The sequence below is a fragment of the Apium graveolens genome, chromosome 7 (assembly GCF_009905375.1).
Source record: "Apium graveolens cultivar Ventura chromosome 7, ASM990537v1, whole genome shotgun sequence".
Taxonomy (NCBI): domain Eukaryota; kingdom Viridiplantae; phylum Streptophyta; class Magnoliopsida; order Apiales; family Apiaceae; genus Apium; species Apium graveolens.
This window is the reverse complement of record NC_133653.1, coordinates 153,797,658-153,869,746: the sequence shown is the minus strand read 5'-3', so window position 1 is coordinate 153,869,746 and position 72,089 is coordinate 153,797,658. Positions and strand designations below refer to the sequence as shown.

General features: G+C 36.6%; 2 protein-coding genes and 1 non-coding gene across 7 annotated transcripts; all 3 read left to right on the top strand.

Moving 5' to 3' along the window:
* Positions 1-14,535: 14,535 nt before the first annotated feature.
* Positions 14,536-29,674, top strand: LOC141671187 (transportin MOS14). Of its 5 annotated transcripts, none has more exons than XM_074477346.1 (24): positions 14,539-14,958; positions 16,143-16,241; positions 16,458-16,664; positions 16,765-16,884; positions 17,001-17,084; positions 17,449-17,508; positions 17,971-18,099; positions 18,232-18,293; positions 18,913-18,969; positions 19,739-19,859; positions 21,477-21,611; positions 21,937-22,017; positions 22,286-22,399; positions 22,533-22,612; positions 22,815-22,950; positions 23,180-23,329; positions 23,479-23,564; positions 24,718-24,905; positions 25,032-25,124; positions 25,840-26,027; positions 26,169-26,280; positions 27,364-27,521; positions 28,438-28,554; positions 29,080-29,674. In XM_074477346.1, exons 1-24 carry the CDS (start codon positions 14,743-14,745, stop codon positions 29,305-29,307), a joined length of 3,021 nt encoding a protein of 1,006 aa, XP_074333447.1. In that variant the 5' UTR covers positions 14,539-14,742; the 3' UTR covers positions 29,308-29,674. The 5 variants fall into 5 exon arrangements, with proteins under 5 accessions (XP_074333450.1, XP_074333451.1, XP_074333447.1 ...); XM_074477347.1 differs by having other exon boundaries at positions 14,540-14,958; positions 29,083-29,674; XM_074477349.1 differs by lacking the exons at positions 28,438-28,554; positions 29,080-29,674 and adding an exon at positions 27,603-28,154 and having other exon boundaries at positions 14,536-14,958.
* Positions 29,675-38,758: 9,084 nt separating this feature from the next.
* LOC141674137 (uncharacterized) lies at positions 38,759-39,235 on the top strand. Its single transcript, XM_074480862.1, has one exon. The coding sequence runs from the start codon at positions 38,759-38,761 to the stop codon at positions 39,233-39,235; it is 477 nt and encodes a 158-aa protein (XP_074336963.1).
* A 32,180-nt stretch (positions 39,236-71,415) lies between these two features.
* LOC141676095 (small nucleolar RNA R71) lies at positions 71,416-71,522 on the top strand. The gene has a single exon (XR_012556703.1). It is a non-coding gene; the product is annotated as a small nucleolar RNA R71 (small nucleolar RNA).
* Positions 71,523-72,089: the final 567 nt, after the last annotated feature.

Here is a 72,089-nt window from a genome sequence, read left to right as displayed (position 1 = left end):
ACATGGACTTTGATATGGCCAGTGAACAGTTACTAGAGACATTCTATCAACATGATGAATCTATTGAAATTCGCCATAGGGTCATGGCATCCTGTACTGAGTCAAGCACACTTTCATTACTCACAATGGAAGCATACAGATCAATAGATGATACTCAGGACACGGAGCGAGGAGTGCACATTGAGTCAGTTACAGTGCCTGCCATAGTTACGGCAGAAGAGCAGTCACATGCTTCTGAGGGAAAATCTGACTCTCAGCCACCTTTAATAGAGTCATTTTCTCCCCTCCCAGATCCAACACCTCTGGCTCCCTCACGAGATTCTCCACTCACAGATTTATCTGGAGAAAGTGGAGGGCAACTCAGTCAATCTATCCCTGAAGCAATTCAGACATCTATTTCACATGAAAAGATAGGTTTGACTGAGGATCGGGACTCGCGAATTCCCATTGCACCACCACTGACCTCTCTTGAAGAGGCTAGGGTGATTTCAATTGCAGGTACAGAAGATCAGCATCAGGAAGACTCCTCACGAGCAATAATATTGAGAGATACACAAGCACGTGAGTTGAGTGAATCAAACAGGAGAGATATTAAGGTGAGCGCACACACAGACACAAACACTGAAAATCTGTTAGCTCAAATTGCTGAACTGAAAGAACGACTTGCAAAAAGTCAGGCTGAGGCTCAATCATTCAAAGAACAAGTGGCTGAACGGTCTTCTTCTTCCACCTCTGTCAATAATCAGCTGGCTCTCATCAGGACTGAGATATCAGATTTGAAGACCTCTGTTGTACCAAAGCTTAACTCAATCCAGGCATCTCCAACGTTATCAGCTGAAGATATTTCAAACTTCCGCTCTCTCCATACAAGAATGACTTCTCTTGAAGACTTGGTTGAAATGAATCATTCACTGGATTCCTCCAGATTTCTGAAGATAGAGACGGGCATGGAACATCTCAATGAAGGGATGAAGCACTTGTACTTCATGATCAAAAATTCTCACTGCCCTAATGAAGAACAAAGAACTTTCTTTGAAGGGCCGTCTGGTGGAGGCTCAGGCTCTAGAGGTGATGAAGGTCATGGAGGGTCTAGAGGAAAGTCTGTAGAGGATTCCTCAACTAAGGGGGAGAAGAAAGGGACAAGTAGAAAGGGAAAAGAAAAAGATTTGTCTGCTGGAGGCACATGGAAGGCTGATGATGTCTACTATAGTGGAGAATAGGATGACTTTGATATTTTGGACGTTCCCACTGAACCAGTCTTGGAAGATAAATATGGTTTCTTTGAAGCTAAGGAGGAAAGTGATTTTGGAGAATGGGAAGAGGAAGCTCAAGTGGATCCTGTTTTTGAGAAAGAGTTTCAGCAGCAGCAGTCAGAGTTGAAAAGAAAATAAGTTGAACTCAAAAAGGTATCCCAGATCATTGATATGAGGAAAAACATTGAACGAACAGAAACTCTTGAAAAGCAACGTCTTCATGACATTAAAGCTAAAGAAAGGAGAAGAGATGTCAAACTGAAGATTGGTGAAAAATGGGATGAAGCTAGGAGAGTAGTTGATATGCCTCAGTTGAGCACAAACAATGATAAGCAGTTTCTACATCTTCTGGACAAGCTGGAGATCTCTAATCCAAACAATGACGTGTACATGAATGCTATAAAGACTGAAGTCTCAAGAATCACAGCTGCCTTTGACAGATCTCTAAATGAAATGAGCATATTTGTATATTGTCAGAGCGAAGGATCTTTCAAGGTATCACTTCATCTGTTTGAGAATCGTTCTTTATCAGAGATTTAGGTTCTTCTCAAAAAGTCAAAAGAAGCTCAGAATTGAATGAAGTTCTTCGAGAAAGGCTCAAAGAGTTTGCCAGCAGGGCTAGTCCTCAAGTGGTCAACAATCCTCATCAGGTAAGATTCTTTAAGTCTGACTGTCTTCAAATCTGCCAGCTCGATTTATAATCTCTTAAAGACTACTCTGCTAAGCATCTTGTCTAGATGGAACATCACTTAAGAACTGCTGGATATTCATCCATGTTGAAAACTCAAGCAGCTGATCTGATTCAAGCTTATTGTGAAAAGAATATTAAAAGGTACAATCAGTTCAAGAATAATCTAAAGTCAGTTGGAGTTCAACCAGTCAGACCAGCCAGCTTCACTTCTGAAAAGGATCGTGTCTTTGACAAGGAGTTGTTTCAAGATTTGGAAGAAGGTGAATTCGGAAGGGAAGACAACTGAATTCAATTAGCTCAAAACTTAATGTAATATGATTAGAGCTTTATGAATCAAGATAGACTAATGTAGTTATATGTTCAGTCTAGAGGAACATCTATCTTGTATTCACTTGTAAATTTCTTTTGGAATCTGGAAAATGTTAAATATAATCCAAAACTTTTCTGCTATTTACTTTGCATTACTATTTATATCTTTTTCTTATTTGTTAATTGAGTTATCCTCTAGGTATTTGTTGTTATTGTCTAACAAATAAATAGGGGGAGATTGAAAGGCATATGTCATAGCCTATTTATTTATTCGAGGATTTAACTCAACTCAAATAAGGATGTAACAAGTAAATAGTGGTTCTATCATCAGAGAGATCTCTCAAAGTAACATATGTCAAAGGATTAAGTAACATTGTTCGTCTACAGACTTGAGGACTTAATTCACTGGAAGAAGCTCAAGAAATTGATCAAGCCTCAGTGATATAAATCAAGATTGTGGATTTAATCAAGTGACAGAGATCTCGTTAGGGTATCAATTGATTACAGGGATTTAATCTGAAGAAAATCAAGACATGAAGAAACATCACAGAAGTTAGTCATTCATGAACCAGACAGTACATCGAGTGTCAACATTGAAGTGGTGAAATGGATTCAGTGATTTTCAGAAGATTGTCAGAAGAGTGGTTGTTGTTCAAGATTAGTATTAATTCTCTAATTAATTAATTAAGTCATATAATTTAATTAAGAAAATAAATTATATCTGCAAAGTTTAATTTATTGATTAATTGGATTAATTGATTAATTAATTCTGAATTAATATTTTGGTTTTTCAGAATTGATTTTGAATTTAAATTCAAAATTAATTCAGCAAGATAATCTTTTGTATTAGTATGACAATCGGTATGACAATCAATAGTCATACCGAAAGTCATGCCAGTTCATTTAGATTGTCTTGCCGAAAGTCATGCCAGTTCAATGGATTGTCCTACCGAAAGTTCTACCAGTTAAAAGGATTGTCTTGCTGAGCTAAAAGGATTGTCTTGCCAATTAAAAACACAGGATTGAATATAAAGAGCAACAGCTGTTTGTTTTTCAACAGAGCATTGAATATCAAAAGAAAAACAGAAGAACACAGAACAAAAAAAACAGCAGAGAACTTATTGCAATTTCTCAGAATATTTATTTCTAGTATTAATTGTTAAATCTAAACCACTAGAAATACTCCTCTTGTTCTTGTGTAACTATCTAGCGGATAAAATCCCTAGAACTTAATCTCAAATTGCATTTAACATTTGATCCTTTTTATTACTAAAATAGAAAAAGTTCATGTCGAATTTATTCTAGATTTGAAATAATTTATTTTAGATTAATCCCTTATAAACGATACCGTTGTTGTAACACCTTTCAAGTTTAATAATAGTTTTATTTAACTTGAATTTTGTTTCACTTTTTTATTCCGTATTTTATTCGATTAAACGGTATTGTTTGTATTCAACCCCCTTCTACAAACATATTGAGACCTAACAGTATATGGTGTGGTCGCAAAAGTTTTTATTAGACCGCAAGGTTACTATTCATAAAGGTCTTTTATCGATTTCAGAAATTTGGGTTTTTACAGTCTTCCCCCTTAAAAGGATTCTGACCCGAAATCAGTTTAGAAATAGGCGGGGATACGCTTCTCACATGACCACCTCGAGTTCTCACGTTGACTTCGCAGTATTGGATCTCTTCATAAAATTTCCAGTCATCCGACAAATATATTTCCGGGTACTCGTTCTTGTAGACCTATGACCTCTACACGTTACTCCACATACGCTAAGTCCGGCTGCAAGTTTATTAGCTCATTCTCAATCATATGTTTGGTGTTGACGGTTAAATTTCCTAACTTCGATTCGTGGTACTCGTCATAAACTTGGTGAGTGTCCAACGATGGTGCTAATTTATAAGCCAACCTTCTTAGTCCTTTAAAGATTTCAACTGGTCTAATAAACCTTGGGTTCAACATTTCTTTACCTTTTGAATTTCATCACTCCCTCCTCGGGAGGCACTCTCAACAATACTTGGTCTGTTACGTCGTACTCTCTGTCCATATAGTTTGGGTCCACATATCTCTAGTGTTCATCATGGGCTGCCATTAACCGGGTTCTTATAAGTTCAAGGAATTCCTTTGGTCTGTTGACTTAACTATGGTCCGAGTATCCTCCACTTACCAACTTCTTCCCAATCTAAGGGAGAACACTTCTTTCTTCCGTACAAAACTTGATAGCCGTTCCAATGTCTGTATGCTAACTCGTTATTATCGGTAATTCGATTCACGTCAGCTGGTCACTTCATTTCCCTTAAAAATAAAAAATATGGACGATTAGCGCATCTTCTAGTGTTTGGAATCATCCTTTAACTAATTTGTTTCCCCTACATCTCTCCTACTAGTGCTAGAGTTTCATTCCTTAACGTTTTCCCATTTTGGCATATCCTCTCTGTCGATTAAGTCATGTAAGAAGTTCTCGTTGCATTTCTACACGCTCGTCTCCTGCTACACGCTTAGCACTAGATTTAACATTTCTTCCCGTAGTAACGTAAGGCACGTCGGGTCATGTTGCCATCTTGAAGAAAGCACCATTTCATACGCAATTGATTGATACATTTTTAGAGTCGTGGAATGCTCAGCTTCCGTTATCGGTCGGACTTCTTTAGCCATTCCCCGTATAATATCTATAGTACTGCGATACCTTCTGGGTCGTACTTGTTATTCTCGCTAGCACCTTAGACGTATTCGCGTTTATTGGTACTTGCCACTAGTGGCCTTTATAGGGCATGTACGATCTTCTTTGTCTTCTATCAGCTCCGACAATGATATCCTTCATTCCTCCACATTGTCTTCGTAAGGAATATCAGCGACTATTTTTCGTATGTTAGAGTGGTAAGTACATCTACACGAATTATCTGTCAACAATAGGCGATTCCCCAAAATGTTCCAAATAAAAAGGTAAGCCGCTAGACGTATCTTCAATGGTTAGGATAGTCCTCTCATTCTACTTGTCGATTTGAGAAATCTAAGTCATGCCTCTGTCCGTCCTTTTTCGCAAAATTTCTTGGGAAACAGTCCCGGTTGTGAAATTAAACCTTGGGTCCTTGCATGGCACGATATCACGGGGTCTCTCTATCACCAATTATCTCTTTCGCGTTCATAACGATTTATAGAGCGGAGATCCATCATTTGCATAATAAAATAAGCGGTCTTATTTAACCTATTATTCAAAATCCTCAAACAGCACGACGGCTAACTTGGTTCTTGAGAATCCTCTTTCAAAATTTATTATAATAAACTCTCACTCCCATTTGGGTCATTTACAAGCCGCAATCGCCAAAATTTTAATCTTCGCCTTTCCTTTTCACTTTCAACCACATCTTGTACTGACTTTCCTAATCAATGACATCCCTTTCATATTCGGTCATGACTAATATCTTTTTAAGTTTTTTTGTATCTTTAAGTCTTCCTGTTAGGTACTAAAGGGTTCTCTTCATGCGATCCTTCTCATCAGTTGTCCTGAAATTTATTAATCCCGATCTATCTTTTACTACTTAAAGTGTCAGCCACCATATTGGCCTTTCCCTGATGATAATAGATTTCTCAATCACGGTCCTTTATGAATTTGACCAAAACTTCCACGCCGTGTCCAGCGTAAGTAAAAAAAAATTCCAAATTTTCCTCATATGTTAAACTCTTTGTCCCTTTTAGTGCGAACCTTATCACGATTATTCTAGATTATTATTATGATGCCTTATGTCAGCGTAGACGTATCATTACACTTCACACAAAATCCTATTTTTACTGTCGAGTATTTCTAACACGGGGTTGCTACTAACATTACCTTCACTTTTTGAAAATCTTATTCCTCGAATTCATACATGATTGGTCTTTCCCAAATTTATTAGTACCTATCCGGATAATGTTTCATAGAAGTGTACCTCACTAATCACATTGTATCTCTATTATCGTTCTTCTATAACCATATTAAAGATCCTTATGATAATAACTAAACATGGTATTCCATTTTTAAAACAACTTACTCATCACGATGCTCCGATTGCACCATCATAGCACTGAGCTTTCAGTCTCATACTACAACAATCGGTTCTCAACTATACCTCTCTTTGTTGGGAAGACAATTAGCCTTGGGAAAAATGATTTTCACGATATCGATGAAATTTAGACAATCTTAACAAGATTTCAAAATCTAACATCTGAACAAATAATGATCTCTGAATAAAAGAGTCACAACACTCAGAAGATTTATAACTTGGAAGGAAGAATACAACAAGGATTATCCTTCCATGTCCGTAGAATTTTATATTGTGATATTATAGAGAATATCCATTAAAAGCAATGATTGCTAAATAATAACATCATATGAATGATACTTATAAGATTTTCCCATTGAAAGAATACTTTTCTTTTCGAATAATGAAGGAAATTTTAAATAACCTTCTCAACCAAAGGTTAACCATTGAGGTTTCAAAATAATGCTATTTTGGAAGAAGGAATTTTATTCAGTGATTAACAAATAAGGAAGTATGTTGTTCTTCAATCATTTTATGATTTTAAATGGATAATCGTTATATAAATGAAAGAATAGAAATTTCATGAACGAAATATTTCATAAAACTGAATATGAATTCTCGTTTGAGTGGACGACCTAGTTAGGTCTCAATTAAATAATTCTTTGAAAATTTCATCAACAATTAGTCTTGCATATATAATGCATCATGTAAAACAAAAGAAATTGATTGGAAGTGGAACTAGAAAAAAAAATAACTAGTCCATATCAAACAATATTATCAACCGACTAAGAAAATGACCAGCACAATTGGTTTGGCCCATAGCAATTAGCTAGAACGATTAGCTAGACTTTCATCGTATTAATTAAAATTTCGACTAGTTAGGACATTAACTAGTCGTTCTTGAAAACATATACAACTAAGCATATTTCAGTTTGTTCGAAAGAGAAAATCTCAATATCGTAACCACTAAAGAATTTGTGGCTACCTGGATGACGATTTTAAAATAAGGAGTTTTCCAATTTGGGCCGAGAAAGACAATTATAACTCTGAATCGAGTGGTCTTGGCATTGGAACCATCGATAACCTCTTATGAAATATTTTTTTTGCCAATAAAAGGGTACACTCAGAGGTGTCCTCGTTCATATACTTTATCAGATTCTCAAATAGAATTGAGTTCGGAATACCAATATCAAATTGATACCCTTACTATGATTTCAAATTTCAATATACAATTTCATCCAGATTAGAAGAAAAGGATTCCCGAGGAATCTATAGATATTAGATCATCCATGTTTTTAACAATTTGTTAAATATTTACAATCTCGATTGAGAAGAGTAAGTATGAAAGAAGAATCAAATGAAGATACTCATTATGAATATTCATCGATGAATTGAGGGAAAATTTATATATAAAAAAAATCTCTTGGATAATTGAAATGAATTATAAATATCTCTGAGTTGAACAAGAAGATCATAATCTATGAATGAAAGTTCATGGATTAAATAAAAGAATTGAAAAAGTCCTGATGCGGAGAAAGACTATTCAAGATGGTCACATCAGAAGTTCAAAGTAGGGAACGAAAAGGATTGCCTGATATAACTTTTCAAGGCAATACGAATGATCAACAATTTGGAGGGAGTAATGTGACAGTGAGTAGGTGCCAAAATATTTCACTGATTATCCTAACTCTCATCATTATCTATATGAGGATGATCCCACATCTTCTTCTTCATAATTCCATGTTTCAAATAGTTTCTCTTTCAACATCATTTTAAAATTGCTTACTAACTTGACTTTCGCACGTATATCTGTCATTCCGGTGTTTTACCTCGAAGACCTTACTCAGAAATATTCCAAAAACATCTATTAAGCCGATAGTTGCCTGCTATACGCATCTGTTACTAACTATAAGTGGCCAGTTCCCCCTGGGAACAGAACAAAGAGATCTCTTAGGGATCTCAATACAGTCCATAAGTTCAGTGGCATGTGTGTGTAATTAAACATACGTTACCGAATATATTAGAGGTCTACGAGTATATATATGTAGCCTCTGACATCATATCTACCGAAGAATTCCGCTCTAGACTCACTGGTCTATCCCTTTTCAAAAGGTTCTAAGATCGAACCATCGCTCGTTAGAATCTTACGCCATTTAATTATAGACATGCCATCGATTCTCAATACTCTTAATTTTTAATCTAAACAATCATATATGTATATGTTAAGCGCACTAATAATATCATGTAGTGTAGTCGTCTTACGTTAACATTCTTATATTACATTCAAATCTTCCTTAATAGAAAATATCCTTAAGGGTATATTGGACACTATCTCTGGTGAATTTGTTATTAATACAATATTCACATCCTCCATGGTAAAATGACACCTTTAACTAGTTTGGGTCAATAACCTCAATCGTATATTAATAATTAGACTTTATGGTTCTCACATGTGATGCCCCTTCATGGGCAACCTATAAAGAACTACGAGTAACAAGGCTTGTGTATATTAATAATTAGACTTTATGGTTCTCACTATTTGATAAAGTAACCATGGTTACTTTTCTACCATGGTTAGTTAGTGCGTTACGTTTATTTAATCGTCTACGCGTTCGCTCGGTCGCTTAAACATTTTCGAAATACTTTCTCGTAAATGGTTTGCGACGTAAATCCTTTCGTATTTATTTCTTGTGTTTTGAATTATCATGTTTGAATATAAATCCGTAGGGTTTTAAATTTGTAATTATATTGTGATTCCCATAATCCTCTATGATTCGTAAATATGGTCATTTTTTCAAAGTTTGTTTTCTTCGAAAACTAATAACGTTTACATACACTCATTTGGTACGTATAATCACAATATCAACTCAGAATCTTAAATTAAAAACTCGTATATGGTGTGGTCACAAAAGTTTTTATTAGACCGCACGGTTACTATTCATAAAGGTCTTTTATCGATGTCAGAAATTTGGGTTTTTACAGTCTTCCCCCTTAAAAGGATTCCCTCCCGGAATCAGTTTAGAAATAGGCAGGGATACGCTTCTCACATGACCACCTCGAGTTCTCACGTTGACTTCGCAGTATTGGATCTCTTCTTAAAATTTCCAGTCATCCGTCAAATATATTTCCGGGTACTCGTTCTTGTAGACCTATGACCTCAACACGTTACTCCACATACGCTAAGTCTGGCTGCAAGTTTATTAGCTCATTCTCAATCATATGTTTGGCGTTGACGGTTTAATTTCCTAACTTCGATTCGTGGTACTCGTCATAAACTTGGTGAGTGTTCGATGATGGTGCTAATTTATAAGCCAACCTTCTTAGTCCTTTTAAGATTTCAACTGGTCCAATAAACCTTGGGTTCAATATTTCTTTACCTTTTGAATTTCATCACTCCCTCCTCGGGAGGCACTCTCAACAATACTTGGTCTATTACGTCGTACTCTCTGTCCTTATAGTTCGGGTCCGCATATCTCTAGTGTTCATCATGGGCTGCTATTAGCCGGGTTCTGATAAGTTCAAGGAATTCCTTTGGTTTGTTGACTTAACTATGGTCTGAGTATCCTCCACTTACCAACTTCTTCCCAATCTAAGGGAGAACACTTCCGTACAAAACTTGGTAGTCGTTCCAATTCCCGTATGATAACTCGTTATTATCGGTAATTCGATTAACGTCAGCTGGTCACTTCATTTCCCTTAAAAATAAAAAATATGGACGATTAACGCATCTTCTAGTGTTTGGAATCATCCTTCAACTTATTTGTTTCCCCTACATCGGTCCTACTAGTGCTAGAGTTTCATTCCTTAACGTTTTCCCATTTTGGCGCATCCTCTCTGTCGATTAGTCATGTAAGAAGTTCTCGTTGCATTTCTACACGCTCGTTTTCCCATTTGGTCGCAAAAGTTTTTATTAGACCGCAAGGTTACTATTTATAAATGTCTTTTATCGATGTCAGAAATTTGGGTTTTTACAATACCTTTTCTTGTTGATGGACATTATGTTCACTGGTCCAAAAAGGTCCAAGTGTAGCATGTGATATGGCTCAGAAATAGAGAATTTTGTTTTGCTTTTGAAAGATACTCTTCTCTATTTAGACTTTTGGCAAGCATCATAAAGACCATCACTTGAGTATAACATATTTGGTAATCCTCTTACAAGCTCCTTCTTGGCAAGTTTATTGATTGAATTGAAGTTGAGATATGAGAGCTTTTTATGCCAGTTCCATCTCTCATCTACTGAAGCCTTAGAGATAAGGAAAGTAGCTTCCTTTTCAAGACTTTCATGTAGCCTTACTTCATATATGTTACCATGTCTGTATCCTATCAAGACAATTTTCTTTGACTTGTTATGAACAACTTCACAGTGTGAGTCATAGAATACCACATGATAACCTCTGTCAGTGATTTCACTGATGCTCAGAAGATTATGCTTCAGTCCATCCATCAGAGCTACATTTTATATTGCTACCTTTCCAATTATCAAGTTTTCATATCCCAGAGTGTGTCCTACATTGCCATCTCCATAAGATACATCTGGGCCAGCCTTCTTCTCAAATTCTGACAGTGGGGATTTATTCATGTGTCCTGAACATCCACTATCCAGGAAAAGTGTATTTTTCTTGTTACCCTGCAATCAGAAGAATAATTAATTAGAAGTATATTTAAGTACCCACACTTGTTGGGCCCTCTTTTTGGACAACTTAAGCTTTTGTGTGTCAGGAGTACTTCTAACAGTTTTTCTTTTGTCAGGATTTGTCTTGTCAGAAGTAGATTTAGTAGAACTAAGAGAATTAAGCACACAAGCAACTTTATTAAATTTAGGCAAAGGTTCATAATAGTTGTGATACAGCTTGTGATAAGAACTACAAGTATAAATCGAATTCCATCTACTACCACAATGAAAACAAGGATTTTGTGGTTTATAAAATACTGATCTACCCCTAACATCAGACGCAGGAATAGCAGTTTTCAATTTCTTACTCCTCCTGCAATCAATAGCAAGATGATTAGTATTTCCACAGTTAAAACAAGTTTTTCTAGGAGCATTGGGAACAACCTTGTAAATTTGAATCCTTAGAAATACCTTGCTTACCATTCCTGTTTCTTTTAGGACTTTTTACTTGAGGTTTGTCAGTAACCTCAGATAATTTCTTTTTCAATTGTTTTGCTGACAAAAGTCCTATGTTCTTTTGTTTCTTAACAGTCTTAATGGTTTCCTTACTTTCCTTTCTTTGAGATTTATTACTTACCAATTTTTCTTGTGATACTGATGTTGAACCCTTTTCAAAGGTGGATTTGGGTTCATCAGCTTCTGATGAAATAAACTTAACAGGAGTTCTAAGGGAAATTTCATTTTCAGTGTCCATATCCATTACTCCATCTTTATAGTCTAGGCATTCTTTCTAGTTTTTCTTTGAGATCATCTCATGAACCTTTTTGCCTGAATCAGTCCAGGCTTTAAGGGTTTTTCTTTCATTTTCTAAATCTATCTCTAACATACTGTATCTAGCCTCAAGAATATTTACTGTAGGTTTAGCTCTCTCACATTCTTTCTTCAAATCTATCTGATTTATTAAGTCAGACTCTAACTGTTAATTCCTAGATTTCAGGATCTCAATTTCAGTTATAAGTCTATCATTTTCTAGAGTCTTATTCTTAAAATTACCATGCAGAGATTTAAGAATAGATTTCAATTCAGATATATCTTTAGTATTAAAAGAGAAGAAGGAAGTTGGTACCTTAGACTCAGAAGAAGCAGGATCATCAAGACTAGCCATCAGTGCGTAACATGTGTCTTCATTTTCAGAATCAGAGGAGTCCATCCAATTCTTTCTTGATGTGATCAGGGCTTTGTTCTTCCCTTTATCATGCTTTATTTTCTTGCACTCTGTGGAAAAGTGACCAGGTTCATCACAGTTGTAACACTTGATCTTTGTCCTGTCTACCTTTCCAGCTTTAGAGTCCTTTCCATCTTTTCTCCCAGTTGACTTCCTTTCACCTCCAGTAAACTTCTTCCTGAAGCTTCTGTTGTTCTTAGACTTCCTGAATTGCATACTCCTGAAGCCCTTAACCAGCAATGCGGCCATTTGCATGACATCAGAATCTGTCATGTTCTCATCAACTTCAGAATCGGTATCATCATCAGGATTTGATGATGAGTCATCAGTATCTGATTCTGGCAAATTGTTCTTCTTTCTTATAACTCCAACAGACTTTTCTTTTGAAGCTTTATCATTTACTTTCAAAGCAACATATTTCCCTTTGCTGCTTTTCCTTTCCTTCCTTTGCTGGACTTCCAAATCATGAGTTCTCAGCATGCCATAGACTTCATCCAGAGTAATTATTTCTAAATCATACTGATGTCGTATGATTGAAATCCGAGTCTCCCATTCTTCACTTAAGGCTCTCAGAAACTTGGTGTTTGAATCCTCTCGATCATACACCTTTCCCACCAAAGACAGATTGTTGAGCAAGGTCAGAAATCTGTCATAGATGTTAGTGAGACTTTCATCAGGCTTGGCCTCAAAGTGTTCATATTCTTGAATCAGAACAACCCTTTTGTTCTTCTTGATGGCCATGGTTCCTTGACATTGAGTTTCAAGAGCATCCCAGATCTCTTTGGCAGTCTTGTAGGCTATCACCCTGTTTGACATCATAGAATCAAGACTATTATGCAAAATGTTTCTTAACTTTGCATCTTTCAGCACAACTACTTTCTCTTCTGGTGTCCACCCACTCTTCTCCTTTAGCTGATAGTGTTCAGCAACAGTAGGAGTTGCAGGCACCAGTTTTGTTGGCATGTACAGTCCATCATTAATCACATCGAGATAATCTGGATCTGTGGCTTCGAGGTGCATGAACATCTTTATCTTCCATGTAGGATATTCGGTCTTTTTCAGAATGAGAATTTTAATACTTTCATACTTGTTCAGAGACATGTTTAGATCATTTCTGATTGTAAGTTTATCAGTGAGCTCTGGTTCCAATTGTTGCCCCGTGAAGATACAATTGTTTAAGGGGGGTTGGATACAATTGTATAAATATTTCGAACAAGTAATAAAATATAACAGCTTTTTATATATCTGATAAAAACTGTTACAAAACTCTCTCAAGAAATATTGATGTTCTTGAGAGCTGCTAGGTCGAATGATACTCGAGATCGATACACTAAGTGATGACCTAAACTGTGTTTATATACTACACAGCTACAACAAATCAATCTAAGATATGCATTATCAAAAGCTAACTGAAACTGATACATATCTTCAACAGAATAGATAAAGTCCTATAACTCAGACGTAAAAGATACCTGCTCCACAATATAAGGAAAATAACAAATCTTATAAGTTGATTGTCTTCAAATACTGATGACATCCAAATGCTGATGATGTGTCAAATCCTGACAACACATCAAATACTGATGACACCCGAACAGCCAGATCATGAGCTTCTTCTGATCATTGAGAATTCAATATGTAACAAACAAGTAACTCCACTTCCGATATCTACTTTTTCAGCCTAATGTCAAACATCTTTAAACATATTCAACACCAATATCATCACACCTCTCATGTACATAAACAAATACGTCTTCATCCACCAGGAGATGACTTGAATATACCGTCAATAATCATATTGAATACGCGCAATTTAAAATATGCACGTGCATTGCACAAGTTATAGAGGTAGTTTAACGAGTCGTAATATTAAACCTCATTTTATTTATATTTGTCGTTTAGGTCAAAAAAGTCAGTTAAGTTTGTTGTATCCGTCTAGGTAACAAAATCCGAATTTAATTTAACTCAGTTTGGTATTAAATACACTTGAATCCCGCATTTTTCCTCGGCGGAATAATAATTTTATTGAACCAGATTTCAAAGAAAAACAATTTAACTCAGTTTTTTTTTTGACAAATATAACTTATAGCCTTACAAATGAGTATCTGTTCTCGTAAATTCTCGGGGTAAGCGAGGATCGAATCCAGTACCTGAGACGACAGATGATAAACTCTTAACCAATTGAGCTATCCAACCGTGCTCCAATTCAACTCAGTTTAATATTAAATATACTTGAATTTCGCATTCTCCCTCGGCAGAATAATGATTTTATTGAACAAAAATAGATTTGTAATTTCAAAGAAAAATAAAAATAGATTTGTTTGATTGAAGTAAAAAATAAAGATGGGATAAATAGGAGGAAGGAGAGAAAGAGAATTTAGTTAGGGGGCCTACTCCTCATCCTCCAATCAGTGCCCTTCATTTGAGTCCGAGTCACAACTCACCCCAAACCAAACCCACAAACACTATACTACTACTCACCAATAAACCAACCCCCCTCTCTCTCTCTGTCTTTCTCTCGATAGCCGTCGGATCATTTGTACAACTAGCCAGCGATTCAATTACAGGCGTCGCTCTCTCATCGCTCCTCCCAAATAATTTATATATTTATTAAATAGGTTATTAATTAATGGAGCTGCAAATTAAAGTAGCTCAGGCGGTTCAAGTTTTGAATCACGACGCTGAGTCATGTAACCGAGTTGCTGCTAATCAATGGCTGGTTCAATTTCAACACACTGATGCTGCCTGGGAAGTGGCTTCTTCTATTCTCACTTGTGATCATCATCTCCCTTTCGTCTCCCATTTCGAAGCCGAGTTCTTCGCTGCTCAGATTCTCAAACGAAAGGTCTCTTTTTGTTATCATCAAAATTATTATTTGAAATGCTCCTTTTTAGCCATAGCTTGCTATTGCTGTATACAATCAACTTTAGTACTTTTTAGTAAATTCAACTGTTCAGATGATGATGTGTCAGTTGTCAGTTAGCTTTACTATATCAACATTGCCAAAACAAGTTACATTGGTTTTTAAATACGGACTTGGAATTTGATTCCATACACTCTAATAAGCTTATTCTGGACATTCATATTCCAGTTTCGTAATTATCTTTTTAAGATAGAATTAAATCATTCACATTCCGACGGGAGACAATCTGTTTTATACTAAAGGGGAATTAAATTGGTTCATAGTATTAAGTTCAAGTTCAGCTTCAACTGTCACATTTCGTTATGCTTTCTGAAGTTCTCAAAGGCTATGTTACTTACTTGGGTTTGTTATTTGAAGTCCGTTTTTTTTTCTATATTTATATCCATGGGATATAAATGCCTGCAGAATCAGTGACCCTCCCCAAATAAGGTGTTGTTTAAGCGCCAGACCCAATTTTGAAGTGCGATTCACGAATTTAGGGCTAGACTCAATTTTCAAGTGCGATTCATGAAGTACCGTAAATCGCTTGCTTTTTGACATAAAATTAAAGTAAATAAAAAAATTAACAAGAAAACAATGTTAGACCTAATATTAACATTTAAACATAATAGGGAGCATATATAATTTAATAAAAATGACAATATTGATGCATTTATCGATGGTGTTCAACAATCTAAAAGCTTCGAACTCATTTAGCACAATCTCCGGCCCCTCGAATTCTCGCTCCCGCTCTTTCTCTTCATCATCTACCTCTATTAGACTTGAGGAAGTAGCTCCATGAGTAGCATTTGTGTGAAAACACTGAAGATAAGAGTGTCTTTTCTTTTACCTTTCTTTTAATGGTACTTCTGTCTCTTGCTAATCCGACTGCTTTTTGCGCTTTTAATGCTTTTTAGCACTCAGCGTGCTTCAGCGGCGCTTTTTTATGATTTCAGAATCGCACCAACTCACATTTTTGAATAGCACATCCAAAATTATAATCTATTAAAGTTTTGTGGACCAAGGATCACAGTGGGTCGAATTCTACACAATGCTGGTATATGTATTGAAACTGGATTATGCGTATAAAACTGATACAGTGGAAATATCTCCTTGTTTAATCACAGATCCAAAATGAAGGAAATCATTTGCAATTGGGAGCTAAAGATGCTCTACTCAATAGTCTTCTTATTGCTGCTAAAAAATTCAGCTCGGGTCCCCCACAGGTTCTTTAACTTACTCAGTCGGCTTTTCTGGTCATTGTACTAAAAAAGAGATGCTCTCTGTATTTTTATCTGTCAAAAATATTTTAGTTTTGGTGCTGCCTCTGTTGATTGATATTATCTAGTAAATGACGGTCAAATAAACTAGAATGTACATTTTTATATGTTAAAAATTTAGGGAATTAATAAAGCTGATTGGATCTTTTTTCTTAATAACAGCTCTTGACACAAATTTGTCTTGCCCTCTCCGCTCTAATACTACACATGATGGAGCACAATAAACCAATTGAGAAGCTATTTTACAGTCTTCAAAATCTGCAAAGCCAGGACAATGGCAATATTGCTGTTCTGGAAATGCTAACTGTCTTGCCTGAAGTTGTAGAAGACCAAAGTACATATATTGGGAGATGCTTGTATGGCCAAGAGGTTAAATAAATTATATTTACGATAAATTCTTATCATGGTTTTCTGACATTTTTACTACTTACCATGTCATTATTATTTATTGATGATTTTTTTTAAGCAGCTTTTGTCACATACTCCGATGGTTCTTGAGTTTCTACTGAAGGAATCCGAGAAAAATGTTGATGGCGGTATCCAACTACATGAAAGGAATAGGAAGCTTCTGCGATGCTTACTGAGTTGGGTGAGATAATATGCCGAGATTTCTTCTTTCGTACATGAAATGCATTTCTATTCTTCATTTTTACGTTGTTGTTTAGATTAAGTTATATCTCCATTATTTTGTCGTTTGAGACACAGGTTCAAGCTGGTTGCTTGTCAGAAATTCCTGCTGCTTCATTGCCAGCTCATCCGCTTCTCAATTTTGTATTTAACTGTTTGCAGGTAAATATACTCTACTCCCTATGTCCCATTCATTTATATACACTTTCCTTTTTTGGATGTCCCATTAAATTCTATACATTCCCATACTTACCAAAAAATAGTCAAAAATTTATAATATAAAAATAACTACACCCACTTACATCCACTATACTATCTTTATACATTAAATATTAATTGATCTCACCACTTTACCCACTTTTCTTACTTTTTCTCATAACATTTCACTTTTTCTTAACCTCCGAGACGAAGTCAAATGTATATATTTTAGAGGGACGGAGGGAGTAGTATTTTTATCTATACATAACGTCTAATTTAGTTACTGCGGACAACAATACTTAATTATGTCATCTTTGCTCTTGGGTAGGTTTCCTCATCATTTGACCTGGCCATTGAGGTTCTTGTCGAGCTTGTGAGTCATCATAAGGTATGGGCGTGCCATGTAACAGAAACAGTAAAGGATAGAGGGTCCTGCAGTCTATACTAAGTCTTCGAATCCCATCTTCTAACTTGATTTATTCTATCTGGACAATATTTTTTTATAGCAATTGAGATCACAATTACGCATAGGAAAAAGATAATACTGTATGTGTAAAAATTTTGGAAACTTATTTCATTGGCTTGAATGTGGGGATTACATATCTTCCGTGGCCCTTGTTCTGGAAACATGTGGCACTGAAAATTATGGTCTGTGTTCAGGACATTCTTTTACCATATTAACATACTTAGCTAACAACTGAATTTCTTTTGCACATACTATTTCTGGAATACGTCTAGGTCATAGCTCATACGTTGTGCATGAATATGAAACTTAGGAGCTGGCCATACCTTATTACGCACTTTTAGTTTAGATACTGATATATTATATTCCTTGCCTTTTCTTTTTTAGGGGCTACCACAACTTCTGTTATGCAGAGTGGGATTTTTAAAGGAATTGCTTCTTCATCCTGCATTTAATAATCGAGATGAGAAAGTAATAGGTGGCATTGCATGTTTGATGTCAGAGATTGGTCAGGCTGTAAGTATCTCAATTTAATTAACAATGACATTATTCTTTTTCAACATATTCATATCCTTCTTGGAAGGTTATACTATTACGTTTCAGGAGAATGATTTCTTGTTGTAAACAATGTTGTTGGCCTTTATACAGGCGCCATTACTAATTGTACAAGCAAATCCTGAATCACTTGCACTGGCGGATTCACTCTTGAGGTAAGAATTGAACACTTAGGTAGATATTATAGACACATCAGACTAAATTGTTACTAAGTATAGTTTATGAAAGTACGCTGCACCCAGATAGGGTTGTCTTTATTTTAGGAGGATAACCGGAGTTGAAGGCTCCTCTTCAGTGGTGTTTTGTCTTTAAAAATAGCATTTTGGGCTGGCTCAGTTCTCTCTGTGCTTATATTGTCTAGAAATGCATTTTTTGCCGATTCATCTTCCTTTCGGAAATCAAGAAAAAAAGATCAGCTCAGTTGCTAACTGTTAGACATGCTGTTCTTCATATAAAGATCTTGTCTAGTCTAGTATTAATATCTGCTCCCCTGGCCAATTAAATTGTAGCTTCTCAGTTCTCATGATGATAGTCTTTGTTTACCTTTGATCCCCATTTTTTACCTTATCAATTGTATCTGCCATAGGTGTAAAAAGGCTATAGAAACGCGAGGTTTGTTCACGAAGTGGTGTGTGTTGTGCAAGCCTCTCTAAGAGACCCTTTCTAGATAGCTTTTAATTATTCTATAGCTGTTCTAACTTTTATTGAATGATGCATTCTGTTAAGAAGTTTCACAGCATTAGGGCCTAAAACATTAATTGGTAATTGTATTAGTTGCGTGGCATTTTCAAGTGAAGACTGGTATATTGCGGATTCCACTTTGCCATTCTGGTATGATTTTCCTTCCCATGTCATGTGTTTTATATTTTTCTCAGAATTGAAATGGGTTTTAAATTGAATGTTTCATGGATTCTGAAAGTGTAAAGTTAAGAATCTGAGTTGCAGTAGGAAAGTATTTATCCAGGGGATATTGGGCTTGAGTTTGTGCTAAAACAGTCTAAGGCCACTTTAATATATACATTATTTGGTGTGAAGTTATGAGACTGAGGGAGGGGAACATCAAGTTGGGCAGGTGATTTTTGTATGGAGGATGTTAAAATCAGGAGAGAGTGATTATGAAATAAAATATCAGTGATGCACAGTATATAATAGGTGTGCTCCCAAGAAACATTTCTTCATATACATACACATTCTTTTTATATATGTGCTTATCAATTATTTTCAGTGAGTTGAGGCTTGGGGACGAGAAATAGCATTTTGTTTTTACGTTGGAGTACTCTTGTAGTTTCCTTACTGAGTAAGATTGATCCAGGAGAAAATATAATTTTTAGAATTATGGTTCTATTTGTAGAAAAAGAATAAGAATTTGCTAATGGTTTGAATACAAATTTATTTCAGGTGTAATTAAATAATTAATAACTTCAGCCAATGTGTTGAACTATGTTTACTTTTGTATCTGGCTGTGCCTGTAGCTATACCTCGAGTGTTTATGTGGGTTTTAGTATTAACAGGTCTAGATTTTAACATGCTTAAATGATCGGTTGTTTGCATAATTATCTAGGTAAGTTTCTAACGTCAAATTGGTCTTAAATTACTACAGGAGCAGTATTGCGAGCAGTATACTTGAGCTAGATGTGCATAGTGAAAAAAGGAAAAGTGTTGAAGATGTGTTTTTCTCTATATTCGCAGCATTATTTGATGCTCTTCTTTTGCGTGCTCAGGTTAATTCTATCATAACTTTATAATTTCTTTCTCATTTAACATTATAATTAATAAATATCATAATTATCTAAATAATTACGCACATCAATTTTTTTTTCATTTTAGTCATTTTCATTATGTTTCTGTTTATGATCGCTGTTCTCTTTTTTTTATTGTGTATTTTGATACTTCGTGCGTATCAACTCACAAGTACCTTAAACGTTTTAACTTTGAGTCGCCTGCGTACAGCGCAAAGGGTCATTAAACTGAGGGTGTGGCAGACCCTTAACTTTCAGGGGCAAGTAGTTTATATGCATTAGAATTCATGCGTTTGTCATAGCTGAGTTGGTTCGGAGATTGATGAGATCCGAAGGATGCGGGTTAAAATTTGGTCTCAACTATTTTCTTTGCAATACCTTGAAATATTAGATATATACCATATATGTATCACATCTACACCAACTTGGGATGGCTCTAGTGCAAAATGAACTTTTCTGTCTTTGAAAAGCAAGGGTTCAATTCCATTTCCTCTTAACATGTTATTTTTGGTGCACCCTTACCAGCAAAACCTGCCTCTGCCACTGGTTTTGTAAAACTATTTCATCTTATATAGCCAAGTTGTAGACGATGACATTAATTTTAACTTAATGTTTTTACCAAAAGTAGGTAATGTCAAACTATGTTTTAAATGATAATTTCTGTTATTTATATTCTATAAATTGTTGCCAGTTTCATATTTTACTTGGATTGGTCCAGGTATATTATTATGTATGTTAGGTCACACACACACTGTAGAGGGGGTGAATACAGTGTATAGTACACTCAAATCGAACTTTAAGATCTTAAGTAACAGAAAACAAACTTTATTGAAACAATAAACTCTGTTACAGTATGGAACTGTTACCTCTCAGTGATGAACAAATATCACGAGAGCTGCTAGGGTTATATAGAATAATAACTTCGATAATGATAACACTTATAGTGTAAACCCTATGCCTGTGTTTATATACTACACAGTTACAAGATAATCGCTAATTGATATGGAATATAATTCTGCTTCCTAAAATATATCAATCAGATATCTTTTCTTCCAAGTATTCCATTCTTCACGGAATTCCTTCTTCATGCATATCTCTTCTTATGTTTATCTCGATCTTCTTTCCTTTAATCAGCTACTGTCCTTATCTGATTGTCCTTCAGCACTTAAGTTCTGATATCTATCTTCTGATGATTATCTCCTGATAATATAAGTACTGATATCCTTAAGTCCTGACTTCCAGTATAAGTACTGATCAACAGTTAAGTACTGATTTATCATGTTCACGTAAGATCTGAAAGCTAAACATAAAACATATTAGCCATGACATTATCAAATATATCTAACAATGTATGTAACTGTTTTTATAAGATATTGTGTTCCCACCTTTTCTCGTGTTTACTGGTAGTGTGCGCATTGTTTTCTAGTTCGGTATAAAACTACTTTGATCAAGGGAATGCTGGCAAAATTTCCGAAACATAGCAGTACATGAATGATAAATTTTGTTGACTTGATTAACTGTTGCATGATGTATTTTGCTTTAGAACCAGTTCATTTTAAATTATATGTACACAAATTGATATATACACTGTGTTCTCAGGTGGACGATTCCACTCTGGATGATGCTGGAAAAACAGTTGACCTTCCTGATGGCCTTTTGCAATTTAGGTCGAATTTAGTTGAAGTATTGGTGGATATATGTCAGCTTCTAAAATCTGCTCCATTAATACAGAAGGTTCTTAATTTAGATCGTCATGCTATATTAAAATTGGTCACTGGTTGTGGTTCGACCCGACTGGGGATTTATTTTTTAATCGTGGACAAGTTAACACCTTCATGTCTATGTATTTGACAAGAGTTATCTCTATGACATTAGGCGCTTGTGTTGTTGTTTCTATTAAAATTTTAAGGAAGCGTGAGAGTGTGTCTAACTATAGACCACTTCAATGAAAAACCGATGATAACATAGTATCGTACTCCTCTTTACTTACAGTTTGGTCCATAATTAATATTGTGATAATAACTTTAATGCATTTTTTATTGCACCAATTCTATTTCAGATATTTTTTGGTAGTTGGGTGTCTTCAAATTTGCATATTCCATGGAAGGAGGTTGAAAGCAAATTGTTTGTTCTCAATGCGGTTAGTACAGTTAACCAGTGTATTCATATTCTAATATGCATACTCCACCTTAATATGTCTCATTTAATCATTTTGGTTTGTTTTTGGAGGCTAGATTATTTTATCTTGAAATTCTGTTAGAAGTTAATAAACTACGTCTTCCACATTTATTGTGTATGCCACTAGATTTAAGCTCTGAGATTAAGTAAAACTCAGATTTGTAAATATTGAACTTTCTCTTCATTTTTCCTTTCTTACAACTTCGGTCTGTATAAATCTCATGTTTTAGGTTGCTGAGGTAGTACTGAAAGAAATGCAAACTGTTGATCTTTCTGTGGTTACCCACTTGATGACAATCTTAACCAGTAGGAATTCTGATGAACTCAAGGGCTTTATGTGCATTGTATGTCATATGATCTTCTATTGTTACTTATTAATTACTGTGTTACCAACTTTTCTGCTGAAATTGAAGCTGTTATCTGATCCGTAGATGTACAGGGTTCCTCTTTAATATCTGAATGCTTATTCTGTTCTAGGTATATAGATCGCTTGCTGATGTTGTTGGTTCGTATTCAAGATGGTTCACTGCCTTACAAACTAATGTTAGATCATTACTGTAAGAATTCTCTTCTTCAATAATTCTATTAAATAAAGTATCATAATCAAGCTGGTATAATATGTCAAACGATGCTTATGTTATACTGAGATTAACACTGGTAAAATATATGCAATGGTACATTTATCTTCATATACTATTTAAATAAAGAAAAACCTTAATTTCTACTTTGGACACACTATTCATCTATTTGCACTGTCAGATTATTTTTTGCAACAGGAATATCAATATCAATGTGTTCAAATTCTTGTGCCTTGGCATTGCGCAAGTTTTGTGAAGAAGCAACCATAGTAATGTTTGAACCTTCAGACCTAGAAATTTTGATATGGATAGGAGAGGTTTGTTACTTTTCTTGACAATCTCTTTAACTGTAAGTACTTTCAAAGTAATCTATGTAGTTTCCAAACATACTACATTTTTGTTCTTTTACATCTTAAAACATGGGGGTCTCTAGACAGATAATAGGCAAATAATTTATATTTTTTTATTTTTCAGCCAAGTATGACCATCTAATCCTGTTAAAATGGTTTTTTCTTGTTTTTATTGGTAATTTTTTTTGTTTCTTAGGGATTAGATAAGAGCCATATGTCTCAAGAAGATGATGAAGAAATATTTAATGCCATTGCCATGGTACTTGCCTCCGTTCCTAATAAGGAGCTAAAGAACAATTTGTTGGTCAGACTGCTTTCTCCAAGTTTTGAAGCTCTTGCGAAACTTGTAAGTTCTCCTAACTCACAGTGATTGTTGTAATAGATAACTTAATCCTATATGCTTTACATATTAATTCATATAAGGTACTTTTTTTGCTTTTCTCCTTAATTAGCTATAAGCTTTGAGTTTGGTCTTTTATTTATCTTCAATTTCAGACTGCAAAAGATTACGAGAATTCCTTGAGGAGAGATCACAGTATAAATTCTCAAGAAATTAACTCAGCGGCTAGAGGATTGTACAGGTACTTTCTTTGTATAGATTGTTGCAGTTCTCCTGGGTTTGTACAACAGATTTGTTCACATATAATGATGAGTAGTACCAAGTTTAGCTCATATAATGATTGTGCAGGTGTAATTGTGGTTATTAAAATCGGGAATCAGAACTAATCGGTTTAGGACCAATTAGAGATTAATCGATAAATATGGGATCAATCGTAAAAAAAATCGGATATATTTTGAAAATTTTATAATATTTGATATATTTACCTTATTTATAATAATTTATACCATTTAAAAATAATTCATATCGATTAATCTGCTTATAAAAATCACATCGGGCATAATTCTTTAAGGATTCATAGGGGATCTTTAGAACATTCTTTGTAAGTTATAATGGATAACATATATATTGTGTGCAAAAAGTGTATTAATGTATTATTAAAGCTCATATTTTTGTATTGTCATCATTATACACAAGGATTGATTACAATGTTTCAAAAAAAAGTATTTGATTACAATTAAATATCAATACTTTTGGGTAATATATATAACTAGAAAAATTTTATTATACAGAAGGGAAAAGGACCTACTTAGTATCTCTGCCTAAGAGAGTAGAGAGACTGTTTCCGGAAACTGATCCCCGACAAATCGCATAAGAAGTTCTACGGTAGAACTTCTACCCATGACTATTTGGTCATGAGTTTGGCACCTAACCACTGGGCCAACTCAACTCATGATAACATTTAATTATATAACGACTTTAAATTTCCATGTTATAACCATTGGGAATGATATATTTTAAATCGTAGGATTCTGAGATCTTGTCGCATTAAGCGTAGATAAGTGTGCAATACTAGAAAGGCAATAACAATTAAGCTAATATTTTTTTTCAACACACACAGATGTAAGCCATGCATTAAAGGTTGAACATATTCATGTATATGTATGCTTGAAAATTTATGTGGTGAGTGCAATATTGCCACAGACACATCATTGCTGTGGCGTCCTGGCTCCGTAAGAATGAGTCTTTTAGTTAATATTTTTATTTCTATTTCTTTTCTTTTGTCAAGTTTAGATGGAGTTATATGGTTGCATGACGACTCTCATCTGCGTAAGCAGCATTCTCCTTGTATAAGTAAATAACTGTGCCTTCTATTTTTCTTGTTTTTGGTTTAGGATGGGAACTGTATTTAATCAACTTGCGTCACGGGGTCTTGTTGGTTGTGCTTTAGATGATTCTATCCTCATACTTCTGGGGGTGTTCTGGCCTATGATCGAGAACCTTTTTTGCTCAGAACACATGGATAACACCAATATATCTACGGCAGCTTGCAGGGCTCTTTCACAAGCCATTCATTCCTCAAGTATCCATTTCTTTTGTTTTATATTTTTCTGTATAAATTTTACTGTTTGATAGACGGAGGTCTAAACATGTATGACCTTTTAGGTAAAAATATATATATAAAGTTTTGGTGTTCTTCAATTTGCAGGTCTACATTTCGTGTCACTTTTGCCAAAAGTTTTGGATTGTCTATCGACAAAGTTCGTGTCATCGAGAAGTCACGAGTGCTACATCAGAACAGGTTAATATTTTTCGTAAGATAATGAGCTCTTGAGCAAAGTTATTGGCAGAAACTTCGTTTCTTATTAATTTTTCAGAGAGATGAGAAGTCACGAGTGCTTTCGTACCGGTATATCACCTTCAAATATACATATATATATATATATATACATATATATATGTATATATATACACATATACGCCAAAAAAGTGATTCCACTTATGGAACCGGTGCCACCGAAATTTTCATTTGGAGTAATACACTCATCTTCATTCGAAATGTGCACTAAAACCCGACGGACATACATATTTTGCAAAATTATTGTAACTCTACTTGATCATGTTTGAAATTTGAAATTTTTGGTATTTAAAGTCTTTAGAAAGGTAATGAATTTAACTCTTATGAATATTGGATCATAAAATATACCATATACAATGATTAATAATGCGACCCATTACATCACTATAACAACAAATTATAAATATTTTCCCTTGGAGCCAAGTTGAAACTGAATTTAGGCCACTAATGAATACGCCAAACTGTGTCCTTATACTTAAAAAACAGTGTCCAAAATTCAGTTTTAACTTCTAGCTAATGCATTTGTGTGTGTATATCAAACAGAGGATGCTAATATGGCAGGTTACAGTGTATTATTGTTTTTTTTAACTTAACTTAACAGTGTATCTTATGCAATATTTAGTATAACCACATGTTGACTTTTGTACACTTTTTCTAGCTGCTGTTGCAATTGAAGAGTTTCGGGGTAAAGAGGAATTTGGACCTCTCTTTATCAGTACTTTTGAAAGATTTACATATGCGACATCAGTGATGGCTCTTAATTCTTCATATGTTTGTGACCAAGAGCCTGATCTAGTGGAAGCTTACACCAATTTTGCATCAATATTGATTTGCAGCTCTCCGAAGGTCAAATCACCTATCTCCTTCTCCCTTCTTTACTCTCTGTATATATAAGTTACATGACACATAGACTCGAGTGTTTTTTATATTAGTATGCCACTGAGTTAATTAGACTAGATTAACTTAATAGCTGCTGCATTGTATTAGGATGTGTTAGCTTCTTCTGGGGCTGTGCTTGAAATGTCATTCCAGAAAGCAGCTATATGCTGTACTGCTATGCACCGTGGAGCAGCACTATCAGCAATGTCGTATATGTCGTGTGAGTACGGAAATTAAATCGTATGTTTTTCATCTGTATGCAACTGCAGATTTTAGTCATATATATATAGTGTGACTTAAGCCGGGAAACAATAGTAGCCTATTAGGAAACTTTTATAGCTATTTATACAATGTCTTTTAAAAGTTTCAGTTTAATTAAGAATTTTTTCTTACATATTCATAAGCAATTATGTAATGCAAGGTAAATTTCAAACATCCAATTCTTTAAAAATCAAAGGCCGGAACACAATTTCCTGGTTTCCTCTGATAGGGATGTCAAATTAATCCGATCCGATGGATATCCGATCCGAAACCTGAAATTTTGGATATACCGAACCCGAAGTTTTGGATTTGGATTTGGATTTCAACTATACTGAACCGATACCCGATCCGAAATCCGAAATTCAATCCAAACCCGAAACCCGATTAAAACCCGACACATGTATTATAGATTATATGTAATATTTTAGATGTAATACATATAATTTACAATTATTATTGTATTATTTGAGTACTAGTAGACTATTATCAAGATTGTCGACACTTATTTAATGAATTATAACTTTATATTTCAAAATCAGCTTTTATTATGTAAGATGTACTTTGTATATATTTATTAAACAAATCTAATTTGTGATGAAATACTAAATATTATGTTATCAACATATCTTAGATATTACTCAGCATGTCAACCTGTAATATAATGTGTTTAACTACTTATTAGTTAATGTATTTTTATTTTAGCTATCATATAAATGTAATTAATAGTGTTTGTATGTATAAATAATATTAAATTTGACTACATTATTCGTAATTTTGGATACCCGAAAAATACCTGATCCGATCCGAAACCCGACGGATTTGGATTTGGATAACCCGAAAATATTTGGATTTGGATTTTACAATACCCGATCCGAACCCGACCCGTTGCCATCCCTACTCTCTGAATTTAGTTTTCTGTAGATCTCTTGTATATATATTCCTGGTTTCCTCTCTAAGTTTAGTTTTATCTAGATCTGTTGTATATAAATGTATATTTAAGTGATGCCTTATTTTTTTCCTTTGATATTTTTTGAACTTCTAGGTTTCTTAGAGATCGGCCTGGCTTCTTTATTGGAATCTATGAATTGTATCTCTGATGGATCATTTGAAGCTATGACTATTCAGGTCATATCTCATAGCGGAGAGGGACTTGTATCAAGTGTAGTGTATGCTTTACTCGGCGTTTCTGCAATGTCAAGGGTAAGTGAAAGCTCTTAGCTTTGCCAGAATATATAAGAAAAACATCAAGAGCTATAATGTGTTGCATTTTGTTGGTTGTAGAACAATGGTGGTGAGAATGGTGTTAAAAGTGCTAAAGAAAAGGTTGAAGGTGGAAGAGAAGGATGAATGACAGTAAGAGGAAATGATAGTAAAGAAGACATAGTGTCAATAATAATAGATTATAACCCTTTAAAAGGATGCGAGTGGGAAAAACAAATGAACATTGATTTGTATATAGTGAAGCTAAATTTGAATTTTTAGTATAAAATGAGTCAATGAGAAAAAGATATGTCTGTGTGTGTGTGTATACAATATGGCCTAAGTTTCATTCTGTCCCCTCTCTGTTTTATCTCCTTGAGGTAACTTACCGAGGAGCCTCCAACTCTATCTTGTTTTTAGAATTAAATCTTAAGTTGAGAGAATCAATGAGTGCCTGAGCCGTGCTCCTAGTGCTATAAAAGGCTGCGAGCTTGATTCTCACCTTCCTCTTTCCTTATGCTCTAAAACATTTGTCATCCGTTGGACCAACAAAAATCTTAATTTGATCAATTTATAGCGGATACTTAATAACCTGTTAAAATGAAGGCAACCTCTTGCATTATGACTATTTTTTTACTACTGGCACGTTGCTTGCGGTTAATGTTAGATTTGAATAACTTTCAATGAAGGACCTGGATCCTGTGTACTAGTTACAAATATCTGATATAATGATTTAAAGAAGATAAATACCTATCCACGCCTTACGCCTAGAACCGGTCAATATCCCACAATTAAAGCACCAACTTCTAAATTTTCTTGTATTTCCTTGCCATTGATCAAGTACACAATTTTTTGCTTTTTCTTTATCCATATAGCTCCTTTTAAATTGCTAGACATTTTCCTATAATTTTTGTAGGTTCACAAGTCAGCTACAATATTGCAACAGCTGGCTGCAATATGCAGTTTAATTGAAAGAACGACGTGGAAGGCTGTACTTTGTTGGGAGTTCCTGCATGGGTGGCTACATTCTGCGGTCAGTCTCTTCCAACAGGGGTGTTTCCCCGATTGATTTCTGCTTTTTTACGTTCATTAAAATGAAGTTGATTAACAATGAAACACCATAAAATGATCTGCATTGGAGTATATATTTTTATTCTATTTTATATGTTGTTAATTAATATTGTTATAACTACTGTTAGTATTACTATAATACTATTGTTATCTTTGTTTTTATTTGGACAAGAAAAGATAACGAATACTATAGCTAAATAGCTAAATAGTAGAATCCGTTCTCGCTTCTAGGCTCTAGTCCGACAACTGGTTTGTATAACTTGAACACACTTTTTACCATCTCTTTTCATGATTCATACATCTAGTTGTCCAGAATGGCTTATTTGTTCTACTGATGTATTCCCATTGTGCTGATTTGACTAAAACTTGTTCATGCAGATGGTGTTTAGACAACTGTCTAGGCCACATGCATCTGATTTGAGCTCTTTTCTTTCTATGTTTTATTATACTTTTGTCCGCTTGAGATAGTCAACTGTTTAGTTTATAGCAGGTGCAGACTTTGCCACCTGAGTATTTAAGGCAGGGGGAAGCAGATTCGTTGGTGCCTATATGGTTGAAGGCCCTTGCTTCTGCTGGTTCAGATTATCTTGACAACATAAATTGTAATGGAAGAAAAAATGAGTGCGCACATATGCAAGGGAAAGGAGGGAGAGTTTTAAAGCGACTAATTCGAGAATTTGCTGATAATCATCGAAGTGTTCCCAATCCGATTTAATCAACTAACATGGAAAGGATAACTAAAGTTGTCATCCACTTCAAGGGCTTGTGACAATAGTCACCAAAATGTTCAGTAGATTCTGGTTAGTCATAATTGGAGGTGATGTACCTGAAGTTAACATACAGCTGCAGCTTGTAGGCCAAAATCTTGGCTGATCAGCACCCAGTCAACTTTGGTTGCAGATTAATGGTATATTTGACGGCCTATCTAACCTCGGCCTTCGCAAGCAACGGTCCCCTAATTAACATGAAAGTCAACCTGTAACTTATTGATCTTGGAGGCAGTACAGCAACCCCAGATCTCAGACCTACAGGATTTTGTAACATAGATGATTTTTTATTTTTGTCTGTGCAGGTCTCTTTTCCTTTGTGGTATACATTTATTAGGGTTTAAATGCCCCGCGAATTATACAACCAAGGGAAAAAATACAGACTTGGAGACGAAAATGACTTTGTCATGTAAGGAGTTAGTGCTAAACGAAACCAAACATACCCACTAAATTTCGTTTATCGCAGAGTTTGGGGAGAGTAAAATATACGCAGTATTTTCCTCACTTAAAAAATGAAGAGGCTGATTCCCAAAAAATCTCAGGTGTGTGTGCACGTGCAAAAAATAGTAAAAGGGTAGCAATTGCAAATATACAAAAGTTTGATAATATAAAAATAAATATAGGTTGAGACAAATCTTAGTCCATGATTTTATTCACATGGGATTTGCCGAATACAAATTCCTTTTTCTCTTGAATACGAAGTTAGATAACATAGTGACTTTGATAATTGTAGCGGCGATTCGAAGCGGTTGGGACATCTTGTGTTCTTTGAATCCAAGAAAATATTTCATCTATGTATTTTAATATCCAAAGACAACCATTTTCATTGTTCTTTACATGATTAGGGCGGCCCATATAATCACCTCTTTAATGAGTTATTGTTCTTATATTTTGGAACCGTTACTTCAAATTGATGAGTACTTTTTTTTAATTGGACTCAGTTGCAAATCCCATGAATTGAACGATTTAGAGATTTACACCTATATAAATCTTTAATACAATTTGAACAAAATTTTAAAAAACTACATCCCTTCTTTTCTCCAACCCGAAACTACCACATTGTCAATGCCACTAACAGCCACTTCTCAATCTACCTCTCTGTGTATATCTTTGCATCCAGTGTGTGTATGTATCGTGTATGTATAATTATAAAAAGAAGAAGACGATGATGAAATTGGATAAGACAGATCGGAGTGCAAAAATAGTAAGGTTTTTTTAAATCACTGTCCTTGGATAAAATTAATTTCCATGGAATGACAGAGACAGGTTCTTTTGAGACGCTGCCTCCCAATATAAGCCTCTTTTCTTTTGCACCGAGCTCCGGGGTCTTCTTTGGGCGAGCTGTGGGCCTGGAGAAAGCAACTAGAAGTATTTTATGAACATCATACATCATTCATATTTGATGAGCTATAAATAAGCAAAAATCATTTTGCTTCCAAGATGTGCAAATATAAGTGATCAATGTTGCAGTGAAAATTTGTTTTACGGAGAGAAGGTAGTATAAGATATAATGAGCTAGTGAAGCATCATAAATAATTATCATCAGAAGTATTGGAAGAAACCTAATTTGCCAAACCACAATGCAAACCAGATACTTCCAAGAGAATCAAAAGAGTAGAATCCAAACTTGTGAATTAAAGCATGACAGAGAGCCAATCCTGTAACCGAACCAAAATACATGCCACAAGTGCAAGTGATCTGCTTCTTTCAGACATGGGGATCCATTTTGAAAATATTTAGTAATGAAGGTATGAGGTCTAGCTAATGAAAAGACATACAATCTGACACATATGTTGAGAAGCATTATACTATTTTTTAGGTCAACTACAAAAAACTGGGACTTGAAACCTAGGTGTCTGCTAGGCTAAGCTTTGCAGATAAGCTTTATACTTCTTCTGCCGTCAAATGAATTGCGTGGCTTTTTCATCAAAAGAATATCTAATAGAGTTTCTGTACAAGTATGTAAGGGACCTGTTATACCCAAAATTTGGTATTGGATCAATGCATGTCAAACGCGGTTTGATTAGAGTCAAACTCGGCGTTGCGTTGTAAAGAAGAAGATCAAGGCGCGCCCATATAAATAGGACGCGCCCACGTTTCGTGGGAATGTTTATTGAAGATGATTCCGTGGTAAGGAGGTTTTGAAAGTATCTACCTGGTGTAGAACGCGTCCAGGGACATAGGACGCGTCCACCATGGTGGAGGTATCTAACAGTTGTGGTCCTTTAGCAACGAAAGTGGGAGCATGCGCCCAGAGGTTTAGTACGCGTCCTGTCTCTGTTGAATGTCATGAGAGGTAGTTGTTGGAAGAATAATACAGGCTTCATGAAAGTCAGGACGCGCCCAATGTCTCAGGACGTGTCCTATGTGTGGTAAATGCATTCTCAAGGGTGAGCTCAGGACAAAGCATGCATGGAAAGGAGCAATGAAGGGTTATTTCTGCTAACATATTTGTTGCATGTACTTTTTGAATAATTCCCTAATTGAGACGGTTAAGGAGGGGGATATCTGTGAAAAGCTGGAAGGCCTCTAGGGGCATGCCTAATGATTGAAGGTCTCGTCCTGTATTCAACGGGTGTCCTCGTTAGGGATGTGGGGTTAACTTTGGTGTGTGCTTTGGGAACTCTGTTCTTGTATTCAACGGGTGTCCTCGTTGGAGAACTTTGGAGTCATCATGCACTTTGCACCCAAGAGTTTGGGATCACCTGTCCTGCTATCTGGTGGGTTATCCTCATTCGGGGGACAGGGATGCGTCCGGCATTTGGGGTGAACCGTGGTTATACCTGCGTCCGTAAATTAAGGGAGATAGCTGTAGCGGAGTGTTATCCTTGTGCAGGGAGATGCACTATCCGTGAAGTCCCAAGATTACGAACGAGCCTTGGGCCTTCGCGGTTAGGCCTCATAGTTGGACATTCCTAAAGCTAGCGGAAGATGGAATCTGGACGGGTTTCTACCGGGCCTAGGAATAAGAAGTCTAAGCCCATTAGATTTCTTGTTTCCCAAGAACTACATCAGGCTTGATCCCTATATAAAGGGTAGTGGGCACATTGAGAGGGGTAAGAAGTTGAGAGTTGATAATGGAGCCACCACTTACTCTGATCAATCTCAGCCTAAAACAACCACAAACCACCACACACCGCTTGATTTTCCGGCGAAGAACCACCGTCATAGATCTTAATTCCGGTGAGAAACCTCAATCTTTGTTGTTACCAGATTCCTCCGTCAATAAATTGGCGCTAGAAGGAGGGGCTGCCGATTAGGATCATAATCTTGGGAGGAAAAGATGTCTTACAATCATGACGGAAGTTCTTATGATGGAAGTGATAGCAGATCTGAAGGAGAGGGCGAGGGAAGCTACACTCGCCATGAACCCTACGTGCCCAGAAACATGGTAGATCCTCCGAGAGCTCCGGATGTGGGAGAAACACCTCCAGTTCTCATCAGCAATGCTGATATCTTGGAGCAGTTGTACCGCATGGGAGATACTCTGAACAACTTTCACTCAAGGCTGAGTACGGTGGTGCGTCGCAAGACGAGGAGGGGTCGTCATTTTCCCCGTCGTGGCCACGCCGTGGGGAAAGCACCCATAGTCGAGGTAGATGCCCAGGCCAGCGGAGAAAACCCGCGAATCACTTCACGACGCTTGGAATATTCTGATTATGTAGAGCCTATTGTGGAGCTTGTCGATGAGGACACTGACGGTAGAGAAAGGCCCCGTCTTGGTAATCAGGTTGTACCACACCCAAATAGGTCTGGGCGTACGATGGACGAGCGTCGTCGTGCAGAAAATATTCAGAATCAAGATGAGGAAAGAAGAGACTTTTCAACCCTAAAGAGGAGACTTGGCATAAGGTTAGAAGATGATGATTTGAGGATGTTGTTGTTAGAATGGAAAAAGGAGGGAAACGGTGGAGAAGCGAGGCCCCGTGATACAACGCGTGTGCCCCTAACATATCCAAGAGATGATAGGGTGCGGCACCGCGAACACGAGCGTGCCCCTTCACGTGGAAGGTTCAGAAATTATGGTCGAGGCTATCAAAGGAATGGACGAAGAAGGATGTGATACCAGCATGGAAGGGCACCATACAATGGAAGATGGGATGGCGCGCCCTCCACTGAAGAACCCCCTATCATTGTTCCCGTAGCTTCCCACAGTGCTACGGGCAATGGATCCAGGACGCGTCCTCATGACCAGGACGGTGTGCGAATTCAAGAAAGGTTGTAAAACAATGATGAGATACCGAAACATGGTCAGGAGGAACCTCGTGCGCAAGAGAATGTTCAAAATCAAGATGACAACATACCACAGCCGCAGCTTCAGGGCGAAGGGCGACGAGATCCATCGGTACACCCGAGGGATAACCAAGGGGGACAACAACAAGTTGTGGAGCAACCCCAACAACTCAACGTTCAAGACATTTAATGTGAATGATCTTAAGAGGTTGCTCAACCATCTTGAAGGAGGTAGGGTAACAGCAACTGCGCAAGCTCCATCCCCTTTTTCTGCTATTATGAGGGAAGCATAGCTTTCTGCAGGATACAGGAACACAACTAATGACTTGCGTTTTAATGGAAACTCCGACCCCATAGAATTCTTGGGGCATTTCAACATTGAGATGCATGTGTATCAGGTACTGGACTTGGCACGGTGCCGTCTCCTGGAGGCCACCTTTAGAGAAGGTGCTCAGTAATGGTTCCAAAAACTTGGTCCAGGTGTGATCACATCTTGGGAACAGATGAAAAGTTTGTTTCTAACTCAGTTCCAGGATGCGGTGAAGTATACGCCGCCTGTTACCATACTGGCCAATGTGAAACAGAAGGAAGGGGAAAGCTTGACCTCATACTTCAAAATGTTCAATGCAGAGTCTACCTTGGTGAGAGGCGTGACTGATGAGACACTGAAAATACTTCTTATAGCTGGTCTGCGCGTGGGAACAGATTTCTGGAAATACCTGCAAGGGAAGGACCCTGTATCGTTAGTTGATGTACTTGCGCAGGTGGAATCCTTCAAAGCGATTAAGCAATCGCTTGTCGAGACAATGAAAAATGATAATAACCACAACTCCAAGGGGCGAGCTAAGAGGAGAGATAGGTCCGTGAGTCCAGATTATCGGCGAAATGCTCGAAGCCCTAATAGGGTGAACGCCGTGAACGTGCGGAGAGAGTGGAGCCCACCGTCAAACTATGAAAAGAGGGTAAACAATTACACTCCGCTGACAGCATCCATTGATCACATCTTTGAGGTGAATAAGGACAGGGGAATTTTCAAGAAACCAGACCGTCTGACTTCGTGGCAGAGTAGAGCCAAAAAAAATATTGCGATTACCATGAGTCTACCGGCCACGACACCCACGAGTGTCGTCACCTAAAAGATGAAATTGAAGAATTGATCAAGGCTGGATATATGGAAGAGTGGATTGATAAGGTGAAATGACGCATAGGAAGTGATGACAAGGGGAAAGATGAAAGGCATCCCACACAGGCAAAGGATGTCGAAAAGACAGCAGAGATTAAGTTCCAAAGGGCCGAAAGTATTTGGGCAATCTTCGGAGAACATCCATTTGTTGGTGATAGCAATCGGGTGTTGGAAAGGAATGCAAGAGAGGCACGACACCCACCACTCACCAACATTAATAGCTTGGAAGATAGTCCTCGAAAAATATTCAAAGGGGAATCTGCTGATATTACGTTCAGGGAGAGAGAGTCAAGATGTGTACATCATCCCCATAATGATGTGCTGGTAATAACTATGCTTATTGCGGAAATGAACGTGCATCGAGTCTTCTTGGACAACGGGAGCTCTGCGAACATCCTGTATTACAGCACGTACCAGAAATTGGGCTTCCCGGACAGTGACATGAATTTTGAAGATGCACACGTCTACGGTTTTACTGGAGAGGCAGTAAGAGTTATGGGTTCAGTTAGGCTTCCAGTCACGCTTGGGGAAGGAGCTCTGTCTGTCACACAAATGATAGACTTCAAAGTGCTAGATCAGGACTCCGCGCATAATGTGTTGGTGGGCAGACCTTGGTTACGAGCGTTCAGGGTGATAACCTCGATACATCATTTGATGATAAAGTTCCCAACGCCTAATAGAGTGGGCATTCTGAGAGGATCGCAATACGAATCACGCGACTGCTATCATAAAGTTGTTAAAGAATTTCGCAGGAGAAGGTATGAGGGAAAAGGTCTTCCATTTGAGGATGCGGCGGACATTCAGGCAAAACCAAGTGGAGAGGTTCATGCCCATTATTTTGTGGAAGTTCCAGAGGAAGAAGAAACTCATGTTACCGAGACCCCTGCTTTGATGTTGGGGAATGTTTTGAGGATCCGTAGTATGACGGAAGTTGTGGTGGATCATATAGAAGGGATCATACAGAAGGAGGTTAATGGAGAAAATTTGGAAGGAAGAAGTGAAATTTTACAAAGCCTCGAAAGTAGCCTCAAGGTGGATGCTCCTCAAAACGAGGACGCGCCCTTGAAAAGTGAAAATAAAATTGAGGTTGATGCTCCTCAAAATGAGGACGCGCCCTCCACACCTGCATTGCACAAAGCCATGCCTTGTCCTGAGGTGGATGCTCCCACATATAGGGATGCGTCCTCGAATGCAGGATTGGAAGTCGAGGACCCCTGAGATTTTGATTTTGATATGGACCCCAAGATCCCTATGCCTGCCGATAAAACGGAGCCGGCCGAAGACACAATATCTGTTCCGCTCGATGAGGATGACCCAAGCAAGATTTTGAAAGTGGGATCTCAACTAAGTTATGAAATGAGGGAAAGGCTTACCCGTTTTCTGATCAAAAATCTCGATGTCTTCGCATGGAGTAATTAAAACATGGTGGGGATTGACCCAGGGGTGATGTGTCATCGATTGAACATCTTCCCAAATTTCACGGGCATACGACAAAAGCGTCGCCCGGTGAGTGGGTAAAGGGTGATAACATTAAGAGAAGAGGTGGATCGACTGTTGGAAGTGGGGTTGATCAAAGAATCTTTCTACCCTAAGTGGCTCGCGAATCCGGTTCTTGTGAAAAAGCCAAATAGGTAGTGGAGGACATGTGCAAATTTCACAGATCTCAATAAGGCTTGCCCGAAGGACAACTTTCCGCTCCCACGAATTGATCAGTTGGTTAACGCGACAGAAGGACATGCCTTGTTAAGCTTTATGGATGCATACTCCGGTTACAATCAAATTCCCATGTACGGTCCTGATCAGGAGCATACATCCTTCATTATTGATAGAGGGCTATACTACTACATAGGGATGCCGTTTGGATTGATCAACGCAGGCGCGACTTACCAACGATTGGTGAACATGATGTTCAAGAATCAGATTGGAAGAACCATGGAGGTATATGTAGATGATATGCTGGTAAAATCCAAGGAGGCAAACGATCATGTCAAGCACTTGATAGAAATGTTTAACATTGTAAGGAGGTTTCGTATGAAGTTGAATCCACAGAAGTGTGTGTTTGGTGCGGAGTCAGGCAAGTTCCTTGGGTTCATCATTAATCATAGAGGAATTGAAGCTAACCCTGCAAAGATCAAAGCACTGCTAGACATGAAATCTCCAACTAGTGTGAAGCAGGTGCAAAGCCTAATTGGAAGAATCGCCGCATTGAACCGATTTGTCTCTAAATCATCTGACGGGTGCAAAGAATTCTTCAAGGCAATTAAAGTGGCAGGGAAAGACTTTGCGTGGACACTAGAATGTGAGGAAGACTTTAGGAGGATCAAGGAACAACTAGGGAACCCTCCCATGTTACAAAAACCTTTGGAGGGGGAGTCTCTGATCCTATACCTTGCAGTTTCTGAGTATTTAATCAGTGCAGTGCTAGTGAGAGAAGAGGATGCGCAACAGTCGCCAGTGTACTATGTGAGCAAGCGATTGCACGATGCCGAAAGTCGCTATACAAGTATGGAGAAGCTGTTGTATGCCTTAATCCTTGCATCAAGAAAGCTGCGCCGATACTTCCAGGCCCGTAGAATTGAAGTCCGCACAACATATCCTCTGCGGCAAGTCCTTCATAAGCCAGAATCATCGGGGAGAATGTTGAAATGGGATGTGGAGTTGGGACAGTTTGACTTGGAATACATGCCCCGTACGGTGATTAAAGGGCAGGCCTTAGCTGATTTCCTGTTGGAATTTGATTTTGCAGTTGATGATAAGGCTTTGGTAGTGTTACGTCCCCCTCACACTGAGGAGGTTTTAGAGGAGTTTCCACATCCCTGGTGGATCTTGCATGTGGATGGATCAGTTAACAATGGTGGTGCAGGCACGGGCATAGTACTCGTGTCTCAGAAAGGCCATCATCTGATTAGTGCAATTCACTTCAAGTTTTATGCAACGAATAATGATGCGGAATATGAAGCACTGATCAATGGCCTGAAGATCGCTTTGGAAATGGGAGTGCGAAACCTAATTACAAAGAGCGACTCAGAGTTGGTGGTAAACCAGGTGAATGGGGGGTTTCAAGCTCGAGGATCGCGGACGGAATTGTATTTGAGGTGTACACAATGCCTAATTGGAAAGTTCAAAGAGGTTAGGCTGGAATATGTACCGTGGGAAAAGAACAGCAACGCGGATGCCCTGGGGAAAATGGGATCCCAGCAGGAAGCTGTATTGTTGGGATCTATACCCCTAGAAATCCAGGAGATTCCTAGTATCCCAGAGGTTGAGGTGATGCAAGTAGATAAAGCTCCCAAGGAAATATGGATGACGCCTATTCTTGCTTATATACACAAGGGAGCACTTCCTGAGAATAAGTTCAAGGTTAGACGACTCCACTACCAGGCCGCAATGTATGCGGTATATGATAAAGTTTTGTATAAAAGGGGCTTCAATCAACCACTGCTCAGATGTGTCAATGAAGAAGAGGGAAATTACATCTTAAGGGAAGTACATGGAGGAATATGTGGTAATCACTCGGGGGATAACTCGTTGGCGATGAAATTTTTACGCCAAGGGTACTATTGGCCTACGATGAAAGAGGATGCTGTGAATTTTGTTAGAGCATGCGACCGCTGCCAACGTTTTGCAAATTACTCATCTATGCCAGCGACGCTCTTGACGCCTATAGTAAGCCCATGGCCATTTGCCATGTGTGGGATTGATCTTATTGAGGAATTACTTAAGGCTAAAGGAGATGTCAAGTATGCAGTGGTTGCGGTTGATTACTTTACTAAATGGGCAGAAGCTATGCCGCAGGCGACTATCACCACGAAGAAGATTAAAGACTTTATCTTTAATTCTATCGTATGCAGATTTGGAATTCCTTATAAACTTATCTCTGACAACGGAAAGCAATTTGACAGCAAGGAGTTGCGATAATTGTGCGAGGATTAAAAATTAAGAAGGAATTTGCAGCGGTTTATCATCCTCAGAGTAATGGGTAAATGGAAGCTGTCAATAAAATAATAAAACATACCCTCAAGACCAAACTGGAAGAGCGCAAAGGGAATTGGCTTGAAGAACTCCCAAAAGTGATGTGGTCCTACAACACTACTCCAAGATCTACTACGGGAGAAACTCCGTTTATGCTGACTTACGGGTATGAAGCTATGGTCCCTGTGGAAGTTGGATTAGGGTCGCTTCGTAGAGATCGTTACGCGGAGAGAGATGCAGAAGTTAACCAGAGGCTTCATTTGGATCTCTTGGAAGAAGCAAGGGAAAACTCCCAGTTAAGGGTTGCGGCATACCAACAACGTGTTATAAGGTATTATAATAAGAAGGTAAAGGGACAACTGTTGAAGGTGGGAGATCTGGTGCTCAGGAAGGTGATGCCAAACATGAAGAATCCCCGGCATGGAGTATTTGGAGTTAATTGGGAAGGACCATACAAGATTAAAACAATTTTATGGAAGGGTACTTAACACCTTGAAGATTTGGAAGGAATGCTGGTTCCGCGAGCATGGAACGCGGAGCATCTTCGAAAGTATTATCAGTAAGGCGCGCCTTTGACCCCTTACATATCATGTTTATATTATATAGGGTTGTGCCCAAATTTTAGGCTATAAGCAATAAAATTCCTCCTAGCAAAGGGGGTAGTGCATGTACTACTTACCTTAGAACTAGTTGAAGGAGCATTTTTCGAATAAAATTCCCCACAGAGCATAGTAGCCATGGGACTGGTGCACTTTTGGCATCAGAGCGCATTATTAATAAAAAACTTTGAAAAATTTACGATGGTTGTTTGTTTGAGGGTTTTTCCTGGTTGTATGACGCGTCCTCATCACAGAACGCGCCCTGAGAAATAGTCCTATATTTACAAAGGTAGAAACACGACTTATAAAGTGAAAATTAAGAGGAAAATCAAGTAAAACTGAAACTTAGACGCGTTTGCAAAAGGGACGCGCCTAGTCGAAGACTTATCAAATGAAATTTTAATATAAAAAGCAAATACACGCACAATCCTGGTGGATGCTCCCTCTGGTAGGACGCGTCCTCTCTGTTAAACCTTTAATTTTATCATTCGAAGTTAAGAGTTGATGTGTTCAAACATGAGGACGCGCCCATAAATTGAGCATGGTACAGAAAGGGTAGAAAATAGTATAACAACATGTTATCATACTAAGGGAAAAATATACCATCCAGGAAATTCAAAATAACCCAAGTAAATGGACTAATCTAGATGCGTCCAAGTACTTGGAAACATCCTACAGTATAAGGTGCTGGAATTGAATTAATACATAAGGAAGACGCATCCTAAAACGAGGACGCGCCCTTGCATGATATCTTCTTAGCTTGTAATGATAAAGGGGATAACAACAAGATTTGAAAGGCGACGCGTCCTCAGCTTAGGACGCGCCCATATGTATGATAGAACAAGATTAAAAAAGTAAAAAAAGATATACATGGATATAATTAAAAAGGGGAAAACCTTATAAAGATACCAACAAACAAAATTCAGAAATAGTCACAAGTTTACAACTTGTAAGGCTTAAAAGGGCCCACACCCTTGAGACAGTTCAAATAAAAAGTTCATAAATTAACATGAGACGCATCCTAGGCAGGGGGCACATCCTGAGGCTTGTCCTGGTCTTTTTGGGAAGAAGGTGGAGGCTGAGTCTGAAGTGGAGAAGGTGTTGGGGACGCATCATCCTCTTCCAAGCCAAGGATGATCCTTTTGCTTTTGATGGAATCTGCAACCCTGATCCTGAAGTCATTTAACCATTTCTTGGTGTCTTCATCAAATTTGGAGAAAGGATATTCTGGGTCATTTGCTATAAACCCAGAATACCATTACTCGAATCCAGCTGCAAAACCATTTTGATATACCAACTTTTTCTCTTCTTTCCATCCATGCAACCTGTCATCATTTATGGTATCCAGCTCCAATTGCATGGTGGAATTCAGAGTGATAACGCTCTCCATAGCCTTCTCCACAGAGGTAACAATACCTTTGAGCCGCGCCTTCTCACCCTCAAGACACGTCCTGTCTTGTTGCAATCGCTTGATCTCAGCATCCTTCTATTGGGTGAGCAAAGTAATGATCTTCTTCAAAGATCTGATTTTGTCTTTAGCCTGACTTTTAGCAGTGTCAGTGACAGCAAGACGCGTCCTGAGTCTAGTAGCCATGTTGGGACTTTGCCTAGCGTGCAAATGGAGCTCGATTGCTGCTCTCACCATGGCTTGCTCTGTTTGTTCTTCTGTCCTGAAAGTCCAGCCTCGAACTTCATCTTTAGTAAAGGCGCCAGCTGAGGACGCGCCCTGATATCTCAAGATAAAATATTTGTCATCGGGCATTGTCTTCTGGTGCTTAGAGGGCGTGTCCTCCTTATCTGAGATGTTCACTACAGTGGTGTCAATGACCTTGGGGGGAGATGAAGGAACCACAACAGGATTAGGATCCTTGGCCTTTGGATCAGACTTTGCAGGAGCCTGCTTCCTGGCTCTCAATTTTTTGGTGGCCCCAATGGCAAATCCTTTAGGAAGAGAAGTCATATCCGTGATATAAATATGGGAAAATATTAGATATGGACGTGCCAGCTTAAAAGGACGCGTTCCATGTGATATGATAGAAATATTAAAATGACAAGTGCATGTAATGATTTGATACACAATAAAAAAGCTATGAAGACTGAACGTGTCCTATGGGATGTGACGCATCCTATGAGAACCATGCAATGTAACAGTCTTAAGCAAACATCTAAATCATATAAAGGATACGAAGACGCGTCCTAATGGCAAGACGCGTCAAGACCTGAGTATATAAATGGTAAGTGAATGTACATATGTCAGATAAAATGGAGGCTGTGTATGAAGATGCGTGTATGATGTGTCCTGAGTCCACGACGCGTCTTATTTTTAATAATTCTTACCTTCCTCTAAATCCACTTGTCTACTAATGCCCAGTTGGACTAATTCTGTTGCATTAAGCCCTCTAGCTTTCTCAGAAGCAGTAAGGACGGGGTTTCCATTGTAGAAATCACGGTATTTACAAATGGAACCGACCCTTGCATACAAAGCCCCAATCTTTTTGAGATTGGCCTCTGTGATCATATCTTTAAGGTTAAAATGCTTCTCAGCATACTTCAACACCTTCTCTGCTCTCTTTTTCTTCCTTCCTGTCAGCTCTTTCTGAGTTCTTTTATCTAAGGAAGAAAGACGAGGGTTACAAAAAAAAGAGAATGGGAAAAAGAGAGAAAGATAGCGAAAGAAAAGACGCATCCTGTAGAAGGGGACGCGTCCGAGATATCACACTTACTTGGCTCTAAGTTAAAATGAACGCGAGCCCTTTTAACATCATAGATATAGAAAAATGGTTCCTTCCAGTCTCATTCGTGGCTGATCTTGCCTTCATTAAACCCTTTATTGTTCAACCATTTGTTGACAACAAAGAAGTGATAGCCGGGGATGGAGTTTCTGATGGTGAAGAAGTAGCTGAATTCTTTTATGGAGGGCGCGCCCAACTCTAAATTATGATACATAATGTACAAGACCCATGCTAGCTTGTATGAGTTTGGGGACAGTTGGACTGGAGCAACATCATACCACTTCATAATTTTCTTGATATATGGATGCAAGGACGCGCCCACACCCAAGGAAATGAGTTCTGGAGTGAGGACCATCCTGGGGATCCTTAGATTCTCCATGTGAAAGATATGGGGCCTCATCATTCTAAGAGGATGCGCCCAGATGCCCTCCATGTCATAATACTTCATTGTCCACCCAATCTCCAGATCTGTTATAGTAGATTTTATGCCAACACAGGCTAATTTGTTTTCCCTCTTCCTCCAGACATTCTTTTCTGTCTCAGGGAGGTCTTCTAGCTCTTTCTAATCGAAATCAAGCTCTACATCGCTTGGCTCCCAATGCTCCAATGGAGAGACATACTGTTGAGGGGAGATGGGGTATTTGTCAGGTTGAGGGATTCTCTTCCCAAATTAACCATCGCTATTAGGAGAGGGCGCGTCCTCAACAGGAGACGTGTCCCTAGCCGGAGATGCTGCTTGAGCGGGTGAGGACGCGTCCTCATCAGAAATGGCTTTGTGTCATTGAGGTTTACTGGATGATGGATTGATTTCATCATCGGTCCAATCTTCAATGGCCGCCCTAGTATTGAGGATTGGGGCTCTTTTGCATTTTAATCTTCCCTTTCCCATCCTAGAGCTTATAGGGACATGATCTATAGAGTCAGAACTGGAATCTGACATTATTGAGGTTTTTGATTTGAGGAGTTCAAAGACGTGTGTTTCTGCTCCAAGAAAGGAATTTGTCCTATGAAGTTCAGGGAGCTCAGGTGTGAAAAAAATAGAAGGTGGGGAATAAATCTCAAGGCGTTTGTTGAGAACTTTGAACGGGTGGAAAGGAGAAGATGAAGATGCATCCCCCAGCTGAAATAAAAAGGGAAAATGATGACGCGTCCATAACTTAAAGAAGAGAAGTAAAAGTAAAGGAAAAGAAGTATAAAAGTAGAATTAGCGTGATGACGCGTCCTACAAAGTCTATCGCAGAAAGCTTATCAGTGAAGATGAAATATATTATGTGTCCTAATTTGGCAGCGCGTCTACTCAACTCTTGTTGAAACGACTTAAAACTATGACAAATAAATTATGCACTAAACAAAGAAAGTTTATAGGACGCGCCCTAGGTGATAGACGCGTCCACGCTGGTGGGAATACAACCGAATTTGAATCGACTACGGTTAATTTGGGAAAAAATTCAGTAAAACCCTAGAAACATGCAGTCAGGAATCAAAGAAGTAAAATATATTATTTTAATCAATACATACATATATGTGTACTGATGTAATGAAGAACAATTGTAAAAAGTGGAGGATACGAACAATTTTTAACTTATTATAGACGATTTGCTCGGTGAAATTAAGAAACAATGAAGGATCCACATACCTTGTGAGTTGGGGATTCGATTGAGCTAAGGAAATTGGGAAATGAGTGGAGAAATCGCCGGATTTTTGAACTTGAAATTTCTGCTTGAACGGCGGCGACGACGGTTGTTGAGGGAGTAAAGTGATGATATGAATTTAATTTAAGGGTATTTATAGAAGAGGGTATGCTGACGTGGGCGACAGCTGTAACGCAACGGGTATAAAGCGAATGAAAAGACGCGTCCTCAATTAACGACGCGTCCTGTGTTTGTAAGCCAAATTTCGTAGCTTGGATTTAAGGATAAAAATTCCAACTTTGTTTTTAACTACGTATGGAATTTGGGGGGCATTTGTTATACCCAAAATTTGGCATTGGATCAATGCGGGTCAAACGCGGGTTGATTAGAGTCAAACTCGGAGTTGCGTTGCAAAGGAGAAGATCAAGGCGCGCCCATATAAGTAGGACGCACCCACATTTCGTGGGAATGTTTATTGAAGATGATTATGTGGTAAAAAAGTTTTAAAAGTACCTACCTGGTGTAGAACGCATCCAGGGACGTAGGATGCGTCCACCATGGTGGAGGTATCTAGCAGTTATGGTCCTTTAGCAATGAAAGTGGGAGCACACGCCCAGAGGTTTAGGACGCGTCCTGTCTCTGTGGAATGTCATGAGAGGTAGTTGTTGGAAGAACAATACATGATTCATGAAAGTCAGGACGCGCCCAATGTCTCAGGATGCGTCCTACGTGTGGTAAATGCATTCTCAATGGTGAGCTCGGGACAAAGCATGCATGGAAAGGAGCAATGATGGTTATTTCTACTAACATATTTGTTGCAGGTACTCTTTGAAGAATTCCCTCCTTGAGACGGTCAAGGAGGGGGATGTCCGTGAAAAGCTAGAAGGCCTCCAGGGGTATGCCTGATGATTGAAGGCCTCCTCCTGTATTCAACGGGTGTCCTCATTGGGGATGCGGGGTTAACTTTGGTGTGTGCTTTGGGAACTCTGTTCTTGTATTCAACGGGTGTCCTCGTTGGAGAACTTTGGAGTCATCCTGTACTTTACACCCAAGAGTTTGGGATCACCTGTCCTGTTATCTGGTGGGTTATCCTCATTCGGGGGACAGGAATGCGTCCGGCATTTGGGGTGAACCGTGGCTATACCTGCGTCCGTAAATCAAGGGAGATAGCTGTAGCGGAGTGTTATCCTTGCGCAGGGAGATGCTTTATCCGTGAAGTCCTAAGATTACGAACGAGCCTTGGGCATTCGCGGTTGGGCCTCATAGTTGGACATTCCTAAAGCTAGCGGAAGATGGAGTCTGGACGGGCTTCTACCGGGCCTAGGAATAAGAAGTCTAAGCCCATTAGATTTCTTGTTCCCCAAGAACTACGTCAGGCTTGATCCCTATATAAAGGGTACGTAGGCACATTGAGAGGGGTAAGAAGTTCAGCGCTGATAAGGGAGCCACAACTTACTCTGATCAATCTCAACCTAAAACAATCACAAACCACCACACTCCGCTTGATTTTTCGGAGAAGAACCACCGTCATAAATCTTAATTTCGGCGAGAAACCTTAATCTTTGTTTTACCAGATTCCTCCGTCAACAGGACCTATAGTCAAAACTTGAAAGATTAAATGATTGTTTTCAAGCAGGCGATGTCATGGGAGAGATTCCAGCGTCTCGTCATAAAGGCACTTCTCCTCATTATTCACCATTGAGTTCTCTGTTGCATTCTCAAACCTCTTTCCATAGTAGGCCTTTAATTAGTTAGTGCTGTTTTTTTTAATTTCAATAGTTTATTGTTACACTAGAATCTTTGTGAATTTGTAGCAATTAGGCTCCCATGATTTAAAGTTTAGATTCTCTTTTCCCTGGGCAAGGGGAAAATGAATGATTGTGATGAAGGGATCAATTATAAACCATCCCGTTAAAACTGACAGTGGACAAATCTCATGAGATAAAGTGTCTGGTGGGCTACACTCAAATCCACCTAAATGGCCAATAAGCTTATTTAATCGTATAGCGTACCTTATGGCCAAATAAGTAAACAATCATAATATGTCATTTTATTTCCATAAACAGAAATGTTGAGAATCACGCATATGCTTCTTAAAAGCCCATCAACTTATTTTTATTTCTTTCAATCCGTGATTAATTAATAACCATATTCAAATTAAATTATATTAATATATTAAAACTTTACTAAATTATTATACTTTTATCCCAACATATTTATTTTTTAGTTATTTAAATTTTATGCTATTTTAATTTGATACTTTTAACTTTAGTACTTTTATATAATATACTATTACAAAATACTATTTGTACTCATTTGTATATCAAAATTTATGTTTTAAAGGTCTTTTTAATTTTTTTATTCGTGTATTCTTTTATTATATTAAAATTTTGATTTTTTTAAAAATTAAATATAACTTATAAAGAGTCCCCATCCATGGAGAACTTTTTAAATAGAGGTCAGGAGAAAACTTTAATCCTGACCATCCATCTCATCAGATGGTGGAGATTTATTAAAACAAACAGTGACATTTTCATAAAAATTAATAAAAAGCATGATCATTAACAAATCTGTATACGGTTACAATCACACCCTTTTACAAATATCACTTATTATATAAATTAAAAGTTAAAAATTATCTAATTTTATTGTTTCTAAGAAATAACTAGGATAAAAAGTTTTTTATTTTTGGTAAGTTAAGAAAATAAGTTTGACTTGCGAAAAATGTCTAAGCTTGAGTTAGGAAGAATGTTAAGGACAATCTTAAAATGTAATCAAATATTTAGATGACAATTTTGATTTTTGACTTGAATAGAAATTTTAGGTAAAAAGAGAATTAAATTACATTTTCATCACTCAACTGATGTTTATTTTGTAAGTAGATCATCAAATTCCAAAAACTTTCAAATGCATAATTTAATCAATTAAAGCTTGCAATCTAGTCACTAAATATTTAAGAACTTCCATGTCCATTTAGTCGAGTTTAAATTTAATACCGTTATATATAATAATACTTTAGTAGTTTGACTACAAGTTTTTTGGGTTAAATCTTCTAACCGAATACTCAACTCTAGTTAAATGACCCACTTCCAAGTTAAGCATGAGTTGAGTGACCTTTCTCCATTTAACCCGTGAAAAAGGATTAGATGGTAATTTAAGTTTAAGAGAAAGTTTAGAATATTAAAAATTAATTAATTTTTTCTATGTAACAATTCCCCATTTTGGAAAAATTTGAAAAGAAAATTGAGACGATATGATAAAATTTAGTTTAAATATTTTTAATGATTAAATTTAATTCATGTCATCTTATAATTATTTTATTTTATAATAATAAACAAATTTAACTACAATCTAAATTCTGTTAAAAATTTAGGACTCAGAGAAAATATTATAAAATATTAAGAGGAGTTAATTATCAAAATATTTTTGTTTGCTTAACTGCGGGCCAATCCCATCTAAACGAACTCGACTCTCTCTACCCACACAATACGGAAGTAGCAGTGGCGTCTATGCAAACTAATAAAATTGCAGGATCCATCTTTAAATCCCATCTTTGGGTGTCCATGGGTGTTTGATTATCCGTGAGTGTGTGATTATACTCTACGAACAAATTCTATCCACTCACATATCATGTAGATAAATATGAATTTTTTCTGATGCTCCTGTTGAAAAAATAACTCACACATATATCATTCAACTCAATTCCCAGACTGGTTCTCCTCTCACATATACGACGCTTCCAACAAAAATTAGAATAATACACGTGATCTCACCGTATTAAGTAAATATGTTTAATGATGAATGTATTAGATACATCATGGATGTTATTACTAAAATTTTAAAAACATGGAGACTGGATATCTGTACATGACGAGAAAATGGATGACATAACTTGATCAAGATAAACGGGAATAAAATCGACATATTCAGAAAAAATGTACGCCATAATTTGAAATGAAGAGTAAGAACAAGTCAAATAAAAACCTGATAGACCATGCCCAAAGGTTGCAACAAATTGGCATAAGTGCAATACCGTGTGTGTAGAATATATGAAGAAAAAATAGCAAGTAAAGGATTAAATGAGAGTTTGAAATAAAAAAGGCTCTGTATACGAAGAGAGAATAGCTAGAAACAACAATATCATCAAAAATAGAAAGAGATTTACTTCTATGTAACAAACAAGCATGTACTCAATTAGCATCGTATATGAAAAACTTGATAAAGATCAGCTTAATTCTCTATGTTGACGAGTGAATTACGAAGAAATGATATATCGAGTCATGTAGACAATCCAAATGTTACAAAGAGATGGCTACCCCACTTAAGAAATTATAGTCGAAAATGGAGAGCTTGAAATTATACTACGAAGCCTTATAGAAGGAACTCACGATAACATAATACATAACTATAACATATTTGAAAAAGTCTATACCAAATGTGGTGAGGCGTTTAAACATGGACGACACAGATAATTTGAGAAATAAGACACTTAAGGGGAAATAATAATAATCGAAGATGAAGGTGAGGACATTATAGTTAACAACAAGGAGATCGAAGACCAACATGATGAAGAAATTCAACTTCTATTTTTCAGGGAGTTTTAAGTGTTTTTTGTACTTCTAAGCTCCTTGAAAACTCAGATACAGAATATGCAAGAAATACACAACTATAAAAAAGGTCTAGTACACTTATAAAACCGTGTATCAGGATGCCTTTTACATTTATGGTATCACTTGTGAACAATGCAACAAGATATTCAAAATTATATTCATACAAGTGGAATGGTGATACCTTGTAACTTTACTTTCTTTTTTCGAGAAGACATGCCAGGTTTCTTGAAGCCGCTTTTCCTTAAATTACTCTCCAAGTTGAGTCGTAGACATTTCCTTGTCAACCCCTATTATGTGAAGAATGACTCATAGCTAGATTGACAAGATAAATATCTTTTTTTTTAAAAAATCTTCAAGTTATTTTTATTTATTGTGGACCTCGAGATGTTTAGGTCTTTATTCGATAACTCTGAATACTGTTAGAGAACTGGTTTGCCTGAGGCAGTATTACCACGACTTCTCGAATTGGCTACATGGATGGCTTCTCGAATCCGGTTTTACATACTTTTTAAATCAGTTGAATCTATCAGGTTGCTCAGACTTCTTGTAGTGGGATCATTTAGCACTTATTGAATCAATATATTTGCACTTCTCAAATTAGTACAAACACACTTCTCGAATTAATGTAAAATGTATTTTTCAAATGAGCTCCAAGATTCTCGAATTAGTATATTTAGGTACTTCTCGATTAGTTCAATTTGGACATCTCAAATTTGGACTTGGTGAAATTTATTCTTTGCTGCACGTCCTTTATTCGATGTCCTTCTTAACTTATAGGGCATGATCAGGGATCTTCTTTCAGAAAAAGTTTCAGTTGCTCCAGTTTCTCATCCAAGAATGAGCTTGTTCAGATCTAAGGACCTGCATATAAGTGATTGCACAAGTAAATAGGCTTGTTAAAGACATTATCAAACATGAATCTGTAACTAAAATTTTCTATAACATATTTTGAGTAATTCTTCAAATAACAGTTGAATAGCATTGTTGATCAATGGATAGGTCATGTTGACTATCAATGGATGTGTATATAGATGGGTAAAATCGTAAATATTTGATAGCTTATAATTCTACACAAATGAAGTGTCTATCAATGGATAGACTCCAATATATTAACGGATAATAAATAAAGGCTATCAACGAGTAATCTATCAATAAACAGTTAGATTATAACTGTCAATGGATAAATCTTGAAACATTCATTGATAGTCACTTAACAATGCTAATGGGTCAAATCTGATAGATCACATGGGCTGATGTTGGAGACTCAGGTTCAATATAGAATCCAAGACAAAGATTCTTATTACTTGGGAAACTCAAAGAAGAAAAAATATTCTATTTTTATGCAAGAAAATTGGAGGGTTCAAATATACAAACTATCAAAGACAAACTCATCCAATTTGGTCTAGTTGGATGGGAGGGAATGCTGAAGCATTTTACTGGACCTAGAACATCACAATATTTTTTGGTCTAGTAACATGTAACTTGATAAATATATAAACCAAGATAACAATGTTGGAACTTAGAAAATATATGGTGTTTTTAAAGCAAAATTGAGAAATATTCTTGAGTGAAAATACTATTTTGCAGTTGTGAATTACATTGTAATTTGTAGAGTATTTCCCAATATATGCCTCAGGTGGAATGATCAAACAAGCCACCTGAAATTTTTTAAAGTGTTGTGTGTTATATATTTCCGTTGTTTAAATTTCAGTTCTTAAATCTGAAAACTACAACAAGTTTAGATTTGTATAAACCCCCTCAATTTTCTACAAATCTCCCTAATGATTTTAAGTGAATAACATATATGTTTCATCCTCGAGTGCTGAACATGATTGTTTGAGATTGCTATGGTGCTTTTATTATCACACAATATAGGAATATGATTCAGATCAGGTCCATAGTCTCGGAGTTGCTTTCTCATCCATAAAATTTGAGAACAACAGCTTCCAGCAGTAATGTATTCAGCCTTGGTAGTTGATGTAGTAATTGAATGATGTTTCTTGCTAAACCAATATTCTTCCAAGAAACTGAAAGCTTCTTTAAGTACTTTTCCAATCCATCTTGCAACCAGCAAAATCAGAATCTGTATAGCTAATTAGATCAAAACCCGTATCTTTAGGATGCCAAATTATAGATACGGGAAAACTCTTTTGACAACTATTAGATGTAATTCCTTATGATCAACTTGGAACTCGCACACAAGCATGTTGCAAACATTAATATCCAGATGAATTGTAGTCAAGTAAAGTAGAGATCCAATCATTCCTCTGTAGTTAGTGATATCCACCTTCTTATGAGACTTGTCTTGATCAAGCTTAGTAATAGTTTCCATAAGAGTCATTGTAGGTGATGACTCTTCCAGATTATACTTTTTCATACGATCCCTGATTTACCTCATTTTACAAATGAAGTTACCATCTGGATTTTGACTCACTTGTAGTCCAAGGAAGAAATTTAGCTCACCCATCATACTCATCTCATACATACTCTGCATGAACATAGTAAACCTTGCACAAAGTATATCATTCATAAACCCAAATATAATATCATCAACGTGCTTTTTATGACACATATCCTAATTTATGACACCTATAGTAAAATTATTTTCAAGAAAGAATTTAAAAATAGTGTCATACCATATTCTAGGCGCATGCTTAAGAGCATAAAGAGCCTTGAAGGGAAAATATACAAAATCTTCAAACTCGGGATCTATAGAACCAGGAGGTTGCTCCACATAAACTTCTTCTTCAATCTCACCATTTAGGAAATCAATTTTCACATCCATATAATATACCTTGAAGTTTGAATCTACTGCAAATGCTAAGAACATCCTGATGGCTTCAACTCTAGAAACTTGTGCAAAGGTTTCATCATAGTCAATCACTTCTTATTGAGAATATCCATTAGAAACCAATATATCCTTGTTCCTTGTAACAATTACATCTTCATCAAGCTTGTTTATGAAAACCCACTTAGTGCCAATAATAGGTTTATCCTTTGATTTGGGTACAAGTTTATATACTTTATGTCTTTTGAAGTGATTAAGTAACTCTTGCATCCAATATGGATCTCTAAGAAATCATCCACTTTATTTAGTTCTATTTGAGATAAAATACCAGGATAGAAACAATCTTTTGTAGTAGCTATTCTAGTCTTTACTCCAACATCGGAATAAATAAGTACCAAACACCAAGGATGATCTTTACTCCATAATTTTTTGCCTTAGCAAATTATCTCTTGATAACTCAACATGTTCTTCATTTTGTTGAATCTGACTAGGGGATCCTTGTTCTGCTCCCCTTGAGTTTTTGCCATCTTAATCGGTAGAATATGTTACTTGAGGACTAGTTCCGAAAATAGTCTGACTATGCGCATGTGAATTTGCACTGTCATAACTTTCATCTGGACCATTACCATAATCTCCATTAAATAAGAATCAGAATCATGACCATTATTAGGATCATTTCCATTATCATCTTCAGTTGGAACAACTTCATGTTCATCTTCATCATCAGAATGAGCTTCAACATCTAGAGAATTTGAACTTTCTTCCATTTAATTCTTTGGAGTTTGGTGTCATCAAATGTTACATTAAGGCTTTCCCCAACTTTGTGATCATTTATCACAAACACCCTGTAAGTCTTAGGCTCCAATGAATAGCTAAGTAAAATACATTCTTCATCCTTAACATCGAAATTTACAAGATGCTCATTATCCGTAAGCATAAAGCATTTTCATCTAAACATATGAAAGTACTTCACGGATGGTTTTTTGTTGGCCATTAGCTCATATGGTATCTGTTAGGAATCAAGTCTAAATTCTGATAATAAACAAATCACAGTGCATAATTATGTTAAGCCAACTTATAACCTTTTTATGACTAACCATCCTAAGGGATAGTCATTGAAGGAGTAACCCATAAATTGATAAAGTTGTGGTAACATTTTTTATGAGAATCGTGTAAATAGATAGCAATGCGGTTATTCGTTCAGAAGTCATATTGACTCAATGGAAAATCTAGAATAGGGTGATTAAGTGTAAATATTTGATTCTATGTAATTCAGATTAAGTAATGTGAGTCATCAACTGCTAAATAAAGGGAAAACAACATCAACTGCTATCTATATCGGCCCATCAACGGCTAAATATGTGACTATCAATGGCTAAGGAAAGTCGTAGCAAAAGACTTCCAATGGCTAAGGAATTATGTAGCTAGTGGTTATCAATGGCTAAGAAGATACATAGCTACTGATAATGACGTGACAATGGTCAAAATTTAGGACTGTCACAGCACATGGGCTGATGGGAATCGAAGGAAATAAAATGAAAAGCCAAGACAAACTTTGCATGTGATCTTGGATGCTGAAGAAGAAGAAGAAGAAGAAACATTCCATTTTCATGCAAGATAGATTGAAGGGATATTCAAATCAATATATCAGGATACAATCCAGCCTCATTTGTCCAGCGTCATGAGAAAGAGAATGAAGAAGCAACCTTGCTTGACCTCGAAGAATGTGTCATGTATTTATTAGGTAAATGTTATAGGCTTGATGTTAACTTAAAAAAACACTCTAAGTAGATAAGTTAAATGATTTTTGTAACCATTATCAGATGGAATAACTTGTATTAAACAAGTTTGTCCCACATTTCTGTGTGTAAGAAATAGCTTAGCAGTTTAGAAGTTGTAGTGAATTATGAGTCATGTTGACTACTAGAAAGATATACAAAATAGGTTGGCTAATTGTAAATAGAAGATGTCTTGTAATTTTATATAAGTAAAATAGTGTCAACTGCTAAAGAATTCATCATCAACGGATTAACTTGAAGCTTCAACAAAAGACTCAAGACACTTTCAACTGATAATCCACTTGAGACTCAATGGATGACTCAAGAAGCACTATTAACGGATAATGCTGGAGTCTCAAATGATAACAGATTCAAATAGCAGTTAAGAATGACTTGACAGTCACATGGGTTGATTGTATACAAAAGAAATGTGGTATCCTATATGCAGATTTTAGAGAACAAAGAAATATATCCATTTTCATGCTTAACTGAAGGTATTCAAAGATGTTGGATAGAGAAATATAGCAACATGTTAATAGACCTAGATTCTTGTTTTCACTGTTTGTCTTATTCATATGTAACTTGGTGGTATATAAACCAAGTGTAGCAAGTGTCTATTATCAATCAATTAAGTGAAAATAGAAGTTGAACAGAGAAATATAATAAGCTACATCTGTTAGGAATTCTCTCTGCTCTTTTTTGTAAAAACACTTGTAAGCAGCCGTGTACATTTTTGCATCACAGAGTTATCAAATCAATATATATCTCTGGTGGAAGGATCAATCCACCATAAAGTTTTTAAACCGTCTTGTTTAATTTATTTTGTGTTTGAATACTTACCATCTTTTAATCCGCACTACTGCATATTCATTCATAGCTATACATACACACACACACACACACATATATATATATATATTCAACAGAGACTTTATATTTTCTAAAAGAAACCAGAATATCATTCAACCCCCCTTTTATAATTTTGTTGTTAGATTATTAGGGAATAACAATTGGTATCAGAGCGAGCTCTTGACACACTAAGAGTTTAAAGATCAAAACAAACTAACAATATGAGTAGAAAGGCTGTTGGAGTGAAGATCCAAATTCTGGATAAAGACAACTATCATCATTGGAAAGTGAAGATGCACCTTCATCTACTCTCTCAAGATGAAAGATATGTTGACTGCATAGAGAAAGGTCCTCAAGTTCCTTGTAGAGCTGCAACAGATGTTGAAGGAGCTGTTGGAAATGAACAAACAGTTCAAAAGCCAAGGTCAGAATGGACAGATGAAGATATTGAGCAAGTTCATAAAGACAAGAAGGCCATGAATATTATGTTCAATGGTCTTGATGGAGATATGTTTGACAATATTATCAACTGCAACACTGTTAAAGAAATTTGGGACCAAATCCAAGTACTATACGAGGGAACTGAGCAAGTCAGAGAAAATAAGATGAAACTCCTCATACAACAGTATAAACATTTTCATTTTGAAGATGGTGAGTCACTGAGTGACATCTTCAGTAGATTTCAAAAACTGCTGAATGGTTTAAAGTTGTATGGAAGGATCTACCAAACTAAAGATTCCAATCTAAAACTCCCGAGATCTCTGCCAAAAGAATGAAAGCCAATGACAGTCTCTCTCAGAAATTCTCAAGAGTATAAAGAATTTAATCTAGAGAGACTGTATGGTATCTTAAAGACCTATGTAACGTCTGGAAAAATTAAGTCTGTATTATATCATATTTATAATAAATTATGTGTGCTAATGTGTCAATTATATGTAATTAACCGTCAAACCCTAATTGCTATATGTTACGTGCATTCTGTGTCATCCCGATATTTTTAAGATATTTTTTAGATATTTTATTTTACAATTATAGCTTCCATATCAAAAATTATATGACCCGAATCATGATTTTATAGCTGATATTTCAAATAAAATAATGGGCCTTATTTTTCATCAAACGGCTTTTACCATCGCATTATTCTGAACATCTAGGTATTTTATAAATTTTCTCGTTTCACAAAAAATGACTTTTTTCGGGCCCCATTGGGTGTTAAAAACCCCACAAAAATCACATTTTTATTTTTATAAAATTATAGGACTTTCATTTATACCATTTCTTTGTATTTTGCATTATTCACAATTTTTGGGAAATTTTAGCATATATGTTGTATATATAAAATATTTATAAATTAAATTTTAATACTCAAAAATTATAAAATTAGGGGCTTATTACTTTTAAAAGATGTAGAATTAGGGCCTTAATTTTAATTAGGAGTATTAATTTCACTACTATAAATAGCCTACTTATTAATTAATTAATTAACTAAAATTCAGAAAAATCAGAAAATTCTCTATTTTCCGGGTCTGGATTTTCAGAATCGGGTCGAGAATCAAACCGTGATTTTCAGCTGATTTCTGCATCAAATCGTGTGATTCAAGTACTCAAATCGAAGGTTTTGATATGTTCTTTATGTTTCTAGAATCAATTTTATGTTTTAATTCGTTGTTCTTGATTTTCAATTTCTAGGGTTTTAGGGCTTTTTGATTCTAGGGTTATTGTGATGTTTTGATGATTGATATAGCTTCCTTGTTATTTGCAATTGATTCATGATGTTTAATTGAACAAACGATGTTTGGATAGCAAAGTTCGATTATTAGGGTTTATGTTCGATTTTCAAAACCTAGTGTTAGGGCGAAAATACGCGCTAAAATTCACGCAAGTATATGCGTTCGCAAGTAGTATAAGACATAATTCAGATTCATTCCCACAGAGACTGGTTTAGGTTAAGTTCAATTTGTGCACCTATGCAACAATGTATGGTTATCGCTCAATGTTAAGACAAATAACAAATTGGATTTGGATTAAACTAGGAGATTAAACTAACAATTATAACTAACAGAACAAGAATGGTTGAATTAATATATATGACAAACATGGGATTCTAACTTCATTAAATATTTCATTCAATAGCCTTATTGTTCTTAACCTTAGCATGTGATGGTGATGACACTAATCAGATAACACGAAACTAGTAAACGTCAACTTTCGTTATACGAATACCCTACTACCAAGCATCCACAAAAGAGATTGAAGTTGAATAGACACCAATTATGCTTAGTCCTTATATGTCTATAAGAATTGAAAACATAACGGTTTAATGCGCAAGTTATCTATCGTGATTACATAGGGCAAGTAAGATGGTTAAAATTACTTACGAATCATGCATAACAAATACATGAACCTATGCTAGCATGGCAAGTTCTAAACCTCTATATTCATTGTCGCTTCAATAGAGATTAACACGCTATCTTATATGTTAGCTACGCACATAAGATGAATAAGCACAACCAATACTAGGATATCAATCAATCACCACACACCAAGATATCGAAACAAATTAATTATTGAAATCCATAAGTAAATTCGCTAGAATCCTATAATAACGATTAGCCCATAATTGAACTCATCGTCATCATGGGTTCCAATGAAAGCATAATATGAAACAAGGTCTTAATAAACTGAATAATAATCAAAGTACGAATAAAAAAAGGTCTAGGTTCAATAAGAATGAAAACGAGCATCAAAAGTTATAACTATTTTCAAAGAATCACAAGTAGAAAACAAGATCTTCTTTTTTGGAGTTGTTTTGTGCTTCTAGGTCTTCTCCTTGATCTCCCAATCTTCCCGGATGATGAAAATCTTTTTTTTAAGTATATATAAGCCCCTAGTGGACCTGTACCCTTAAAATTATCAAATTCCACTCAAAAAAGGCTTTTTCAGCGAAATCAGCCGCGCATCAGCATGCGGGTCTGACGCAGCCGCGTGTCGGCATGCGGTCGCGTGCACTTCTGACGACGCCGCATGGGCGGCTTCTGGAAAGTTCTGATGAATCTTATTTTGGCCATAACTTGAGTTATACTCGTCAGAATTAGGCGATTCAACTGCCCACGCAAAGCTAACGAGATTCTCTACAACTTGACAATGGCCTTGGCTTCTAAATCTGATCACTTTTCATCATATTTCCTTTAAAAGCTCTTTTCTTCATTTAAATGATACCTGAAATACAGTAACACAAAAACACATCAAAATACCAATAACTTGAGTCCAAAACACCAATTTAATCTTGTAATAAAGCGTTCTAAGTGGATATAAAATCCAATTATCACACCCCCAAACTTGAATCGATGATTGTCCTCAAGCATAAACAGACTCAAAACTACAAAACAAACCTAATGCATGAATACAACTATGTGAATGCAACTAAATGATAATGCAATCGATCCCCTCAGAATAACCATAACCAAATGTATAAGCCAATGCCTCTAAGAATACAATGACTTAAAACAGAGTTCGAATAAATCTCACAAACCAACTCACAAACCAGAAATGTGCGTGTGTGGAATGCTTAACAGATATCTCTCGATACTAGATCAATAACCATAACTTATCTATCATCGAAACAATCAAAAGTTTATAAACAGAATAGACAATAAACGCATTATGACTCACAACACCTCCTTTCTACTAGAGTTATACAAGGATTCACACTATTATTGAACACATAACAAAGACGCTTATTTGACCATGCAATGAATGAGGTCCCAAAAGGCTTATGCAATAATACCCATGTAGCGAGCGTTAGGTTAGAGGATCCCAGACTATAAAAGCCTTAGGTCACTAGGCACAAAGTCCCCTAGAACTTAATAACTCGAGTATTAAAGAGCTCACTCTTGATCAATTATGCATAAACACATACTTTTTTCTTTTTTTTTCTCTTTTTTTTCAATAATTTCTGAATGAGTGCGTTTCGCTCCATCTCATTCAACCCTAGACTACTCATAAAAATATGAGCCGACTACTAGCCATTTGATGCCTAGCCTTACAACAACTAGCAATGAAATCCAAGTTTTTCTCCAGATATAAAAAATCAGTGTTTTTACGTCATTATGAGAATATCACAAATTCTAAATATAACCAAGTGATTAAATCTCAACAACAAACAAGTATGATCATGATCTAGATCAAAAGCAACCCTATAAGATTTTGTGAAATATTTGTTTCTGGAATGCAAATCAATTCATTAGGACTTAAACAACCCTCTATTCGTCACCACCACACTCAAATCAACATCAACTTATCAAATATCATAGTTCATCTTAAGGGATCATGCTAAATATGCATGCAAATGCAACTATATGAAATCACATAAAAACAAACAAATATGTCCTAAATGAACAATCATGCAAAAATATGAATGAACTACAACTAAACATGCAATATGAATCTATATGAATTTATATGGACACACACACTAATAATCATTACATTATCACCCCCAAACTTAAAATTTTCAATGTCCTCATTGAAGGTAATAATAAGGATTTCAGGCATACCTAGTCGTCAGAAAGATCACCCTTCTCGGGTGGAGGATCAGGTGGCCAATCAACCTCGACACCAGTGGCTCGGAAAATAGTGCCCAACGCCTGTGTCAAATCTGCAGCAAAACGACGGTGAATGTCGTGCATGGCCTCCATACGCTTAATTACTTTCCTGTACTGCTCATCACCAACACCAGTCCTATTAACCACCTGTTGCACATGAGAAGAACCCTCTATAGGCATTGGAGGGTTTGTTCGGCTACCCTCTATATCATCAAAGATATATCCCAAGCCCTTATCATGTGGTGCACCTAAGAATGCATAAATCAAGTGATCTGGTAGTGGGTGGAGATCAAGTGTGGAAACATCTTCAATAGACGGCTCGAGACGCTCCTGAGAAATTTTCAGCTCTGCTAACCCAAGAGAATCGAATGGCATATCCAACTTCCTCTTCCATGGAAGTACATTCAAAACCTGCAGTTACTCTGCTCCTTCCTTGTCATCAATAACTGATTTCCCCATTAAGGATCTCTCTAAGGTCTCTAACTTTTGCAATTGCTCAAGTTCCGAATTCACGACAGAGTCTACCCACTCTACTTTAAAGCACTCCTCTTTAGCTGTGGGTAACTTTATTGCCTTGAACACATTAAAAGTGACCTTCTGATTATGAACCTTCATCGTAAGCTCTCCTTTTTGTACATCAATCATAGTTCGACCAGTAGCTAAGAATGGTCTCCCCAATATAATGGGAATCTTCTTAACCTCCTCAAAGTCAAGAATTACAAAGTCAGAAGGGAAGATGAGTTTATCCACCTTGACCAAGACATCCTCCACTATACCTCGTGGATAAGTGATGGAACGGTCAGCTAGTTGCAATGACATGTATGTTGGTTTTGGATCAGGCAGACCAAGCTTCTCGAAGATAGATAAGGGCATCAGATTGATGCTAGCTCCTAAATCACATAAACACTTGTCGAACGATAAGTTTCCGATGGAGCAAGGTATAGTGAAGCTTCCAGGATCTTTAAGCTTCAGAGGTAACTTCTGTTGCAGCACAGCACTACATTCCTCCGTTAGAGCAATGGTCTCTAAGTCATCGAGCTTCACTTTCCAAGAGAAAATACCTTTCATAAACCTCACATAGCTATGCATCTGTTCAAGAGCTTCAGCGAAAGGTATGTTGATATGAAGTTTCTTGAATACCTCCAAAAACTTCTCAAACTGCTTATCCAGCTTTTTTTTCTACAGCCTCTTAGGAAAAGGAGGTGGAGGATAGATCTGTTTCTCCCATGTATTACCTTCAGGAGGAGTGTGTTCCACATTAGTCTTCCTTGGTTCCACCTCTGCTTCCTTCTGCACTTCTTCTTCAGCCACAACTGTATTTTCTGAAACTTGAGATTTTTCAGGCTCTTCGTCTTGCTGAATTTGGGGGCTTGCGACCTTTTCAGAACTTAAGGTGATGGCGTTCACCTGTTCTTCAATTTCCCTCTTGCCTGGATTTATTTCTGTATCACTAGGAAGCGTTCCTGGTGGTCGATTCTGAAAGAGATGTGTCCTAAGTCAAATCATGTATGAGGATTTAGGAATAACTTTTATGTAATCTGTTTTGATTTCATTGATATTAATAAAAGACTTGTTTTGTTTTTATTGCGGGCTTTATCTATTTTAAGTGTTTAAATAAGATATACCACAATTTAGAGTAAAGCTTTTTATGGATTGTGATGAGATCATAATAATGAGACCTAAAAGATGATAAATCTAAACTTAAATAGTTCTTGGTCGTAGGATTACTAACTGGTAATTAATAATCCGCAAAGATCGGTACATACTATGCTTGCTTCATTATGAAGGCTCTCTGTTCTCATAGACATTTGTGTGGTGACACTATAGCTAGTATGTAGGTGCTTATTATAGAATAAGTTCACTGAACATGACTCACACAGCTGAACAACTGATGGAGTTCACTCACGTGTCAGCAGTTGTTTACATAGTGATAGTTGTACAAGTATCCTTAGACTTGAAGTCATCATAGTCATCTTGTGTACACTGAACTATGCTTTGGTTTAGTTCTTAGTCTCCAGGGACAATTATAAGGGCTCTACTGGGTATAGGAATTTGTACACAAAGATAGTGTATGATCAATAAAGGATCTACCCCTTCCAGTGAAGGAATAGAATATTCAATACTGATCTACTTATGCTAGTTCAGGAATCTCTGGCCAGAGTAAATGAAATTAGAAAGGAGTTTCTAATTTACATTAATTAGAACCAAGCATAGTGAATGGGAAAGCATATGATTAAATAAGATAGGCTTGACACAAGTTCCATGCCTTGTATTTAATCGTGACATTGCAGGGTAGAAGGAATTGATTGTACAATAACTATTCACTGAATGGGTTCTTGGTATTCTAAGCAGTGAATTCGTATTATCCGGATAGTCGCGATATGCTGAGAAGTATCCCTCACGATGTAGAATAAATATGATTAATTAATTAATCATATTTAATGAATTAGAGAATTTATATAAATAATGATAAAATAGTTTTATTATTATTTATTTCTACTACCGGCTTAATATTGAACCTACAGGGTCACACCATAAAAGAGAATGATTTAATGGTGGAGGAATTAATTAATAATGGCTGATAATTATTTATTTATGTAATAAATAATTAATTGGCAAATTTAATAATTGATTAAATGAGATTTAATTGATTATAAATTAATTACGAAAAAGTTCTTAATATTATTAATTAAGAATTTAATTTTTGGAAATTAAATCAAGTGAGAGAATTATTTCTAAAGTGTTTAGAAAAAAGATTAATGATTAAAAGGTGTTTTAATTATTAGTTAATTGGTTAATAAGAATAAAGGGTTAATGATAATAATATTTGATGGGAAAATTTTCAGCTGAAAATTTAGCCTATAAATATACTATTATAAACCCTGATTTTGCCTTAACCTAAAAAGTTAAGAAAACCCTAACTCCTCCATCACATTGATCTCTTGGTGGATACCGGTGGAGTGCTTCACACTTGAGGAGCAGCTGCTAGGGATCTCCGCTCGTCGTTCTTGGATCGCTTTTAAAGGTTAGAAACGATCCCATATGATTTAATCACGATTTGTATGCCTTTATTTGGATTTTATATCAAGAAAATTATTTTACCATGCTTCCGTGATGTATAAAATCCTACAATGGTATCGGAGCATAGGTTGTATGCATATAGATCTGTGATAAAAATTTCAGAATTTTATGATCTTGTATGAATTAATTATGATTTTTGCAAGTTATATCATGGATTAATTATGATTGATTAGAAATTGCTTCTCAGAATTATTTTGACTGTAGATCTGGGTTCTCCAAGTGTTGTAGATCGTCTGGGTCTTTTTTTCATAATTCTATGATGTGTGGATTAATTATTATGAATTTTTAAAGATGTTTTAATTAAATTCGTAATTATATATATATATAATCTGTTAATATATATATATATGTTTAGTCTCCTGCTGAGTTTAAATGACAGTTCTGATGTTGATTGATGGAGGCACGGCCTCCAATGGTGTACGGCGGCGGCTGCTTAAAAAAAAATCGGAGACTGTCAGAAATAGGGGGAGGACAGCGCGGCTGGCTAGCGCGCGTGAGGGTCACGCGCTCCTGGCCCACGCGCAGCGCGTGTCAGACACGCGCGGTCAACGGTCAGCGCTTGTGCTGACATCATGCTGACATCATCAGATGACGTCTGCTCAGCTGTCCGGGCGCGTGAGGCGCGTGTGCGCGTGGGGGCGCGTGGCAGACTGTCAGACACGCGCCTGACAGCGCGTGTGCACGTGGGGGCGCGTGGCTGAGCTTCTCGGGGCGCGTGAGGGCACGTAGTTGGTCATATTGGGGCGTGCTTGGTGCCGTTGGATTCGTCTTTTCGAGACGCATCTAATGGTATATTATATTGTATATTCTGAAATTGTTTCGGACTGTTTATAGCTAATAGTAGTGTATTAAAGCTGTTTTTAACTGTTTTAATTACTTTTAAATGCCTCATGCGATACATAAAGATGTATAATGCTTAAACTAATATGTTACATGATTTAACATGTCTACCTTTACGCTTATTCATGTTTATATATGTGATATATGCTTAACTTATCATGCGATGATAGATTTAGGTGAACTTAATTAACATAAGGCGTATGATAGATAATCTAGTATAGTGAAATTGTTTCATGACCTTAATATAAATATTATGAATACAATCATGAGATTCTTGTGTTTATGAAACACGTAATTGAATATGAATTTTCAATATTGAGAGAAAGGATGATTCTGTCAACAACAGATTTCTATCTGTAAGAAAGGGGTATTAAGTGACGCCTCTTGACAATGCTCCCCCGATCTGGGAATCATCTGATTATCGATTATTGATTTGAAATATTTAATTTAAAAGGAAGAATCTCTTTATAATATGATTATGATTATAACGTAATATAATCCCTCTAAAATTAAATAATATCAAGTAGTAATTGGCCAATGACAAACGGACTTGTGTCGGTCAAAGCCTTCCAACATGGTAGAAAGTAGTTCTTATTTTTGAATCATTATCGTTTCGTGCTACAGCCGAGGGCTTTGATTTCGAAATAAGAAATACTTGTCTATTACATAGAGATGTGTGCATTGAATTAGAATCTAAAGGTCGTTACGTGCTGCAGCCGTGGGCCGTTGGAGACTGATTCAATTGTACGAAATGTTGGGTTAGACTTGACTTAGAATATTGAGTCTGTCGTGCTACAGCCGTGACTCAATTATTCAAGAGGCTAAAGTTTTATTAGGGAATAACATAAGATGTAATTGACAAGAGTTGTCTGCCTATTGAACATCACATGACGTTTCGTGCTACAGCCAAGGTTGTCTGATGGAATGTAGGATCCCTATTCCCACTAGCATTATGAATGCTTAATTTTCACTTAGGGGTTGTATAAATTAGATAAACTAGTGGGAGCCACTTATGAATAAAGACCCGATTCATATAGTATTTTGAAATGAAATTGAATATTTGCTAAGTGTTGTTATGTGTTCATCATTTACAGATTTACTATATACATTATGTCTTCTGCACTATCACTCCGGAGTATACTAGATGCTCACAAGTTGACTGGTCCTAATTTTGCTGACTGGCTTCGAAACTTGAGAATTGTTCTCAGGGTTGAGAAGCTGGAATATGTGCTTGACTCACCTAAGCCTACTGAACCTGCTAGCGATGCACGTAATGATGAACATATTGTGTATCGTAAGTGGATAGATGATGCAAATGTTGCTTAATGCATCATGCTAGCTTCCATGAACATGGAGCTACAGAAGCAGCATGAGCATATGGATGCTCACACTATCCTTATGTATCTACAAGAGTTGTATGATGTGGCAGGGAGGACAACTCGATATGAGATATCGAAGGAGCTGTTCGGTTGTAGGATGTCTGAGGGATCATCTGTGAATGACCATGTACTTTAGATGATCAATTTGATTGAACGTCTTGGACAACTTGGTTTTGCCATGGATGGGGAGCTGAGCCAAGACTTGGTCTTGCAATCACTTCCGAGTTCATTCTCGCAGTTTGTTGTGAACTTTCACATGAATAAGCTGGATGTCAGCCTGCCTGAACTCCACAACATGTTGAAGACTGAGGAATCGAATTTTCCCCCTAAGAAGAGTTCTGTTCTTCTAAATGGTGAAGGTTCCAATCCTAAGAAAAGGAAGAAGAACCCTTCCAAGAAGAAGAAAGTAGGTGAGAAAAAGCCGGTTCCACCAAAAGCTGAAGACCCCAAGAGCAAAGATGTTTGCTTTCACTGTAACAAAGTGGGGCACTGGAAGAGGAACTGCAAGGTTTACCTTACACCATTTGAAGAAGAAGAAGGATAGTGAGACTACCGCTTCTGATTCAGGTATGTTCATGATCGAAGTTAATATGTCACTAAGTCAAATTTCTACTTGGGTATTAGATACCGCCTGTGGTTCTCATATTTGCAATTCATTGCAGGGACTAAAGGGAAGTAGGATTCTTGAAGAAGATGAGGTGATTCTACGTATGGGCAATGGAGCAAGGGTTGCCGTCATATCTGTAGGATCATTTAGTTTACATATGCCTACGGGCAAGACTATTATTTTGAATAATTGTTATTATGTTCCCTCTATTGTGAGGAATATTGTTTCCATTCCTTGAAGGGTTTTTAGCACATAAACGCAACAAAAACGTAAATTTAAATCTTAAAAAAACCGAAACCCTCCGCAAGATCCATGCGAAAAATAATATTTAATTCGTAGTTCAGTATGTTTACCTTAAGAAGCTTTACGTTAATGAAAAGATGGAGATCTTTAGTAGCGATCCAAGAACGATGAACGGAAATCACTAGCAGCTGCTCCTCAAGAGTGAAGCACTCCACCGGTATCCACCAAGAGTACAATGTGATGGAGGAGGAAGAGGTTGAGATAATTAGTTGCCTCCCTCTTGTTCTACTTTAGAATTAGGGTTAATTATTTGGGTTGAGGCAAATATGGTTTATAATAGTATATTTATAGGCAAAATTTTCAGCTGAAAATTTTCCACAAAATATTATTATTATTAATTTCTTTAATTGATTATACTTATTAACCAATTAACTAATAATTAAAACGCCTTTTAATCATTAATCCCTTTTCTAAACACTTTAGAAAAATAATTCTCTCACTTGATTTAATTTCCAAAATTAAATTCTTAATTAATAATATTAAGAATTAATTAAATCTCATTTAATCAATTATTAAATCTACTAATTAATTATTTATTTCACAAATAAATAATTACCAGCCATTATTAATTAATTCCTCCACCATTAAATCATTCTCTTTTATAGTGTGACCCTGTAGGTTCAATATTAAGCCGATAGTAGAAATAAATAATAATAAAACTATTTTATCATTATTTATATAAATTCTCTAATTCATTAAATATGATTAATTAATAAATTAATCATATTTATTCTACATCGTGAGGGATACTTCTCAGCATATCGCGACTATCCGGATAATACGAATTCACTGCTTAGAATACCAAGAACCTATTCAGTGAGTAGTTACCGTACAATCAATTCCTTCTACCCTGCAATGTCACGATTAAATACAAGATATGGAACTTGTGTCAAGCCTATCTTATTTAATCATTTGCTTTCCCATTCACTATGTTTAGTTCTATTTAATGTAAATTAGAAACTCCTTTCTAATTTCATTCATTCTGGCCAGAGATTCCTGAACTAGCATAAGTGGATCAGCATTGAACATTCTCTTCCTTCACTGGAAGGGGTAGATCCTTTATTGATCATACACTATCTTCGTGTACAAATTCCTATACCCAGTAGAGCCCTTATAATTATCCCTGGAGACTAAGAACTAAACCAAAACATAGTTCAGTGTACACAAGATGACTATGATGACCTCAAGTCTAAGGATACTTGTACAACTATCACTATGTGAACAACTGCTGACACGTGAGTGAACTCCATCAGTTGTTCAGCTGTGTGAGTCATGTTCAGTGAACTTATTCTAGAATAAGCACCTACATTCTAGCTATAGTGTCACCACATAAATGTCTATGAGAACATACATCCTTCATAATGAAGGAAGAATAGTATGTACCGATCTTTGCGGATTACTAATTACCAGTTAGTAATCTTACGACCAGGATATATTTAAGTTTAGAGTTATCATCTTTTAGGTCTCATTATTATGATCTCATCATAATCCATAAAAAGCTTTACTCTAAACTATGGTGTATCTTATTTAAACACTTAAATAGATAAAGCCCACAATAAAACCAAAACAAGTCTTTTATTAATATCAATGAAATCAAAACAGATTACATAAAAGTTATTCCTAAATCATCATACTGATTGGACTTAGGACATATCTCTTTCATTCCTATGTTTAATTTGGATGGTTTTTCATTTATTATTAAGAATAATGAATGTTCTATTCTTAGAGACAATGTTCTTTATGGACGTGGTACTTTGAATAATGGTCTGTATGTGTGTGACGTAGAGCATAATTTACTTCAGATTGAACAAACTAATAAAAGAAAAAGGGATGATGAAAATCTCACTTTCTTGTGGCACTGCAGACTTGGTCATATTAGTGAAAATAGACTGCGGACATTGCATAAGGAAGGGTTACTTGACCCCTTTGATTTTGAATCATATCCTACATGCGAGTCTTGTCTATTGGGTAAAATGACCAAATCTCCATTTAGTGGACATGGAGAGAGGGCTACAGATTTGCTAGGATTGGTACACACAGATGTATGTGGACCAATGTCTACGCAAGCCATGGGGGGATTTTCATACTTCATTACTTTCATAGATGATCAATCTAGATTTAGATATGTGTATTTGATGAAACACAAGTCTGAAGCCTTTGAAAAGTTCAAAGAATATAAGCATAAAGTGGAAAAACAAACCAAACATAGTATTATAACTCTTCGATCAGATCGAGGTGGTGAATACTAGAATGGAGAGTTTCTAGATTATCTCAAAGAAAATGGTATAGTCTCCCAGTGGACTCCTCCATATACTCCACAGTTGAATGGGGTATCTGAAAGGGGAAATCGAACTTTGTTAGACATGGTTCGGTCCATGATGAGCTTTGCGAATCTTCCAGTATTCCTATGGGGTTATGCATTGGAAACCTCAGCATATTTACTGAATAAGGTGCCTTCCAAATCTGTTCCTCAAACTCCATATTAGATATGGAAAGAAAGGAAACCGAGTCTTAAACACGTTAAGATTTGGGGATGTCCAGCTTATGTCAAGAAAGTTGACCCAGATAAGCTGGAATCTCGATCCGTAAAATGTAATTTTGTGGGATATCCTAAAGAGACTTTAGGATATTACTTTTACACCGATCATCGGGTGTTTGTCTCCAGACATGCTACCTTCTTGGAAAAGCAGTTTATCCTTGAAGGAAACAGTGGGAGCAAAATTAAACTTAATGAAGTTCAAGAAGCACAAACTACTACGGATCAAGTGGAAACACCTGTTCAGACTGAACAACCTTCTGTGGAACAGCCCATTCGTAGGTCAGGGAGAGTGTCTCGCCAACCTGAGAGGTATTATGGCCTTGTCATTGAGAATGAAAATAAGTTGTCAATCGTTGATGATGACAACCCTGTGACCTATAATGAGGCCATGAGTAGTGTTGACTCAGAGAAATGGCATAGTGCCATGAAATCCGAAATGGAATCTATGTATACCAACCAAGTATGGACTCTGATTGAGGCGCCTGAAGGTGTTAAGCCTATTGGGTGCAAGTGGGTATACAAAAGAAAGATTGAAGTAGATGGCCAGGTGGAGACCTTTAAGGTCAGGCTCATGGCAAAAGGATTCAAACAAAGGCAAGGGATTGACTTTGATGAAACTTTTTCACCTGTAGCCATGTTAAAATTAATTCGGATTTTGCTTGTGATTGCTGCTTACTACGACTATGAGATCTGGCAAATGGACGTGAAAACGCCTTCCTCAATGGGGAACTTGAAGAGGAAGTGTATATGACACGACCAGAGGGTTTTCTTTCCAAGGGAAATGAACACCTAGTGTGTAAGCTGCTGCGAACCATATATGGTTTAAGGCAAGCTTCTCGTAGATGGAACATCCATTTTGATGAGACAATCAAAGAGTTTGGTTTTATCAAAAACATAGATGAACCATGTGTCTATAAGAAGGTTAGTGGGAGCGCGGTAACATTTCTTGTATTGTATGTGGATGACATACTTCTTATAGGAAATGATATACCAATATTGCAATCAGTCAAAGTATGGCTATCGAAGAACTTCACCATGAAGGACTTGGGAAAAGCATCCTACATTCTCGGTATGAAGATCTATAGAGATAGATCTAGAAGAATGATAGGTCTTACGCAGGATACATACATCTAGAAAGTGCTTAAAAGGTTTAGCATGGAAAACTCCAAAAGAGGTCTCATACCGATGAGCCATGGAGTGTCCCTTTCCGGAAAGATGTCTCCTAAGACACCTGAGGAAAGAGAGCATATGAGTAAGATTCCTTATGCTTTAGAAATAGGATCTATCATGTACGCGATGTTGTGTACTAGGCCTGATGTTGCTTATTCAATTAGTGTGATGAGCAGATATCAGTCCAATCCAGGTGAAGACCACTGGAAAGCAGTGAAGAACATCCTTAAGTACTTGCGAATGACTAAGGACATTTTTCTTTTTTTTGGTGGTGAATCTGAGTTGAAAATAGAGGGTTATACTGACTCTAGTTTTCAATCAGAAAGTGATGATAGCAAATCCATGTCAGGGTACGTGTTTACTCTGAATGGTGGTGCGATTAGTTGGAAGAGTTCCAAACAGTCTACAACGCCTGACTCCACGGCGGAAGCAGAATATATAGCTGCAAGTGAGGCTACAAAAGAAGCCGCTTGGATGAGGAAATTTATTTCTGAGTTGGGAGTTGTTCCTAGCATTGAAGAGCCTATTGTGTTGTATTGTGATAACAACGCAACAATAGCACAAGCCAAGGAACCTAGGTCTCATAAAAATTCCAAACATGTCCTGCGGCGCTTTCATCTTATTAGGGAGATTGTTGAAAGAGGAGATGTCAACGTCGAGAGAGTTGACACACATAACAACATAGTAGACCCAGACCCTTTAACAAAGCCACTTTCTCAAAGTCACTTTGATCGTCATAAAGACAAGATGGGTATTAGATACCAGAGTGATTGGCTTTAGTACAAATGGGAGATTTAAAGAGATGTGACCTAAGTCCAATCATGTATGAGGATTTAGGAATGACTTTTATGTAAACTGTTTTGATTTCATTGATATTAATAAAAGACTTGTTTTGTTTTTATTGCGGGCTTTATCTATTTTAAGTGTTTAAATAAGATATACCACAGTTTAGAGTAAAGCTTTTTATGGATTGTGATGAGATCATAATAATGAGACCTAAAAGATGATAACTCTAAACTTAAATAGTTCCTGGTCGTAGGATTACTAACTGGTAATTAATAATCCGCAATGATCGGTACATACTATGCTTGCTTCATTATGAAGGCTGTCTGTTCTCATAGACATTTGTGTGGTGACACTATAGCTAGTATGTAGGTGCTTCTAATAGAATAAGTTCACTGAAAATGACTCACACAGCTGAACAACTGATGGAGTTCACTCACGTGTCAGCAGTTGTTCACATAGTGATAGTTATACAAGTATCCTTAGACTTGAGGTCATCATAGTCATCTTGTGTACACTGAACTATGCTTTGGTTTAGTTATTAGTCTCCAGGGACAATTATAAGGGTCTACTGGGTATAGGAATTTGTACACAAAGATAGTGTATGATCAATAAAGGATCTACCCCTTCCAATGAAGGAAGAGAATGTTCAATGCTGATCCACTTATGCTAGTTCAGGAATCTCTGGCCAGAGTGAATGAAATTAGAAAGGAGTTTTTAATTTACATTAATTAGAACTAAGCATAGTGAATGGGAAAGCATATGATTAAATAAGACAGGCTTGACACAAGTTCCATGCCTTGTATTTAATCGTGACATTGCAGGGTAGAAGGAATTGATTATACGGTAACTATTCACTGAATGGGTTCTTGGTATTCTAAGCAGTGAATTCGTATTATCCGGATAGTCGCGATATGCTGAGAAGTATCTCTCACGATGTAGAATAAATATGATTAATTAATTAATCATATTTAATGAATTAGAGAATTTATATAAATAATGATAAAATAGTTTTATTATTATTTATTTCTACTACCGGCTTAATATTGAACCTACAGGGTTACACCATAAAAGAGAATGATTTAATGGTGGAGGAATTAATTAATAATGGTTGATAATTATTTATTTATGTAATAAATAATTAATTGGCAAATTTAATAATTGATTAAATGAGATTTAATTGATTATAAATTAATTAAGAAAAAGTTCTTAATATTATTAATTAAGAATTTAATTTTTGGAAATTAAATAAAGTGAGAGAATTATTTCTAAAGTGTTTAGAAAAATGATTAATAATTAAAAAGTGTTTTAATTATTAGTTAATTGGTTAATAAGAATAAAGGGTTAATGATAATAATATTTTATGGGAAAATTTTCAGCTGAAAATTTTGCCTATAAATATACTATTATAAACCCTGATTTTGCCTTAACCTAAAAAAGTTAAGAAAACCCTAATTCTCCCAACCCCTTCCTCCTCCATCACATTGATCTCTTGGTGGATACCGGTGGAGTGCTTCACACTTGAGGAGCAGCTGCTAAGGATCTCCGCTCATCGTTCTTGGATCGCTTTTAAAGGTTACAAATGATCCCATATGATTTAATCATGATTTGTATGCCGTTATTTGGATTTTATATCAAGAAAATTGTTTTACCATGCTTCCATGATGTATAAAATCCTACAGATTCAATAAGACATTAGCAATTTTTCCTATTTGGTTCTCCAGAGTCTTGATAGAAACAGTCTGGCTTTGGCATATAAGAGCCTGGTTTTTGCACATAAGCCGCAACTCCTCCAATTCAGATATTCATTCGAAGATAGACATACACCATGAGTTTGTTGTTTTGGTGTAATTTGTTGCTGAAAACCAGGAGGGTTGAATAGCTTATTTCCAAACTGCTGGAATGGCTGTTGCATCGCATTCTGATTGTTGCTCCAGCTGAAGTTAGGATGATTCCTGTTGTTCGGATGATAAGTGTCTGGAACTGGTTGATGCGAAATCTGAAAGTTGCTCACAAACTGAGCTGAGTCACTAGATATAGCGTATTGCTCCGTCACATGCAGACCTGAACACAGCTCAAAAACACTAATTATCTGGTTAACACCATAGTTAGCCAGAGAATCGATCTTTATAGACAACGCCTTTAGTTAAGCAGTGATAGCCGTAGCTGTATCCACTTTAAGAACTCCTGCTACCTTGCCTTGTGGACATCTCTGGGTTGGATACTGATATTCATTAGCAGACATCAGTTCAATTAGATCGTAAGCTTCCTCATAGCTCTTTGCTCATAATGCTCCGCCTGATGCTGCATCGAGCATGGGTCTGGACTGTGCTCCCAACCCATTGTAAAAATAATTGATGATCATTCAATCAGGCATTCTATGATGAGGACACTTCCTAAGCATCTCCTTGTAGTGCTCCCAAGCTTCACATAACAATTCTCCCATTTGTTGCGCAAATTGAGTAATAGCATTCCTGAGTGCAACTAACTTCGCCATAGGGAAGAATTTAATAAGAAACTTCTGAGCAAGATCTTCCCAAGTAGTAATCGAACCAGCTGGTAAAGAGTGTAACCAGCTCTTAGCCTTGTCCCTCAGAGAGAATGGGAACAGTCTCAGCTTCAAAGCATCTTCAAAAATACCGTTGAACTTGAAGGTGTCGCAAATCTCAATAAAATCCCTAATGTGCATATTAGGATTTTCAGTTGGAGAACCCCCAAACTGGATTGAATTCTGCACCAATTAAATTATGCCAGGATTGTTCTCAAAGGTATTAGCTGTAATAGCTGGCCGGACAATGCTAGATTGAATGTCATTGATCTTGGGTTGAGAAAAATCCATCAAGGCTTTCGTTCGTGCTGCTGGATCTCCCATTGTACTGAGTAACTGAAACACAAAATAATAAACCGTGAGAGTAAAAGATTCCGAGTCAGTGAACTTTAACGACCACTGATGACAAGCACATAAACTAAAAATTAACACCGAGTCCCCGGCAGCGGCGCCATAAACTTGTTAGGGTGAAAACACGTGCTAAAATTCACGCAAGTATAC

Excerpts from the sequence above, each read along its gene's own strand:
- LOC141671187 (XM_074477346.1), top strand. The coding sequence starts at position 14,743 with ATGGAGCTGCAAATTAAAGTAGCTCAGGCGGTTCAAGTTTTGAATCAC. Across the intron at positions 18,100-18,231 it reads TGTCAGAGATTGGTCAGGCT|GCGCCATTACTAATTGTACA; the intron begins GTAAGTATCTCA and ends GCCTTTATACAG. Across the intron at positions 23,565-24,717 it reads GCGGCTAGAGGATTGTACAG|GATGGGAACTGTATTTAATC; the intron begins GTACTTTCTTTG and ends TTTTTGGTTTAG.
- LOC141674137 (XM_074480862.1), top strand. The coding sequence starts at position 38,759 with ATGGAAGCTGTCAATAAAATAATAAAACATACCCTCAAGACCAAACTG.